Source organism: Lithobates pipiens, unplaced genomic scaffold (assembly GCF_037356315.1).
Source record: "Lithobates pipiens isolate NorthernLeopardFrog02 unplaced genomic scaffold, aLitPip1_a1.2 Scaffold_8, whole genome shotgun sequence".
Lineage (NCBI taxonomy): Eukaryota > Metazoa > Chordata > Amphibia > Anura > Ranidae > Lithobates > Lithobates pipiens.
The window spans coordinates 624860135-624932223 of NW_027507903.1; the positions used below are offsets into that span (position 1 = coordinate 624860135).

Below are 72089 nucleotides of genomic sequence, written 5' to 3' on the forward strand. Positions count from 1 at the left end.
GGGGTTGTAATTTTGATATGTTTTGTTACCTCTGTTTGGAAGGTTGAATAAAGACACCAGTACACACCACCCGTGATGTGTATGTGTGTGTTTTTGTGTGTATATTACTACCTTTTCCCATATTAGACCCCTTTCACACCACGGCATTTTACAGGTGCTATAGCATTAGAAATAGCGCCTGAAATCCGCCCTGAAAAAGCTGCGCCATTGTCTGTAGTGTGAAAGCCTGAGGGCTTTCACACTACAGCGGTGCGCTGGCTGGACGTCAGGGAAAAGTCCTGCCAGCAGCTTCTTTGGAGCGATGAAGGAGCGGTGTGTTTACCGCTCCTCCAATGCTGCTCCCCATTGAAATCAATGGGGCAGCGCTGTAATACCGCCGGCAAAACGCCGCCATTGCGGCATATTGCCGGCGGTTTTAACCCTTTCTCGGCCGCTAGCGGGGGGTAAAAGCGCCCCACTAGCGGCCGAAATGTGCCGCAAATCCGGCGGTAAAACACCACTAAAAATAGGGGCGGTGTGGTGTGAAAGGGGTCTTAATGTGCATTGTTTTCACTAGAATACTTATCCAAAAGTTTTTTGAAATTGACACCCCCCCGACACCACCAACTATTGAAGGGAGTTCCACATCCTTTTTGCTCTGATTACTCTTATTGCTCTGATAGTAAAGAACCCGATTTGCATCTTACGGTTAAACTGGTTCTCTTCCAACTTCATTGAGTGGCCACATATATTTTTTTTCTTAACTGATCTGTAGTCCCTAATCATCCTCTCCAATAGTTTACATACTATTGATGTTAGGCTGACTGGTCTTTAGTTTCCATGGGAAATATTGTGACCACAATAGCTTTTCACCAATCAGCTGTTGCGATTCCAGTCAGTAAGCTGTCCTTAAAAATTAGGAATATCAGTCTGGTTATAGCATGGCTAAGTTCTTTGAGGACTCATGGGTCTAATAAGTCTAGTCCTGGTGATTCATTGCCATTACGTTTTTCAAGTCTTTTTTGAAAACTGGTATCTGCTAGCCACAAGGGTGCATTCTGTTTTATGTTATTAACAATACAGTCTTATTTACTTTACCCTGCCTTTTACTTTGAATAGAATGTATCTATTACAGTTGTCTTCTCCTTGTCACTTGTAACCAGCTTCCCCTGATTATCATTTATAGAGCCAGTATGCTCGGACTTGCCTTTTTACTATTAATATATTAAAAAGATTTTGGGGATTTGTTTTACTCTCCTCTACCATGTGTCTCTTGTGGTCTATTTTAGCGGCCCTGATCATGCTCTTACCATAACATTGTGTTTATTGAGAAATAAAATGGTAAAGATAACAAAGCTAGAGCAGAAAGCGTACATTGTACACAGTAAGGCTAGAATAGGGTAAATAAAGCATATTCACATTGAGTCCAGCCAAAACAGATTTAACAGTCTGTAAATTTCTTTTTTTTTTTAATACAAACTTTTATTGAAAAAAGAACAAAAAGGCATATACAATAATCGATCCATACATTGGATTAGACAATATAGTAGTCAAAACCATAGCTGTAGAGAGACATAACAGAGGTCAACTGGCGTGGATAAATGTAACAAAGTGCATACCAAGTGATTGCCTGTTAAATTTATGCAGCTTGCTCTTTCTTAAGCTCATGTGGTGGTTTGTTTAACAATGAAAGAATATAGCATACGAAAAGCTACCCACTCTTCCACATGAAGGGGTTAAACTATAGCATCTAGGTTGTTAGCAAAAGTATTGACATGCCACCAAAAAAATAAATAAAAACACAACATATAAAAGTAAAAGATTAAACTCAAAAACTGGGAAAATCCACATCAAGAGGTACGGGAAATCAAACTACAGGCTGCTGTCAGTGCTACCGGTAGGTTGTTTAGATTCAATATTATTCCAGATCTATGTATACAAAACCATTCAGGGAATCCAGGACTTCCATTTCAGATAGTATATATGCATAGTGTCCATGATTATATGGAAAACCCTCTCCATGAGTTGTATAGCCGCCATTCTCTTGAGAACCTGGTCCCAGGAGACCCTAGGTGAGTGCCAAAATAAGGCTATGGACCAGTGCACTGCACTAAAGAGAGTGTGAGAAAGTTTTTGGTCAGGAGGAGTGGAACCCTGGATGTCAGCAAAGAATAGGCACATTTGGTGGGTTAATGTGATAGGTGTACCTGTGATCTTCGTTACCCTTTTAGTCACCCTGTGCCAGAGGTCTCTGAGAGCTGGACAGCTCCAAAATATGTGAAGATGGGTCCCCGAGTCAGGGCAACCCCTGAAGCAAGTTCCAGAAATGGTAGGGAAGAATTTATGTAATTTGGCAGGGGTGTAATACCACCTGGTGTGTAACTTCCCCACCGTTTCTTTCACCGCCTCGGACCTGGAACATTTGTGCATATTGGTGATTCTGTTAGACCATTCTTATGGGGAGGCTACTACTCTTGTCTCTTGTTCCCAGCTAAGTATGGCTGATAATTTTCCAGAAAGGCCTAAGCCAGCTAGTGAGGAGTACAGCATGGGGATCCTGCCCCTATCTCTGGATTCCGGTCCACAGATGCCCTCAAAGGAAGTGATTGCAACCGTGGTGGTTCTGGGAAAGTTGGAGTTGTAGAAGTGCCTAATTTGCAGGTATCTGAAGAATTCTGAATTAGGGAGGGTGTGGGAGGCTTGAAGAGACAGGAAGGAGTTAAATATCCAATTTTTATGTAGGGAAGCATAGGTGACCAAATCGTTCATGACCCATAGGGGGAAGTTGTTTTGGTTGTGGAGTGCTGCAGGGAATGCAGGATTTCCAATGAATGAGGCCAACCCAGGGTTAGGAGGGAGTAGGGAGAACTTCTTTCTATACAGGGTCCACAGACGAAGCGACTGGCTCACAACAGAGTTTAGTGCGGAGATCTCTTTAGTGTAAGTCGTTTTGGTCCATCGTAGGCCCGAGAGGTAATAGGGGGCTGCTGAGGTATGTTTGAAGCGCAGCCAGGGGATTGTCCATGGGGAAGTGTGCCATTTAGCTAGCTGAAGGAATCTTGCCGAGATAATATAACCAGATGCTAGGTAATCCCAGGCCGCCCATTTTCCTTGATCTGTAGATCATTTGTTTGCCTAGTCGGGACTGTTTGTTATGCCAAACAAATTTATAAATGTCCCTCTGCAAGGTCTCCAGTGTCTGGCGGGATATATAGTTGGGCAGGGATCTAAATAAAAATAGTAGTTTAGGGAGGACAGACATTTTCACTGCCTGTATTCTGCCCAGAAATGATATCTGATAAGGATCCCAGGTATGTAACAGTTGTCTAATGCGAGTAAACACATATGCATAGTTGACTAGGTAGATTCTATGGAGAGTTGGGGCTAGTTTAATCCCCAGATATGAAAGTGTCTGGCCATCCATAGGAAAGCCAAAATTGGATTGAATCGTTGCAGAGGTCTGTTGGGGTAAGTTAATTGGGAGGGCCGAGCACTTGGAGAGGTTAACTCCCAGACCAGACAAACCACGGAAAGTATGTAGGATGGATATGAGGTTAGGAATGGAGACTATAGGATCTGATAAGAACAAGAGTACATCGTCCGTGTACATGCTTAATTTAAACTCCTGGTCACCCTTGGAGTAGCCCTTTATGCTGGGGTCCAGAATGATCGCCCTAGCCAGGGGCTCAATGGCCAGGGCAAATAACAGGGGTGACAATGGGCACCCCTGTCTGGTTCCCCTTCCCAGGGTAAAATAACTTGAGTTGCAGCCCAGGAGTTTGATTTGCGTGCGTGGGTGGTGGTATAATGCCCTAAATCCATGGACAAAGGCTCCTGAAAAGCCACATTTTTCCAGGGCCAATTCGAGGTAAGACCAAAGCACACTGTCGAACGCCTTATGGATATCGAGGCTCAAAAGTGATACCCTATGGGAAAACAGATCAGCGTCTTGTATAATATTTGGAGGCGAGTCTGATGTTATCCGTGATCTGTCTGGTCGGGATAAACCCCGTCTGATCTGGGGAGATTAGGGAGGTGATTATTTTAGAGAGTCTGTCGGCTAATATACGGCCAAAGATCTTTAGGTCTGTATTAATGACCGAAATTGGTCTGTAATTCTGCGGGAGGGTGTGGTCCTTATTGGGCATAGGGATCAGGGACATGGTTGCTAAAAGCATATAATCGGGGAAGGCATTGCCCTCAAGGATGTGGTTAAACAGTGTCCTAAGGTATAGGGTTAAGGAGGCCTGGAATTTTTTATAATATTAAGCCGAATATCCGTCAGGGCCAGGGGTCTTGGAGGGTTTAAGGGATTTTATAACTTTAATTATTTTGTGATCCGAGCAAGGGGCGTTAAGTTCTTGGATTTGTTCGGGGGATAGGCTAGGGAGAGGTAAGTCCTCCAACCATGACCAAAGGGCTGGGTCTGGGGAAGAGGCTGGAGGGGAAAGAAGTTCCGTATAAAATTTGGAAAAAATTTGGAGTACATCAGAAGGGTGGGAGACTACCGTGCCATTGATATTTCTTAGCCTATATGTATGTGGGGATTGGATGGATTGGTTTAGCTTTTTAGCAAACATGGCCGAGGCCGAGTTGCTGTGTAACAGAAATCTGGCCTTAGACCAGCGCAGTGTTTTCTCTGTTCTCTCTGAGAGAATCCTGTCCAGTTTGTTTGTGTTGATTTTTTGTAGTAGTGCAGGATCTTGGTCCTGTGTGTGTAGATGATACAGTCTGTTTAGTTCTACGGTGAGTCTGGTAATATCAGACAGTCTTTGTCTATTTCTCTCAGCGGCTAATTGAATTATGTGCCCCCTAACAACCATAAAGTTGAGGGGGATACATCGTTCGTATCGTTGTTAGCGAAATATTCAGTAATGTGGGAGGAGATTTGGGATACAAAGATCGGGTCTGTGAGGAGTGCTTCGTTTAGCCTACAGCCTGCAACGGAGGGCTTAAGGCCCATATGGGTCAGGTCTAAAGATATCATATGGTGGTCAGATCATAGGCAGGGGTGAATGATCGCAGCAGTGGAGTTTGCCAAGAGAATTGGGGAGCAAAACAAATAATCCAGTCTGGAGTAGCTGTCATGAGGGTGGGAATAAAAGGTATATTCTCGGGCACCTACATTATGAGCTCTCCAAGAGTCTGTCAGGTTGTAGGAGAGGAGCAGTGCTTTTAGGGATTTGGAAAATGCGTTGGCAGAGAGGTGTTGGGGGTAGGGATGTACTGGGAGAGGCGTTAGAGGTAGGGATGTACTGGGAGAGGCGTTGGAGGTAGGGATGTACTGGGAGAGGCGTTGCAGGTAGGGATGTACTGGGAGAGACGTTGCAGGTAGGGATGCACTCAGAGAGGCACTGGAGGTAGGGATGTACTGGAGGAGGCGTTGGAGGTAGGGATGTACTGGAGGAGGCGTTGGAGGTAGGGATGTACTGGAGGAGGCGTTGGAGGTAGGGATGTACTGGGAGAGGCGTTGGAGCTGGGGATGTACTGGGAGAGGCGTGGACGTGTTTGGGGGCAGAATTAGGGGCGAGGCAGGGTTTGGATGGGGCAACTGGTGGTGAGTAACTCTTAAGGCCTGGCTAGTAGTTCGGAACTTGAAATTCTGAGCCCAATGTATATAAGTGGCAGTGGAACCCTGTGCTACCTGGAAGATTGTTGGTTTATGCCAGATTTTGGAGAGACAGGCACACTTATTGCATAGCTGTGTGCTGGGTTATTTAGTTGTGACCCGATTATGGCTCAGGGCCCCACCCAACAGACAGTAGGTCTGTGCATGTGAGTCATGTGGACTCCCATTCCTCTGCAGGAGTTAGAGGCTGCATGGGGGCAGCCAGAGCGTGCATGTCTGCAGGAGGCAGATTTAGTCTGTTACAGATCAGTAAGGAGCTGATCGTGAGTAAGCTATAAGGAAGCTTGACTCTAAGGAACTCTTTTGGTCTGAGGACCCGACCTATGGCTTAAGCTGGAGGCATGAAGTAGCCGTGTGGCAAGAGAGTAATGTTGGGGTTATTTAGCTTAGTGTGGAGCTTACCAGTGAGCTGAATCTATGCCAGATATGCAGTTTAATGGCTTTTTTGGCCCATGGAAAAATAAAAACAGTCCATCCAGGATTCTCATGCAGGGGTTTCAACTTCACAGCAATAAGCACAAACAGAAAAAAACAAGCCACCTGGCTCTCTTTAGCCACACCACTGATCAGGCTTTGGCCATGGTCGTTTTGACCCTTTAACAGTGTTCAGTTTGGTACCAAGTCTGTACCTCTGATTAACCTTGGCCACACAGGCCAACTCTTGCCACACAGGCTTGGGCCCACTGTCTGCTCCTTCAAACTGTCCCGTGCAGACATGCACACTTTTCCCTTGCACACCAGGACTCCTCGGGAGGGTGCAGCCCAGAACCTTGGTCCTGACTCTGCTATTAGCCCAGGACCCACCTGCACAAACAACAAGACAGACTCCAGAGGATAAAACAGTTTCCTCCAAATTAAATAATCTGCCTCTCAATCTCCCTATTTGAGAACCCTACACACATATACACATACACACACACACACACATCCAATGTTCGAGTCAAACATAAGTTTGGGTGTTTGCCTGTTCGCCGAACAGCGAACAATATGCGGTGTTCGTGGCAAATTCGAAAGCTGCCGGCAGTCTATGGGACACGAACATGAAAAAATCTAAAGTGCTAATTTTAAAGGCTTATATGCAAGTTATTTCCATGAAAAGTGTTTGGGGACCCTGGTCCGGCCCCAGGGGACATTTATCAATGCAATAATAACAAAAAAACTGTCGTTTTTAAAAAACAGTGATTTTCTAATGCTTAAAGTGAAACAATAAAAATTAAATGTAAGGCAAGAATTAAAAACAAGAGCTGGGCGGGACTTTATATGAAGTACAGGGTTAAAAAACGACAAAGTGGCTATTGAAAAAATGTATTCGTTTTTTTTATCTAGCAAAGCATGATTACATGTACATGGAGATGTGCGCAGATAAACACATCATTGACATCAACATTTTACTTTATACAGTCATAATGACCAATACAGAATAAGTTATAAAAGCGCACCTCAATTATATACATAAAATAACCAATGATAATGATAGAATGGACAATTGATAGAGTATGGCAACTACATGAATCTATGACTTCATGGTTGTTGCAATGAATTAGTAAAAAAACATGATTAATACAATATTACAAAAATCAATGCTGTTGAAATTGGGGTACCGGAATACACGGCAACTAATAGCTCTACGCGTTTTGCGGCTTACTGCCGCTCATCAGGAGCAAGCTTATGATTGGTCTGAAAATACAGAGTAGTAATAAATTAATATTTGCAATGATGGAACAAGGGGAGGTTAAAAAACCCACCCAATGGTCACTTACACATAGCCATGCAGTCGTAGGCACGGTATCGGAAGCCACCAAGCACCTAAAGCGACGGTACGGGAGCTGAGGAGGCCCATCCGGCGGCAATAGGTTTTTTAATCTCCCCTTGTTCCGTCATTTTCATACCAATCACGAGCTTTCTCCTGATGAGCGGCAGTAAGCAGGGAAACGCGTAGAGCTATTAGTTGCAGTGTATTCCGGTACCCCAATTTCAACAGCGTTGATTTTTGTAATATTGTATTAATCATGTTTTTTTATTAATTCATTGCAACAACCATGAAGTCATAGATTCATGTAGTTGCCATACTCTATAAATTGTTCATTCTATCATTATCATTGGTTATTTTATGTATATAATTGAGGTGCGCTTTTATAACTTATTCTGTATTGGTCATTATGATTGTATAAAGTAAAATGTTGATGTCAATGATGTGTTTGTCTGCGCACCTCTCCATATACATGTAATCATGCTTTGCTAGATTAAAAAAAAACTAATACATTTTTTCAATAGCCACTTTGTCGTTTTTTAACTCCGTACTTCATATAAAGTCCTGCCCAGCTCCTGTTTTTAATTCTTGCCTTACATTTGATAGGGATGGAGGCTATGACCTCATTTAAAGTCCCAAATTTCCCCTTTCCCCTTTCCCCATTACTTTATTAATGAAAATTAAATATTCCTTTAAATATTGTGCCTGGGTGGTGCCTATAGTATGCCTGTAAAGTGGTGCCGTTTCCCCATGTTTAGAACAGTCTCTGCACAAAATTAAATTTCTAAAGGAAAAATTGTCATTTAAAACTGATCGTGGCTGTAATGAATTGTCGGGTATGGGCAATATAGATAAAACTCATTGAAAAAAAGAACATGGGATCCCCCCCAATCCATTACCAAGCCGTTTGGGTCTGGTATGAATATTAAGGGGAACCCCAAAGCAAAATGTAAAAAAAAATAATAATTGCGTGGGGGTCCCCCAAAAATCCATACCAGGTTCTGATATGGAAATTAAGGGGAACCCTGCATCAATTTTTTTTAAAAATGGCGTAGGGGTCCCCCAAAAATCCATAACAGACCTGATTTTAAGGGGAACCTTGCACCAAAATGTAAGAAAGATGGCAAAGGGGTCCCCCCAAAATCCATACCAGACCCTTATTCGAGCACGCAACCTGATAGGTTGCAGGAAAAGAAGGGGGACAAGAGAGCGCCCCCTCCTGAACCGTACCAGGCCACATGCTCTCAACATCAAGAGGGTGCTTTGGGGTAGCCCGGTGACATAAACGGGTGGCCCCACCCCCTCGGACACCACGGGGAAACCCCGTGGCATCAGAGGGGATGGGGTCACCCAGGTTAAGTCACCAGGTGGCCCCGCCCTCAGTTTTATAAGAGCTGTCATATCGAAGACTCGTCACTCAGCGGGAGCCTCCCATGGAGACGGATCAGTTGCATTTTTTTCCCTTTCTTTTTCGGTTAGAAGAAGATGAATGAAAATTGTGGGACTTTTTTTTATTTTTGATAAAGGACTTGTCCCAAGCTGTCTCTTGTCTTTTTTACCATTTTGACACTTTTTTTGTGAAATGGTAGTGGTATATTTGTACCCCGTTACCAATTCACAAGGGGGGAGGCCAGGATCTTGGGGTCCCCTTGTTAAAGGGGGCTTCCAGATTTCGATAAGTCCCCCACCTGCAGACCCCTACAACTACCGGGCAAGGGTTGTGGGGATGAGGCCCTTTTCCCCATCAACATGGGGACAAGGTGCTTTGGGGAGATACCCCAAAGCACCCTCCCCATGTTGAAGGCATGTGGCCTGGTACGGTTTGGGGGGGTGCTCTCTCATCTCCCCCACTTTTGCTGTGGCCTGCTAGGTTGCGTGCTCGGATAAGGGTCTGGTATGGATTTTGGGAGGGACCTCACACCATTTTTTTTAAATTTGGCACAGGTTTCCCCTTAATTTCCATATAAGACCTGAAGGGCCTGGTATGGATTTTAGGGGGACCCCCACGCAATATTTTTTTTTTTTTTTGGTTCGGGGGTTCCCCTTATTATTCAAACCAGATCCAAAGGGCCTGGTAATGGACTGGGGTGATCCCATGCTCTTTTTTTCAATGCCTTCCATCTATATTGCCTAGACCCGACAATTTATTACAGCCACGATCAGTTTTGAATCACTTTTTTTCCTTTTAGAAATATAATTTTGCTGCGGTACTGTTCTAAACATGGGAAAACTGCACCACTTTACAGGCATACTATAGACACCCCCCAGACATGATATTTAAAGGAATATTTGATTTTTATTGTTTCACTTTAAGCATTGAAAAAACCCAGCCATTTAAAAAAAAAAAAAATTGCATTGATACTTGTCTCCTGGGACAGGACCCAGGTCCCCAAACATTTTTTTATGGCAATAACTTGCATATAAGCCTTTAAAATAGCACTTTTGATTATTCATGTTCGTGTCCCATAGACTGTAATGGTGTTCGCGTGTTCTGCCAACTTTTTGGCCTTTTTTTTGTTCGGCTCATCCCTAATGTACAGTAATATAGAATGTGCAGGAGTCAAGAGAGGGTTAATTACAGAGTGCAGAGACCGCGAGTATATACACCTTAATGCATAACCATGCCCCTATGAGGCATTTTACACCTACAGTACATATATACTGTAAAGTTTGGGGGATAATAGCTCCACGGGACCAAGTGCATAAACTGTTTAAACGTTAAAAAAAAGGCTTTTATTTGTAAGCAAATCAAAAATAAAGCTTCATTCAGCACACAACACAAAAATATAAAACAAAATCCGCTTATCTTCAGCATGAAGAAAATTTAAAGAAAAAGGCACATACAGTTTGTGGCTTGGTCTTCACCCCAGAGTTTTAAGAGTTCTTGTTGAACCTTTAGCAGCTTCCAAACAGGTACACAGCTCATCACAACAGGTGTAATCACTTACTCCTCCTCACCACGACCTCTTCACTACTTTCTATCTTATATGAGTTGTTTGCTGTAGGCCTTTAACTCCCTGTGTGCTGAATCCCTGTGGTCAGGGGGAGGCTCTTTCCCACCCGAATATCACTTCCGAGCCTCAGAAATTCCGGGTCCCAAATAACTCTCTATTAAGATAGAGGCGACTGCGAGTCAGTCCTCTCCTGATTGCCTCAATTCCCGGAATTCCTCACCCATTCTGGGTGACCCCCTGAACACTACCACAACTCCCTTATTTTGGTGCTATATAGCACCCATCCAGGACCCAACCTTGGTGTCCTGTGCTTTTTAGTTAGAGGATGGGGCCAGTCCTGTATGGCTTCTACCTTACTCCATTTGAGGCTTCACCAGCCCTCTACCCACAATATACCCTAGGTACTTTCTATACCCCAATTGCACACTTCTCCAGATTGATGGTGAACCCTGCTGTTCTCAAGGAGTCTATGACTGCCTGAACCAGTGGAAGATGGGACTCCCAATCAGTGCTAAAAATTACTATGTCTTCCAGGTAGACAGAAGCATACCGTTGATGTTGACGTAAAGTTTTATCCATGGCCCTTTGAAACGTGGAGGGGGCAGAGTGTAAACCAAATGGCATTCTTTGGTATTGGAAGTGGCCTTCCAGGGTGGAGAAGGCTGTTTTCTCCCTGGCTTCCTTGGTCAAGGGAATCTGCCAGTACTCTTTTGTGAGGTCCAGCATGGTGATATACCTGGCAGGACTCAACCTCTCACTTAGATCATCTACCTGGGGCATGGGACATGCATCAAACTTGGAGACTTCATTAAGTTTTCTAAAGTCATTGCAAAAGCGAAGAGTGCACTTGGGTTTGGGTACCAATACAATTGGACTCAACCACTCGCTCTGCGACTCTTCAATGACTTCAAGCTCAAGCATTCTTTTAACCTGTTCAGACACTGCCACCCTATGAGCTTCTGGGATACGGTAAGGCTTTAACCGGATTTTTACATTGGGCTTGGTTACAATGTCATGCTTGATGATGTTGTTGAGTCCAGGCAACCCTGAAAACATGTCCCTATTTCTTTGAAGAAACTCTTTTACTTGCTGGGTTCGGGGCCTAGTTAGGGTAGCAGCACCCTGCATGATCTCATGATCTGTACACCTGCCATTGCAGATACCTGTTCTCTGTCTCTCCAGGGTTTCAACAAATTTACGTGATAGATCTGGTATGGTTTTCTTTTCCCTGGCTGGTGTACCTTGTAGTTCACCTCACCCACTTTTTCTACTACCTCAAACAGACCTTGCCACTTGGCCAAGAACTTGCTATCCACCATGGGTATTAGAAAAGCCACCTGGTCTCCTACTTGAAACAGTATAATTTTAGCCAACCGATTATACACCCTTCTTTGGGCATCAGGGGCCTTCTGCATGTGCTCCCTCACCAGTGACATCACCTTAGCCACCCTCTCTCGCATTTGCAAGATATGCTCTACCACGGTTTTGTGCGGTGAGGACTCACTTTCCCACTTTTCCTTTACTAGATCGAGCAACCCCCAGGGCCTTCGCCCACATACTAGCTCAAACAGTGAGATGCCCGTGGATGCTTGTGGAACCTTCTGGATGGCAAACAGGGCAGGGAGTAACATATCCCAATCCTTCCCGTCTTTCTGGACCACTCTTTTTAACATGGACTTTAGAGTTTTATTAAACCTCTCAACTAGGCCATCAGTCTGTGGGTGATAGACAGACGTCCACAACTGCTTAATCTGAAACAGTTTGCACAAGTCTGCCATCACCTTTGACATAAAAGGGGCACCCTGGTCTGTCAGTATCTCTTTGAGAAACCCAATTTGCGAAAACATTTGAAATAATTCCCGGGAAATGGCCTTAGAGGAAGTTTTCCTCAAACGGACTTCTCCTAGATACCTAGCTGCGTAGTCTAGGATGATTAATATGTATTGGTGCCCCCTTGCTGACTTTACCAGGGGTCCTATGAGATCCATAGCGATCCGCTCAAATGGAACCTCAATAATTGGCCAGGGAGTTTCTATAGTGGGGCACTGGGGCAGTTAACTGGCAAATGGGACAAGATGCACAATATCTAACCTCAGCCTTCACCTCTGGCCAGTAAAACCGGCCGGTTATCCTGGCCTCTGTTTTTTCCACCCCAGGTGTCCTCCCAGTGCGTTGTTGTGGGCTAGATCAAGGATCATCCGCCTATAAGGTTGGGCGACCCCTCAGCTTTCAGCCACTCGATAAACCAAGGCCCCTTCAATGCAAAAAGAGGAAACCTCTGATCTGCCCCTGGTATTTGTGAGACACCATCAATAACAGAAACCTGCTCTCGAGCATTGACCAAGGTAGGATCCTATAATTGGGTGGTGCCAAATGCACCCCTGGATACATCCAGGTCTGGGTGCACTAGCCTAGAGGAAGTTTCCCCCTCATCCTCCTCAATCAAGGTCTGCGATGGGGAAGATTCCTCTTCGTCCTCCCCCAACATGACCTGTAGTGGAGAGATGTCCCCCCTTAGAGGTCAACTCGGCCTCGAGACCTGAAAGATGAGCATTATCAGCTACATTCGTATTTTCTGCAACGTCATTATCAGTGACAGGTATCTCAATATTATGGGTGTGTTTGCGGGGTGGTTTGGGACCAGACCCCTCGAGGTTTGGCCCCAAAAGGCCCAGTGTCCCCAGTTCTCTTGGCTGTCCTGGCAGCCCTGTCTGTACTTGGTTCCATAGTTCAATAAACAATGGGTGGTCATGCCCCACTATGATGTTATGTACCAGACTTCTTACCACCCCAACCTCTTGTGTCACTGAGGTATGGCCATAGGAAACAGTCTCTGGAACCAGGGGGTACTCCATGGTGTCCCCCATGGATACTCACTACGAGTACAGTTTTACTTACTGGGCTGAGTCTCCCAATCACCCTGGCATGTACAAGTTTCACCATGCTACTGGAGTCCAGTAGAGCCCTGACAGGAAGGTGGTTCACCCACACTTCACACTCAAACCGTCCTGCAGCCAGATCAAGATGCGTAGCACACACTCTTTTCACATAGAAGCAGTTTCCCCGACCAGTCTCGCAATCCATAGGCTCCTCCTGAAGTGGGCATTGTGCCCAGGTATGCCCCTAGGGCCGACATCACCAACACTGTATGTGGTTCTGTGGAAGATGATGCGGGTTTGCGGGTTCTAACATCTGACAGGGCTTCTCTCCTCTGTGCTGTGGCCGGTCTGGTTGCCCTTGGTCTGGGTTCCCCAACGCTTGGCAGGCCCAAGCAGGTCCTCCACCATGGTGTACCTTTCGACCAACTCAACCAGCTTGCCAGTGGTTGCAGGGTCTCCATGGCTTACCCAACGCTGTAGGTCATCTGGCAGGGACCGCAGGTACTAGTCCATCGCCACCCGTTCCACCATTTGTGAGCCTGACAACTTTTCTGGCTGAAGCCATTTTTTAACCAGCTGTACCAGTCCATGTATTTGGGACCTGGGTGGTCGGTCAGGTTTGTACCACCAGCGATGCACCCTCTGAGCCAGAGCAGCTGTGGTCACACCCTGGTGGGCCAGGATCTCTGCCTTCAGACTCTCATAGTCCCTGATGTGCTCAGTTGGGAGGTCAAAATAGGCCTTTTCAGGTCACCTGTGAGAAAAGGGGAGATAATGCCAGCCCATTGTTCAGGGGCCACCCCTCTGTCTCTGCTATCCTCTCAAAGGTAGCAATAAAGGCCTCTACGTCATCACTGGGTGTCAGTTTTTGTAGGAAATGGCTTGCCCTCATGGATACTTGACTGATTGCTTGCTTCCTGCTGTGCAGCTACAGCTTGTGCCAGGGCCCACTGCTGAGCCATCACTTCCTCATGGCGCCAGTTTGCCTCTGCTGAAGCCTGCTGCTGGGTCATGGTGGCTTGTGCCAAAGACTTGATGGCCTCCTCCTTGTCTCCACTTATCTTAAGCATAAAATAATGTCTGCTTATCTTCATCACAAAGAAAAATTTAAGAAAAAGGCACATTCAGTTTGTGTTGCCATTGTGCTGGGTGTTCAGTGTGCTCCTGTACCTTTAAGAAGGGGTGGCTCCCCTTCAGTCCACCTGCTCTCACCTATCCATCAGAATGCATGTGCCTCCACTGTGGGGACACTCATAAGTTAGTGTTAGGTACCACAGATATAGGGGTTCCTTGGCGGGGCTCTGTGGCTTACGCATGCATTTGCAAATGTGTGCAGACTAAACCCCTGTTTTTAACGCATATTGTTAGACAGGTTAATTGGTTGTCTGTGGGCTGGTGGTAAGTAAAGCTTGGTTTTTTCCTCGGTTTATCCTTGGGTTTGTTTGTATCTGTTGTTAGCCTTCCAAGTTTCTTACTGCAATAGCCAGCTATAGGTGTGAGCGGGTGGCGTCTTCTTGCGTCACAGGTTGTGTTTTTGGTCAGGCATCCCACTGATACCTGTGTTGCCATTGTGCTGGGTGTTCAGTGTGCTCCTGTACCTTTAAGAAGGGGTGGTTCCCCTTCAGTCCACCTGCTCTCACCTATCCATCAGAATGCATGTGCCTCCACTGTGGGGACACTCATAAGTTAGTGTTAGGTACCATAGATATAGGGGTGCCTTGGCGGGGCTCTGTGGCTTACGCATGCATTTGCAAATGTGTGCAGACTAAACCCCTGTTTTTAACGCATATTGTTAGACAGGTTAATTGGTTGTCTGTGGGCTAGTGGTAAGTAAAGCTTGGTTTTTTCCTCGGTTTATCCTTGGGTTTGTTTGTATACAGTTTGTGGCCGGATCTTCACCCCAGAGTTTTAAGAGTCCCTTTTGAACCTTTAGCAGCTTCCAAGCAGGTACACAACTCATCACAACAGGTGCAATCACCTACTCCTCCTCACCATCACCTCTTCACTACTTCCTGTCTTATATGAGCTGTTTCCTGGAGGCCTTTAACCCCCTGTGTGCTGAATCCCTGTGGTCAGGGGTGGAGGCTCTTTCTGATCCGAATATCACTTCAGGGCCTCCCAAATTCCGGGTCCCAAATAACTCGCTATTAAGATAGAGGGGACTGACAGTCAATCCTCTCCTGATTGACTCTATTCCCGGAATTCCAACTCCCATTCTCGGCGACCCCCTAAGCACTACCACAACTCCCTTAAAGGGACCACAACACAGATACTGGTGCTATATAGCACCCATCCAGGACCCAACCTTGGCGTCCTGTACAATACCCACACATACCTCAAACACTTACATATATACATAAAAAAATTGTCTTCTCTGACTTTCTCTTCCATAATAAAGATTTAAATCCGAACTTCAGGAAAATAAAAAAAAATCCACCCTTGCAGTGGGGTACCCCACTTATTTAGTCTAGGGGTAGAGGATTAAAGTGACTTTTTTTTAATAACAAGCATATTATATTTACCTGCTCTGTCTAATGGTTTTGCACAAAGCAGCCCCGATCCTCCTATTTTGGGGCCCCCCACTGCCCCAACCCTTTGCCGAGAACCTCATAGCAAGTAGCTTTCTATGGGGGCACTTTTAAGGGCTTGCTCCCGAGCTGGCTCTGTGTGTCTGTAGACACACAGAGTGCAGCTCGCCCCTGCCCCTTCCTCACTGGCTGTGATTGACAGCAGCGGTAGCCCATGGCCTTATCTGTATTAAATTAGCCTCAGAACATGTGTAACTCATATGAGGCGATCGGATCCTTCTCGGTCTGTGGTATGGAGCTGACTGAGGGGAAGATGCCCCCCCCCCCCCTGCTTGGCTCCATACCATTGCAGGGCAGAAGCTACGTTAAAATGTCACTTCCACCCAATGCTCTTAAAGGGACTTATTTATTTCTTTTTTTTATTGCATTTTAGTGTAAATATGAGATCTGAGGTCTTTTTAACCCCATATCTCATATTTAAGACATCCTGTCATGCTTTTTTGAAAGAACAGTGTAAAAATAAATGCTAAAAAGTAAAATAAATAAGAAAAAAATAAATTTTAACGCTCCCCATCCCACCGAGCTCATGTGTGAAAACATACATGAGCAGCTCCTGCATATGGAAACGGTGTTAAAACCACACATGTGTGGTATCGACATGATCGTTAGAGCGAGAGAAATAATTCTAGCCCTAGACCTCCTCTACAACTCAAAACCTGCAACCTGTATAATTTTTTAAACATCGCCTATGGAGATTTTTAAGGGTAAAAGTTTGTCGCCATTCCACGAGCGGGCCCAATTTGGAAGCGTGACATGTTGGGTATAAATTTACTCGGCGTAAGATTATCTTTCGCAATATAAAAAAATGGGGTATCTTTACTGCTGTCTTATTTTTTAATTTAAAAAAATGTATTTTTTCCCCCAAAAAGTGTGCTTGTAAAACTGCTGCGCAAATATGGTGTGACAGAAAGTATTGCAACAACCGCCATTTTATTTTCTAGGTTGTTAAAAAAATATATTTATAATTTGGGGATTCTAAGTAATTTTCTAGCAATAAAAAATATTTTAACTTGTAAACACCAAATCTCACAATGAGACTTGGTCCTTAAGGTGTAAATAGGTAGGAATTAGTGTGACATTTCACTTTATATAAACCTTTCCTGCAGAGTGCAGGGCAGGTTTACAGCACAGTATAGAATGCAGAGCAGTGGGGACTCACAGTAGAAGAGGATCCAGCCTGCCATCCATGCTTTACACATCTTCACTCCGCCCTGGAGGAGCGCTCTGCCGTGTGCTGGGCGAAAACCAAAGCTGGGACTGTACCAGCTCCAGTCTAGGGGGGGGGGGGGGGGCTTCCCCCCTAGAAAGCCACTCCGGAGTGTATATTCAGGAGGGTATATAGGAGTCCTAAGCAACTTTGCACAACATTTTCTTGGGAATCCCATAATTCCAAAATCCCCATCCAAGTTTAATCCCCCTCAAATAAACAATACAAAGCCATGGACTGGTTTCTGTCAGTGACCGGGATGGATGTCTGGGTGAATAGGTAACGGGTGAACCACTACACACAGCAATCCCAACGAGGGCATGGCTACACTAAGATGACTGACTAATGACCCAATCATAGAACATCCATGCTCTGATAAAACTGTTGATCAAATGAGTTTTAAAATGATTGATCACCATTGTGATTATCAACCCATTCTCTATTATAAAAAACAATGATCATTTTAAATGCATCAAACAAACAGTTAAGAAAATATTTTCTAAATGAAAACAAGTCTAAATATTTCCCCATATGCCTACCAATGATTAATCCCAGGACAATAGTTTTCAGTTCCCCAACGGTTCCACATAATCTGTTATACTTATAAAAGCCACAGTACTCAAGGCATAAAAATCAACAGATGATGGTTTATAGCTCTGCTTATAGAAATTTATATCCATTTTTTTGTTTGTAAGTACACTATATATCTATATCTATATATATATCTATATATATATATATATATCTATATATATATATATATATATATATATATATATATATATATATATATATATATATATATATATACAATTAGATAATTAGATATCATCTAAGAAATAGTATTTCATGTATATATGTGTGTGCTTTTATTTATTGAATGTATTTATCTATTGTTTATCAGTTACATGCATTTTATAGTCAGATCCCCATAATTTATCTTTTTTTTTTTCAAAATCATTTTTATTACATTTTTTCATTTACAAGGAAGGAACCATATTGTTGTAGAACACATAACATGTGTACATATATAAATCTATACGTAAACAGTGGGGTACAGTCTGTTAGTCCAAGCAAGGTAGAACTCGGAGGAGAAACCAAGGAAGGAAGTACATTACTTAGTCACACTTAAGCCCCGTACACACGAGAGGACTTATGTCCGACAGACTTCCGAAGGAGTTCTGCCGGAGTTCTGCCGGAGTTCCGACAGAGTTCTGATGGACTTTTCGGCTGAGCGGACTTGGCCACACACAATCACACTAAACTCCGACGGATTCGAACGTGATGACGTACGACTGGATTCGAATAAGGAAGTTCATAGCCAGTAGCCAATAGCTGCCCTAGCGTCGGTTTTAGTCATACACACGAGCGAATTTTTCGAAGGGACCGGGTCCGGCGGAGTTCCGTCGGAAAAATTTGAAGCATGTTCCATATTCTAAAGTCCGTCAGACTTTGGTGAATCAAAAGTCCGTTGCAGCCCACACACGATCGAATAGTCTGACGGAATCAGTCCGTCGGACTTTGGATGTTGAAAAGTCCGCTCGTGTGCATTAGGATTTAAACCAAAACTTCCAGGCACTGGTAAATTTAGCAAGAGTGTTGTGTTTTAAGGCAGAAGTTTATTAATAAACTTTGATCAAATTTATTTGGTATTTAACATCATAAACATTTGGAATTAAAGAGCTACTCCATTTGCACATAATGAGTAACCTAGCAGCAAATAGAATATGCATTGTTATGGTTCTTAATTCGTACGGGAAGGATTCTAGTCCTATACTGAGAATAGCTAGAGATGGAGTAGGTTTAGTGATAATGCCAGTGCTGTCTGAGATTAAGGAGAATACTTTTCCCCAAAATGTGTGAATGTGTAGACCAGTGATGGCGAACCTTGGCACCCCAGATGTTTTGGAACTACATTTCCCATGATGCTCCACTACACTGCAGAGTGCATGAGCATCATGGGAAATGTAGTCCCAAAACATCTGGGGTGCCAAGGTTCGCCATCATTGGTGTAGACAATCCCAGAGAATGTGTATTAGCGAACCCTTGGAGGAAGCATCCTCTCCAACAACTGCCGTTCTCAAGATTTGTGAATTTATACATTTGTACAGGAGTAAGATACCATCTATGGTGGATTTTTTTAGATAGTTCCCAATAATTAATACAGGTGGATGCTTTGTGGTTGTAATGTTTGGCTGAGCGCCATTGGGAATCTGAGAAAGAGGCCTGTAGATCCCTTTCCCATCTTTTGTAAGTTGATGTCTTAGTGAACTTGTCTTTGTTTTGTAAAATATTGTGCATTAGGGTTATTCCTTTTACTTTGGGGGAGTTTGAAGTCCAGAAGGACCATGCCTTGGTAGGAATTATGACTGATGGGGCAGGATTTTTTTTTCAGGTAGGATTATATGTGTATGCGCCTTGCAATGGTATTAGGTATCTAGTTTTAAGGGTTTGGAATGGAAGGAGTTGGTCATTATGTATTAGTCCTTTTAGTGTCTTTTTATGTTTGACCAGTGTTTAAGAGACAGATCAGGGAGTAAGAAGTTGAATACCTCCACAGGGGGGTATAATGATTGGGTGTGTTCTGTTAGGGATGTGTTTTGGAATAGGAAGTGCCATGCCTCAACTGCAGCCGCTATCATTGGGTGATCTGTTTTTTTGGGGGTTTATGTGAGTCTTCTGAGCTAGCAGAAGGGAGCTTAAATTGCCATCAAGTACAAATGACTGCTTGATAAATTGCCATTATTTGTGAAACAAAGGCGTAAACCAATGTCTGATTTGATCCAATATTACATCCATGTAGTAATCGTTTGTGTCTGGGAAGCTCATACCTCCTGCAATTTTGTGTTTTACAATAGTGGCATAAGAACAACAAGGTTTCTTACCTCACCATATAGACGCACTCAGTAATATTTTAATAGCTTGGAAAAAAGATTTGGGGACCTATATTGGTAGATACCCTGAGTGGGAAGGCATGTAAGACCCTCTGTAATGAAATGGTCCATGTAGTGAGGCGAGCTGTCATCTTTATCATTGGTGGAGGTCTGTGTTTCCCACAAAGTCACCTGCATGCAACATTGGGTTCATCACTGAAGATTTCACGGATTATAGCCATTTATATTTATTTATATTTCATATCTGGATTTAGAGAAAATATTTGGGGGACTTTATGAACTTTATAGGCACCAGGAGGAGAACGAGTATTTCATTAATAATTTTATTAATACAAACAAGCAATACAAAATTTCATTAAAAACACAGATAGAAAAAGATGCTTCAATAGGGCCATATTCAGCAAAACAGATGGATATACAGTGTCACATGATACAAATCCTTGACTTAATAGCCATAGTTGTGTCACAAGTTAGAACATAATGTACATCCAAGTCGGTAAAATGCTGATATTGGTACCATGCGTTAACTTGACGCGAAACATGTCGGGCATGGGACCAATATCAGCATTTTACCGACTTGGATGTACATTATGTTCTAACTTGTGACACAACTATGGCTATAAAGTCAAGGATTTGTATCATGTGACACTGTCTATCCATCTGTTTTGCTGAATATGGCCCTAGTGAAGCATCTTTTTCTATCTGTGTTTTTAATGAAATTTTGTATTGTTTGTTTGTATTAATGAACTTATTAATGAAATACTTGTTCTCTTCCTGGTGCCTATAAAGTCTATAAAGTCCCCGAAATATTTTCTCTGTATCTAATTACTCTGGACGTTGGCACCTTTTTCTATCATTATTCATGTTGGGGTATCCACTGCGACCACTAAGTTGTTTATTGATATCCCCTCTTAACTTCTGTTTCATATATGGACTTGTTTTTTGTTTTACTTAAATGCTGCACTGTCTTTTTTATGTTTTCTGCTCAGGGATTTGAATTTTGACCCTTTCTTAAATAGTGTCTTGATTGCACTGATTTGTTTTTTATCCATCCTTTGTAATACCCTACCCCAATTTGTCAGACTCCAAATCTATCTACTTTTAGGCAATCCCTGAAATATTTTCTCTTCAGAGAAGCCTACCTTGCCTCCACCTAACAACTGTTCTTTTATTTTCTTCATAAGCTCACCCCCCACAGTTATTACCCTTTTGCATCACTTGACCCTCCCTCCTAGATTGTAAGCTCTAATGAACAGGGCCCTCAGATTCCTCTTGTATTGTAATTGTACTATCTGCCCTACTGTTGTAAAGTGCTGCGCAAACTGTTTGCGCAATATAAGTCCTGTGTAATAATACCAATAATAATAATAATAATAATAAAAAAAAAAGACTCAAAAACACTTCAAAATTGCTTAGAAAAATGCCTCAAAAAAGACCCTGCTAAGCGTATTTGGTGCAGTTTTTGAGTCACAAGTCCTTTAAAAACCACACCACAAACGCTGCAAAGGTGCAGAAAAAACACTCCATTAAGGCAAAAGCATTTTACTGGCAGTTTTGAAGTGAACCAGTGTAAAAGCGCCCTTACTCAAATCTCCTACAGCAAATTTTTACTACACCATATATATTCAGGTGACATGCGTGAACAAATTAGTTCCACTGATTCCAGCAGGAAACTACCAATGCTCTTAAATCGCATGTCTAATACACACTGCAATCATAAGATCCCCAATTGTGGGGGTCTCACAACTCATCCATCCACATTTAGTTTCATAGTTTGTAAGGTTGAATAAAGACACCAGTCCAACAATTGTCCCTATCCCTGTACATTGCACACTTACATCAGTCCCTACCCTCAATGAGCCAACAATCCAAGATCCCCATTCATATACTAGGGCCAATTTTGGACAGAAGCCAATTAACCTACCTACATGTCTTTGGATTGCAGGAGGAAACTGGAGTACCTGGAGGAAACCCATGCAGGCACAGGGAGAACATGCAAACTCCAGGCAGGTAGTGTCTTGGTTGGGAGCTGAACCAGCGACCCTTCTTACTGCTAGGTGAGCGTGCTAACCACTACACCACTGTGCTGCCCGACACATATACAACACAATTGCCAACCAACAACACTAACACATAAAACATCATTAAACATTTGATGGGGAGCTGACCCACATGTCCAAGCAGATCATAATCTTAAAAAATTTTCAATTTGATAAGAAGCCTACCACACACACACTGTCAGAGATAAATTGGCAATCAGATGATCACAAAATGTTGCAAGATAAAAACAAAAATAAATGTTGCAAAATAAAACCCCCCACGAATGCTCCCAGAGCAAGAAGATTGTTATAGGGACACTCAGCGGGATGAGGGAGGCAGAAGTGAAGGTGGAGGACCCAAAAAGAGATTGGGGGCTCTCCATTGCACAGAGCAGGTAAGTATAACATGTTTGTTATTTAACCACTTCCCAATTGGGACAATTCTGGCATTTCGCTTCTACATGTAAAAATCATTTTTTTTTCTAGAAAATTACTCAGAACCCCAAACATTATATATGTTTTTTTAGCAGAGACCCTAGGGAATAAAATGGAAACTTTTTATGTCACACGGTATTGGTGGAGCGATAAAAAAAAAAAAAAACAGTAAAGTTAGCCCAATGTTCTTGTATAATGTGAAAGATGATGTTATGCTGAGTAAATAGATACCTAACATGTCACGCTTTAAAATTGCGTACACTTGTGGAATGGCGCCAAACTTTGGTACTTAAAAATCTCCAGAGGCGATACTTTAAAAACTCAAAAAATCTTTTAGAGTTGCCGAGGAGGTCTTGGGCTAGACTTGTTGCTCATTCTCTGATGCACGCGGTGATACCTCGCATGTGTGATTTGAATCCCATTTACATATGTGGGCGCGACTTATGTATGCATTTGCTTCTGTGCACAAGCAAATGGGGACAGGGGTGCTTTAATTTTTATCTTATTTTTTATTGTTTATTTAACTTTTCTTTTTTATTTTTACACTTTCTCTTAATTTTTTTTTATCACTCTTATTACTCTGCCATACTCTGCAATATCCTGCCATAGTCTGAAATACCCTGCAATACTCTGCAATACCTTGCAATACTCTGAAATACTCTGCCATATTCTGCAATACCCTGCCATACTCTGCCATACTCTGCAATACCCTACCATACTCTGCAATACCCTGCCATACTTTGCAATACCCTGCCATACTCTGTAATACCCAGCCATACTCTGCAATACTAGGTGATACCCAGCCATACTCTGCAATACCCAGCCATACTCTGCGATATCCAATCATACCCAGCCATACTTGGTGATACCGAGCCATACCCAGCCATGCTCAGCCATGCTCGGCCATGCTCAGCCATACTTTGCCATGCTCAGCCATACGCGGCTGTACTCTGTATGTGGCCAGGCTGTGGAAGTCTCACACATGTGGTATTGCTGTACTCAGGAGGAGTAGGAAAATCTATTCTGGTTCCTCCCTCCTGGTCAGAGGTCACGTCAGCTCGTCATGGCACTCCTCTGCTGCTGCCTAGTTCTCCTAGCGCCGGCCTTGATGGCTGAAAAAAAAGCGTTTTAACCACTTTCTGCCTGCCGGCCGTCATGTGACGTCCTTGGCTTTGTGCGTGGATACCTGAATGATGCCTGCAGCTACAGGCATCATTCAGCTATCAGCTTCCCTACACCATAAGAATGATCATAATGCTTGATCGTTCTTACGGTAGGCAAGAGGGGAAATCCCCCCTCCCTCCACCCTCCAGTGCTTCTACCGACTCACCGCTACGATCTAAGCCAGGATCGTTTATTTTTATTTTTTATTTCAGGTTTTCCAGCCTAGAGGTGAGATGTGGGGTCTTATTGACCCCATATCTCACTGTAAAGAGGACCTGTTATGCCATATTCCTATTACAAGGGATGTTTACATTCATTGTAATAGGAATAAAAGTGATCAAAAAAATTATTTTTGGGAAAAAAAGTGTCAAACTAAAATGAGTAAAGTAAAATAAACAATAAAAATATATATATATATATTTAAAGCGCCTCTGTGCCGTGTGCTCGCATGCAGAAGCGAATGCATATGTACATATGAAAATGCTGTTCAAACCACACATGTGTGCGAACATTAAAGCAAGAGCAATAATTCTGGTCCTAGACCTCCTCTCTAACTCAAAACATGTAACCAGTAAAAATTCTTAAATCGTTGCCTATGGGATTTTTTAAGTAGCAAAGTTTGGCGCCATTCCACGAGCGTGTGCAGGTTTGAAGGGTGATATGTTACGGTATCTATTTACTCGGCGTAACTTCATCTTTTACATTATGCAAAAACATTGGGGTAACTTTACTGTTTGTTTTTTGTAAAAAAAAAGCGTTAGAAAATTGCTGCGTAAGTACCGTGCGAGATAAAACGTTGCAACAACCGTCATTGTATTCTCTAGGGCATTGCTAAAAAAAATCTAATGTTTTGGGGTTCTTTGTCATTTTCTAGCAAATAAATGATGATTTTTACATGTAGGTGAAAAATATCAGAATTGGCCTGGTTGCTCGTAGAACGCCTGAAGGTGCTCCCTGCATGTTGGGCCTCTGTATGTGGCCACGCTGTGTAAAAGTCTCACTTATGTGGTATTGCCATACTCAGGAGTAATAGCAGAATGTGTATTGAGGTGTAATTTGTGGTATGCATATGCTGTGTGTGAGAAATAATCTGCTAATATGACAATTTTGTGAAAAAAAAAAAAGAAAAAAAAATCTTGATTTTTCAAAGAATTGTGGGAAAAAATGACAACTTCAAAAACCTCACCATGCCTCTTACTAAATACCTTGGAATGTCTTCTTTCCAAAAAGGGGTCATTTGGGGGTTATTTGTACTTTCCTGGCATGTTGGAGTCTCAAGAATTTAGATAGGCCGTCAGTACTTCAGGTGTGATTAATTTTTTGAGATATTGGCTCCATAGCTTGTGGACTCTGTAACTTTCACAAAGACCAAATGATATGCACCAATTTGTACTTATTTTTACCAAAAATATGTAGCAGTATAAATGTTGGCCAAAATGTATCAAGAAAAATTACTAATTTGCTAAATTTTATAATAGAAACAAAGTTCTTTTTTTTGCAGAATTTTCAGTTTTTTTTTCTTTTATAGCGCAAAAAATAAATAACCCAACAGTTATTAAATACCACCAAAAGAAAGCTCTATTTGTTTAAAAAAAAGCCGAAAAATGTAATATGGTTACAGTGTTATATGACTCAGTAATTTTCATTCAAATTGTGAGAGCACTGGAAGCTGAAAATTGGTCTGGTTATTAAGGGGGTTTAATTGCCCAGTGGTCAAGTGGTTAAACGGGACGACAATGGAACACATATTACACACCAGCCCTGAGTTTCAGAAACTTGTCGTAGCTCTAGGGCTGCTTTGGGTCGATCCTAGGCTGCATGGTGGAGTGGGGAGGGGTTTCAGGGTTGAGACCCCCACCCAGCACAGTCTGATCCACTTGGGGGTGCTGGGTGTATAAAAGGGACTCCCCTGGCCCTTCCTACCTCTACCAAAGCTCTGCCATCAGGGCATTCTCCTCAGTTACACAAACCACCTTCCAGTTAGCAAGTTACAACTGTTTAAGGGGTTTCTAACAATCCTATGCATAGACGGGATATGGCCCCAACTGACGCAGTTCTTCTTTTTGCTATTTTGCACTACAGCTACGTTCAGCTATATATGGATTTTTACTTATTGCATTGTTCATTGAATCTATTACACTGTCATCCTGCTGCAACGTATGTTTATATATGCTTGATTACAAAATAAAAACTTTTTGAAAGTAGAAGAATTTTTCATGTTTATTGTTTCACGTTAAGCATCAATAAAATCACTGCTTCTTTAAAAACTATCTTTTTTAAATAATTTGTCTATAAGCCTTCAAAATGGGCACTTTTGATTCTTGTTGGGGTCCCATAAACTTCAATGGGGTTCAGAGTTTGGATCCAAACTTTTGCGATGTTCAAGAGTTCTAGTGTGAACCGAACCGGATATGTTCGGCCCAACATCAATTCACACCCTGGGTCATGTAAATAAAAGGATTAACACCTGTATAAAATTTTCTGCCGGCAAAGGAATTGGATTATTTATTAGAACAGGGCATTTGCACACATTTTTAAATCTCCATTCTGTAATTGGGCACTTAACATCTACCTTGACATATACCATAGTGATTGGTATAATGGGCCTGAGTAAAACAGCCTACAGATGATTTGATGTCTTTCCTTCCACTAAGGAGCCATCCTGGCTGGCAAAACACAATTATTACTGCTAGCCGATGATACTCACATGTAAAGATCCAACAGGCTGGTTGTACCCAAGTTGATTGATGGGTCAACTTGAGTACAGTCAGTCTGTCCATGGGGGGATTTAACCTCAACCAGTACCTTATGAACTAAATTAATTTTGATCCGTATATGGACTGCTTTACTTTTGTGGATGTTCATGACAGTCATCCGAACTGAAGGAGTAGCTTGGAAAAGCTACCTTACAAAAGACGACTAGTTACATGTAATTAATTAAACTACTACTGTTTTTCTCTCATTTTTCTTTTTTTATTTCTTTATTTTCTTCACACAGTCTTCTATTTCAGGTAATGAATGAGCCAAATATTACCAGAATTACAACAATCCACTTCCTGGGATTTCAGACTCAATGGAGTATAAATTGTTTGATCTTCTCTCTCCTCCTTTTAATTTATTGTGTGTTAATATGTGGAAACCTCCTGATCATCACATTGGTGTCCTACAGTAAGACCCTCCAGTCTCCCATGTACTTCTTCCTCTCCCAGCTCGCTCTGTCGGATATCTTACTGGCAACTGATATTCTTCCTAATACCCTTCATGATCTGTTGGTGGAAAACCCCATAATATCATTTTTTGGTTGCATCACCCAGTTTTCTTTTTTTGTTGTTGCAGAATCCGGAGAGTATTTTCTTTTAACAGCGATGTCTTATGACAGATATTTGGCCATCTGTAAACCGTTGCATTACACTTCAATCATGAACCAACATTTTTGCTCGATAATAGTCTCCATCTGTTGGATTTTAAGTATTTTTATAGTATTAATTTATACTATAACTATAACAAACTTGCAATTCTGTGGGCACAATGTTATTGATCACTATTTTTGTGATATTGATCCAATCCTTCAACTCTCGTGCTCTGATACTACCATTGTTCACTTAGAAGTTACATTGATTGGTGTTTTTTTCCTTGGCATCCCATTCTTTATCATCATTATATCATATATTTATATTATAAATATAATTTTAAAAATCCCATCTCTTGTTGGAAAACAGAAAGTTTTCTCCACATGTAGTTCTCACCTAAGTGTTGTATGTACCTATTTTGTTACCCTTATATTTGTTTATTATGTACCCAATATAGGACAAACAAAAAACATGACCAAATTCATGTCATTACTGTACACAGCAGGAAATCCACTGATTAATCCAATTATATACAGTCTGAGGAATAAAGACCTGAAACAAATTGTTAAAAATAAATTTATGAGCTTACATTTCAAAAGTGATTAAAATGAATGTTCAATGTGGTCAAACAGATAAGACAAAAAGGAAAGATAATACTTTTTAATTAAAGCTGAAATCTAGGTGGATATAAAAGACACAAATTAACCACTTCAGCCCCAGAATATTTTCCTGCTTAATGACCAGCCCATTTTTTGCATTTCGGCACTGCGTCGCTTTAACTGACAAGTGCACGGTAACACGATTCTGAACCCGAACAAAATTTACGTCTTTTTTTTCCCACAAATAGAGCTTTCTTTTGGTGGTATTTGATCATCTCTGCGGTCTTTATTTTTTGCGCTATAGACAAAAAAAGAGCATAAATTTTGTAAAAAACACAATATTTTGTACTTTTTGCTATAATAAATATCCCCCCTTTTAAAAAAAAAAAAGAGCAAATTTTTTCCTCAAGTTAAGCCAATACGTATTCTTCTACATATTGTTGGTAATAAAAATCGCAATAAGTGTATATTGATTGGTTTGTGCAAAAGTTATACAAAATAGGGAATAGATTTATAGCATTTTTATTTTTTATTAGTAATGGCGACGATCTGCGATTTTTATTGGGACTGCGACATTATGGCGGATACATCGGACACTTTTGACACATTGGGACCATTGGCATTTATACAGCGATCAGTGCTATAAAAATGCACTGATTACTGTAAAAATGTCACTGGCTGGGAAAGGGTTAACACTAGGGGCCGATCAAGGGGTTAACTGTGTTCCCTCTCTGTGTTCTAACTGAAGGGGGCAAGGGACTGTCTACGGGAGATGACAGATTGCTGTTCATACTTTGTATGTAGTGTCTCTTCTCCCCTGAGAGAATCGGGATCTGTGTGTTAACACACAGATCCCAGTTCTCAGTGTGACACAAACGATTGCGGGAGCCCGTCAGTCATCACGCCCGCCGGCCACAAGGCAAAGTGACATAACATAACATCGTTTATCCCAGCCGTGCCATTTTTCCTCAGTAAAACTGTGGCAGCTGGTCGGCAAGTGGTTAATGCCTCTTTGCAAATGTAAGTACATAATTTTTTGGGCTCAAAATGACATCCAGAGGGAGGCTGTTTTTTCCCTGTTAGTATGGCACCCTCAAGATTACTCTTTGGTCCCCACCAGAATGGTGTCACTATGCCCTTTTTACATTTTATTTTCACCAATATGGCAGCATAAATTTGATCTCTTCCAAAATCGCAGCAGAAACCTATTTATTCTGAACTCTGTAAGTATTTGGCAGGCTTAAAAATGGGGCAGGAATGCCTTGAAACATGTTACCACAGCTTCTCTGATGCCATCGCACCATTCTGATGCCCTGCTTCTGTCCTTACAATTTCAATGCGGTTCACAATGGCCCCCCTGGTCCCTAACAAGAGGCAGTGCCCAAGCTTGTGAAATTGCATTACATGCTGCTTTTTGGATCCCATAATGTGAGTGTATACTAATTTTGCTTTTATGTGAGCAATTAAACTACTACACTTTGTCAATGGTGCTGCTTCTCTTTCCTTGTTCTTACATACATGTTATACTGCAAGTGGGAGTCACCCCAATCCTACCATCTGGAAAGAATTTGGTTGGGCTGACAGTGTTTTTCATGGAGGGATATAGACTTTTGGATTATGGACTTGCATACCTTCCAACATCTTGAGATGGGAATGAGGGACACCTACTAACAAACGTATGTAGGCATAAGACATACCCCCTGCCACACCCCCTTAAAGGAGAATAACCAAAAAAAAGGTTAATTAAATCCACAAGGACTTTTTTTGTACCACTACTATTCCTTTATATTGGCTTGTAAAATGTACAAATTCAGCAATTTAGAAATGGGATGAAAGGTTTAGCCCTGGGAACACTTTTTGAAAGATAAAAAGTGCATTTTATATAAAACTATATAGATCAGACCAAAATGAGGGACAAGTGAGGAGGAAATAGGGGCAGAGAGACATTGCTCCAAATTTGGGATAGTCCCTCGAAATTAGGGACAGTTGGGAGCTACGGACTTGAACAGGATCATAACACTATGTCACGCTACACCTGAAAGAGGCCACTAATTAACCACTTAACCTATAAGGTTTTACCCCCTTCATGACCAGATCATTTTTACTATTCAGTGTGGTGTTACTTTAACTGCAACCCAAATTACATTTGTATATTTTTTTCAAACAAATAAAGTTTTTTGGGGGTATTTTATCACCACTGGGTTTACAATTTTTTGTGATATAAATGGAAAAAGACCAAATAATGTAAAAAGAAATATATCTTTTCTACTTTCTGTTAAAAAAAATACCTAATGAAATCAAATTTCATCATCATATTAGGCCAAATGTATTTTGCTACCTTTTGTTTGGTAAACACAAATCCCAATAAATGTGTATATTTATTGGTTTGCATGAAAGTTATAGCATCTACAAACTATGGGATATATACTGGAATCTATGCAGCTGACTACCTATCACATTTCTTGAGGTGCCTAGCAATACAACCCTAATCTCCCCCTGCTTCCCTTTTTGGAAATTAAACACACCAATGTATTTTCTGAGAGGCAGGCTGAGTGCATGGAAGATTTTATTTTTTCCCACAGATTTTTTGAAAATTACAAAAAAGTTTTTTTTTTTTTTTTTTTACACTAAGCTTCTCCTGAGTATGGGGGTAACATACACGTGAGACTTTATGGGAGCCTATCGCATACAAGGGCCAAAAACCAATGACCACCTTCAAAAGGCGTAATTCCTTCACTTCATTTCCTCACTACCTATCACAGTTGCTGAGCCCCTGGAATGCTACGATAGTACAAACACCCCGCACAAATGACCCCTTTTTGGAAAGTAGAAAGAGGTGTTGAGTGCATGGAAGATTTTATTTTTGCCACAAAGTTTTTGAAAATGATAAAAATATTATCACTTTAATTAGATATTTCTCACACATGACATAAGTATATGTGGAATTACACCACAAAACGAATTTTGCTACTTTTCTTGAGCATGGGGATACCATACAAGAGAGACTTTTTGGCAGTCTAGTCATGTATAGGGGCCGAAAACCAATGACCACCGGCAGGCTTTCAAAGGATGTAATTTCCTCACTTCATTTGTTGACGACCTATCACAATTTTGGGGGCCCTAAAATGCCAGGATAGTACAAACACCCCCCCCCCAATTGATACCTTTTTGAAAAGTAGACACTCCAAAAAATTTGATGGCATGGTGAGTATTTTTCAGATCTAATTTTTTGTCACAAGGCTTTAAAAAATGAAAAAAAAAATATAAATTTTTAGGGTTCCATTCCAAGATGGATTAATCCCTAAACTCCTGTTCCTCGAGGTCCTGCTAATAGACTACAGCAGTCATCCAGCGATTCTACCATGGGGAGCACACCCCGGAGTGCTTCAGCCACCCGATCCTGCTCTCCTGTAGTCCAAGATACACAGCTAAGCCGCCATTTACTGGAGATAGTTTGGACGTGGCCTCAGGGAGCTACACCAGCATCACAGGCCTCATCCCCACACATCTCGCTCAGGCAGCAGAAACTCACACAGAGACCGTAGCCACAGTCCTTCTTTGCCTGACATGCAAGCAGCCTCAGCACTGAGTCTAGCCAACCTCCAAACGGTAGCGGCTTGCATTAAAAATACGTTGTCTACTGCTGTCTCTGACCTACAATCGGACAGTCAGGCTATAGTCCTGAGGGTGGAGGAAGTTGAGGAGACATAAGCCCACCATGACTAGGGATGGCCGAACTGTTCGCCCGGCAGTCGATTCGCGGCTAATTTTGCGTGTTCGCGATTTGCCCGATCGGCGGACTATTGCCGTTGTTCGCCCAGCGGACATACAGTGGTGTGAAAATCTTCATTTCCTGTTCCTTTGCATGTTTGTCACACTTAAGTGTTTTGGAACATCAAACCAATTTAAACAATAGTCAAGGACAACACAAGTAAACACAAAATGCAATTTGTAAATGAAGGTGTTTATTATTAAAAGTGAAAAAAAATCCAAACCATCATGGCCCTGTGTGAAAAAGTGATTGCCCCCTAAACCTAATAACTGGTTGGGCCACCCTTAGCAGCAACAACTGCAACCAAGCGTTTGTGATAACGTGCAATGAGGCTTTTACAGCGTCCTGGAGGAATTTTGGCCCACTCATCTTTGCAGAATTGTCTTAATTCAGTTACATTAGAGGGTTTTCGAGCATGAACGGCCTTTTTAAGGTCATACCACAACATCTCAATAGGATTCAGGTCAGGACTTTGGCTAGGCCACTCCAAAGTCTTCATTTTGTTTTTCTTCAGCCATTCGGTGGTGGACTTGCTGGTGTGTTTAGGATCATTGTCCTGCTGCAGAACCCAAGTTCGTTTCAGCTTGAGTACACGAACAGATGGTCGGACATTCTCCTTCAGGATCTCTTGGTAGACAGCAGAATTCATAGTTCCTTTTATCACGGCAAGTCTTCCAGGTCCTGAAGCAGCAAAACAGCCCCAGACCATCACACTACCACCACCACATTTTACTGTTGGTATAATGTTCTTTTTATGAAATGCAGTGTTCCTTCTACGCCAGATATACTTGGACACACACTTTCCAAAGAGTTCCACTTTTGTCTCATCGGTCCACAGAATGTTGTCCCAAAAGTCTTGGGGATCATCATGTGGAGAAATTGAGACGAGCTTTGATGTTCTTTTTGCTCAGCAGTGGTTTTCTCCTTGGAACTCTGCCATGCAGGCCATTTTTGCCCAGTCTTTTCCTGATGGTGGAGGCATGAACGCTGACCTTAACTGAGGCAAGTGAGGCCTGCAGTTCCTTGGACGTTGTTGTGGGGTCTTTTGTGACCTCTTGGATGAGTCGTCGCTGCGCTCTTGGGGTAATTTTGGGCGGCCGGCCACTCCTGGGAAGGTTCACCACTGTTCCATGTCTTCGCCATTTGTGGATAATGGCTCTCACTGTGGTTCGCTGGATTCCCAAAGCTTTGGAAATGGCTTTATAACCCTTTCCAGACTGATAGATCTCAATTACTTTCTTTCTCAATTGTTCCTCAATTTCTTTGGGTCTCGGCATGATGTGTAGCTTTTAAGGATCTTCTGGTGGACCTTACTGTGTCAAGCAGCTCCTATTTAAGTGATGCCTTGATTGTGAACAGGTGTGGCAATAATCAGGCCTGGGTGTGGCTATAGAAATTGAACTCAGGTGTGGACAACCACAGTTATAGTATGTTTTAACAAGGGGGGCAATCACTTTTTCACACAGGGCCATGATGGTTTGGATTTTTTTTCACCTTTAATAATAAACACCTTCATTTACAAATTGCATTTTGTGTTTACTTGTGTTGTCCTTGACTATTGTTTAAATTGGTTTGATGTTCCGAAACACTTAAGTGTGACAAACATGCAAAGGAACAGGAAATGAGGAAGGGGGCAAACACTTTTTCACACCACTGTATGTGTTTACAGTGTGAAAGAACTTTGACCCATGATGACACATCCATCATGGGGTACAGGACAGCCAATTGAGACATTTCAGCACATGGACAATTGGACATTCCCCCTACCTTATAAATAGACCTGATCTGGCTGCCATTTTACGTTCTGTCTTTTGTCAGTGTAGGGAAAGGTTGCTGTGTGGAGCAGGGACAGACTGTAGTGACACAAATCGCTAGTTATTAGTTCCACAATAGTCCTTTTAAGGACTGGTATAGGTGTAGTACAGTATATAGGGTTCAGTGCACTGCTGTGCTGGTGATTGCATCTGTCTTTTGTCAGTGTAGGGACAGGACGCTGTGTGCAGCAGGGAGAGACTATAGTGACACAAATCACTAGCTATTAGGTCCACACAAGTGCTTTTAAGGACTGGTATAGATGTAGTACAGTATATAGGGTTCAGAGCACTGCTGTGCTGGTGATTGCAGCTGTCTTTTGTCAGTGTAGGGACAGGATGCTGTGTGCAGCAGGGACAGTCAGTTTAATCACTAGCTAGCTATTACTATTAGGTCCACAAAGGTCCTTTTAAGGACTGGTATAGGTGTACAATATATAGGGTTGTGATGCACTGCTGCTGACTGCTGCCCTATTCTGCAGCAGTCTTTTATCAGTGTAGGGACTGAGGGACAAATCACTGCAAAATCACTAGCTACTAGGTCCACAAAGGTCCTTTTAAGGACTGGTATAGGTGTACAATATATAGGGTGCTGGTGCATTGCTGTGCTGGGGATTGCAGATGTCTTTTATCAGTGTAGGGACAGGACGCTGTGTGGAGCAAAGACAGTCAGTTTACACACTAGCTAGCTATTACTACTAGGTCCACAAAGGTCCTTTTAAGGACTGGTATAGGTGTACAATATATAGGTGCTGGTGCAGGGCTGTGCTGCAGATTACTGCCGGTTTCTGCAGCAGTCTTTTATAAGTGTAGGGACTGAGGGACAGTCTGCAAATCACTAGCTACTAGGTCCACAAAGGTCCTTGTAAGGACTGGTATAGGTGTAGAATATATAGGGTTGTGGTGCACTGCTGCTGACTGCTGCCCTATTCTGCAGCAGTCTTTTATCAGTGTAGGGACTGAGGGCCAGTCTGCAAATCACTAGCTACTAGGTCCACAAAGGTCCTTTTAAGAACTGGTATAGGTGTAAAATATATAGGGTGCTGGTGCACTGCTATGCTGGTGATTTCAGCTGTCTTTTGTCAGTGTAGGGACAGGACGCTGTGTGGAGCAGGGGCAGTCAGTTTAATCACTAGCTAGCTATTACTACTAGGTCCACAAAGGTCCTTTTAAGGACTGGTATAGGTGTACAATATATAGGGTGCTGGTGCATTGCTGTGCTGCAGATTACTGCTTGTTTCTGCAGCTGTCTTTTGTCAGTGTAGGGACTGAGGGACAGTCTGCAAATCACTAGCTACTAGGTCCACAAAGGTCCTTGTAAGGACTGGTATAGGTGTACAATTTGGTGTGCAGTATATAGGGGTGTAATACACGTATAAAATACTTACACATATAGAAAGCATAGTATAGTGCATTTCCACTGTGCAGCATTGTGACTGCTTAGCGGGTCTGCAACGATACTACAAAGAGTGACAAACGCAATAAAAAAAAAGTATTAAAACTGGTGTGATAGACCAGTGGACCCAAAAAATGACAGATTGAAGCGGGGTGTTATATACCTTTTTCCACATACATACTGCACTTCTCTAGAGACTTTTGTCACAGGGTCATTTAAAAAATGACAGGCAGAGGAAGAGGCAGGCCCTTCCGCAGGGGTGGTAAGGGTAGGGCAGGAGCAACAGGCTTGAGCCAAAGTGGCAAATTGCAGAAGGTGCGTGCAATTACGTCAAAGGATGCACCAGACTTGGTTGAGTGGCTCACTCAGCCTTACTCTTCTGCACCCTCCTCATCCTCTCGATCTGCATCCTCTTCTTCACTCTCTGCTGTGTGCACCCCCAAAGACACTACCACCAACACCACCACCATATACCTTCCGCTTGAGTCACAGGAATTATTTTCCGATCCATATCAAGACATTTCCGATGCACAGCCACTCTTGGCATTGGATCAGGAAGAGGAGGTAGCAACAACCGCCAGTCTGACGACAGTACCCAGATCAGCCCAAGGAGGAGGTTGGTCCCCTCTGTTGCTGCCTACTCCGAGATCTCTAATTATAGCGGTGGGGAAGGTGACGTCGATGATGACGTGTCTAGTGATGTCACATGGGTGCCCACAAGAGAGGAAGAGAAGGTGAGTTCAGAGGGAGATATGGACCAGCAGATAGGGAGGAGAAGCAGGAAGAACTTACATTGCACAGGAGGGACAAAGGAGACTGCTAATTTATCAGGAGTGAGGCATCAACCATGTACTGTCACATCTGGCGCTCCCAGGACACCGGCACATGGCTCCACAGTGTGGGCTTTTTTTAACGTGTCCGCTGCTGACAATAGTGTTGCCATCTGCAATCTTTGCAGTCAGCGCATAAGTCGCGGTAAGCCCAACACTCACCTAAGGACGACCGCCTTAAGAAGGCACATGAGCTGCCATCACCGAGCCCAGTGGGAGCAAAGGAACACAAAAAGCAACACTACATGGTTTTAACCATCCAGCCACGTCTTCTACTTCTCCTTCTCCTCTCTCCTCACAATTGTCCTCCACTCCACCTTCCATCACGTCATCCTCACGTTTTTCTGCAAAAAGGCAGGCTTCCATGGGCCAAATGTAAACGTAAAAAAATTATGACACCAGATATCCCTCTTGCCCAGTGGTTGATGGCTGGCTTGTCAGAACTGATAGCCCGCCAACTACTGCCATATAAACTGGTGGACTCAGAGGCCTTTTGAAAATTTGTGGCCATTGGAACACCACAATGGAAGGTCCCAGGAAGGAAGTATTTCTCACAGAAGGGCATCCCAGAGATATATGGCCATGTTCAGCGGCAAGTGAATGTATTTCTGGCACACAGTGTCAATGACACTATACATCTGACCACAGACACGTGGTCAAGCAAACACAGGCAGGGAAAGTATATCACTTTTACTGCCCACTGGGTGAATCTTCTGACGGCCGTCAAGCATGTAACCCGTGGCACCAGTGTAGATTTGGTTTTACCGCCACGGATTGCATGCAGGCCTGGCTATTCTTCTCCTCCTCCTACTCCATCCTCCTCCCTCTCCTCCTCGGCTGACTCCTCCTTTTCTGCTGCTAGCGTCTATTCCGTTCCGCCCCCAAGCTCCCCAGAACCTATTCGACATGCCAGGTGAGACGTTGCCATGCTGTGCTGCGTCTGTTGTGCCTGGAATCCAAGAGCCACACTGGCCCTGCACTCCTTTCAGCTTTGCTTTCACAGGCAGATCAGTGGCTAACACCGCTCAATTTGACAGTTGGTAAAGTGGTGTGTGACAACGGTGCCAATCTGCATAGCGCATTGAAACAGGGCAAAATTATGCACGTGTCCTGCATGGCACACGTCTTAAACTTGGTCGTACAGCGATTCATTGTCAAATACCCTGGGTTCCAGGACATCTTGCGGCAGGCAAGGAAAATCTCGGGCCATTTCAGAAGATCTTACACGGCCATGGCTTGCCTTGCTGACATTCAGCGGCAACAGTATCTGCCGGTCAGACGTCTTATTTGCGATTGCCCGACGCGATGGAACTCAACCTTCTATATGCTTGGTAGGCTGCTCCAGCAGAAACGTGCAGTTAACGTCTACCTGTACGAACTCTGCGGCAGAACAGGTTCTGGGAGCTTGGTTTTTTTCACCGCGCCAGTGGCTGCTCATGCGTGATGCATGCAGACTTCTGCGGCCATTTGATGAGATCACCAAACTGGTCAGTCGCAGCCATAGTGCCATCAGTGACATGGTACCTTATGCCTTCTTTATGGAGCTTGCATTGCATTGTGTCATTGATAAAGCCGTGGAGGAGCAGGAGCAGGAAGATGCGGAAGTCACAATGCTGGATGAATTCCCAGGGGGGGCTTCTCTATCTGAGACAAGTCAACAAAAGGAGTCTGAAAAGGAGTCAGAGGAGGATGGTGTCGGAGCGGATGAGGAAGAGCAAGAACAGTATGCTTTAAACCTTTCTGGGATCCCTGTTGTTGTGCGTGGATGGGGAGAGGAGAACGAGGAGGATGACATTATCCTGGATGATGAGCAGGAGCCAGGCCACCACACCACTTCCAGTTTAGTGCAAATGGGGGCCTTCATGCTTCAGTGTTTTAACAGGGACCCCCGTATAAAAAGCATAAGGGTCAAGGACCAGTACTGGGTGGCAACATACTTAGATCCCCGGTACAAACACAAAATGGCGGAATTCCCACTCCCAGAGAAAGAGTTGCGGGTACCAATCCAACAGCGCCTGCAAGAAGAGGGTTACTTCTGATATGAGGTCATTCTTTCAGCCGACCCATCGACAGGTCTCATCCGGATCCAGCATCGGGGAGTGCCTAGACCGACAGGTGACTGACTACATTGGGTTAACGGCTGATGTGGACGCTCTGAGGAGTGTTGAACCCCTGGACTACTGGGTGGGCAGGCTTGACCTCTGGCCAGAGCTTGCCCAATTTGCAATGGAAATGTTGGCTTGCCCCTCGTCCAGTGTCCTGTCCGAAAGGACGTTCAGCGCAGCAAGGGGGATCGTGACCGATAAGCGCAGTCGCCTAGCTCACGACAGTGTTGACTACCTCACATTTATAAAAATGAATGAGGCATGGATCTTGGAGGAATTCAACACATGTGACCAGTAGACCATGTATATCTTTATAAACGATTTATTTAATCAAGCACACAGACCTTTTTTCTACATTTGGCTCACTTCCTTGTACAAAAAAAGCACACCGTACTATATGCCCGTACCCTCCTGTTTGAAGAGGTTGAGCGGTGTCATATTTTTGGGGCCCAGCAACGAGTTGCTGGTATCAGTGCTGGTGTCAGTGCTCTCTATCTCGGTGCTGGTGTGGTGTCAGTGCTCTCTCTATCACGGTGCTAGTGTCAGTGCTCTCTATCACAGTGCTGGTGTCAGTGCACTGTATCACGGTGCTGGTGTCAGTGCTCTATATCACGGTGCTGGTGTCAGTGCTCTGTATCACGGTGCTGGTGTCAGTGCTCTGTATCACGGTGCTGGTGTCAGTGCTCTGTATCACGGTGCTGGTGTCAGTGCTCTGTATCACTGTGCTGGTGTCAGTGCTCTATATCACGGTGCTGGTGTCAGTGCTCTATATCACAGTGATGGTGTCAGTGCTCTCTATCACAGTGCTGGTGTCAGTGCTCTATATCACGTTGCTGGTGTCAGTGCACTCTATCACGGTGCTGGTGTCAGTGCACTCTATCACGGTGCTGGTGTCAGTGCTCATAGCACAATGCTCTGCGCCACAAGTCCACCCTATTTTGAGGCCTATTAGAGCCACTGGCTCTAATCACGTGTTTAAAAAAAACACGTGGGAGATTAGTGTGGCGCTAATAATAATTAATCTCAGAAGATACTGAGAAAAAATGTAGAGTACAGTATACATAAACACATATACATATAAAATACAGTGCACATATATAATAAATCATGAAATGAAAAATGATAAACCAAAAAGAATAATCAAAATGTGCAAATATTAAAAAATAAGTAAAAAATATAAGTAATGTCCAAGGATAATGTCCAAAACAAATCACTAATACTTAAAGCAAACTGGGAATGTGAGCCAAACAATATAGGCATAAAAATATCCAAAACGTGATTCAAAGTGGTTGAAAGGTGATCTGAGCATCAATGTAGTATAGAAGAAGAAAACGTGCCCAAACTTGTAGGTATGTGGTCCACCACCTGAGAGTCAGAAGGCTTACCGGAAAGATTGAACCCAAATAGGTATACACCCAATGGGTCAATCAAGCTTATAGGGCAATATACCCAGAAGAAACTGCCTCAGCAGACACGACCTCCAGCCAAAAGACCAACTCGAGCAGTGAACCCCAATGGAGTAGATATTAGACAGGAAGCCGAATGGATGGTTTCTCCAAATGTGATCCTAGGACATTACTTATATTTCTTATTATTTGCACATTTTGATTATTCTTTTTTTGCTTTATAATTTTTCATTTTATGATTTATTATATATGTGCACTGTGTTTTACATTTATATGTGTTTATGTACACTGCACTCTATATTTTTTCTCAGTATCTTCTGAGATTAATTATTATTAACGCCACACTAATCTCCCACATGTTCTTTATTTTGTGCAATTGATCTATTGCTGTGCTGGCTGCTTTTAGACCATCTTTTTTGTAGACAGCGCAGTATATTCATTTTATTTTTTTGCTTAAACAAAAAAAACCCTGTTCAAAAAAAACCCTGTTCAAATTTTATCAGACATGCATTTAATTTATCATTCTGTAAGCATTCACTGTCATTGTAAACAACTTACCTCTCTTTGATTGAGGAAAAAAAACACCCCCGCCACTGTAATTCAGGCGCCCTGCATCCTGAAAGTGTCCGGGACATGAACAGGGGGTGGTGATGGATAGAGCATTGCATTGCCGCATCTCTAGAAGGTGGATAGAGGCTCAAATGCTCAAATGCAATATAACACCCTTCTCAGGAATGCACTTTGCCTGTAGTTGTGCTGTGTCACTGCTGCTGGTACCAGGAGGAACCTGATCTTGAGAGCTTGAATACATTAACACACATACACAACACACATACACATTACACATACACACACAAAATCTCTTCTTCTGCTTCTCAAAATTCGTCTCCTCTGCCCAAATAGAAAACCCTTCTCACTCAGTTCTCAGGAATGCACTTTGCCAGCAATCCCATCTCCAGCACAAAATGAATCAGCTGATTGGACCGTAAGATCGAGTTGACCTGTTGTTTCATTAGACCTTCAATTAATTAACGAATCATTACAAATTAATTTGTTGTTTTTGCTATGATTTCTTTTGTATTAGTTGAAATCCGTTATTCGTTAATGTTTCTTTGAACATTCTGATGCATCCGAATGTCCAAGAAATGTAAAATTTTGCCGAATTTTGATTTGTTATGAAACAAATTGCACATGTCTAATATGTACAGTGGCTGGAATTTAAAGTTCACCTTCCTTTCTACTGCATATATTTTGTACAGAGTTGGGAAGCAGTTAAGGGGGTAAAAAATAAATAAAAATAAAACCTTCTTGGTGTAGAGCTCCTCACAGCCCCCCTTATACTTAGCTGGGCCCCAACTCGATCCAGCGATGTGCATGAGAGCAGCAGCTCTCCGGGTTCCCCCACTCCTCATTGGCTTACACAACAATGGTTCCTGCTGCTGTCAATCACAGCCAGTTAGTCAATGAGGAGAGAGTGGAGGGTGGGACTGAGCAACACTCTGTGTGTGCTTGAACAATAGCCATTCACAGTAAGCAAGCCTTCTTGCGTGTCTCCATAGAAGGAGGCTGCAAACCTTTTGAATCGCTTTAATATTAATATTACTTATGTGCTAATGTAATGGTTTTATAATAGATTTGCTTGCTACAATGGCTTTGCATAAGGTGCTTTTAGAACAGTCCTTACGATGTGTTAGGCCGCGTACACACGCGCGGACTGTTCGCCCAACTTTGTCCGTCAAACAGTTTCGGCAAACAGTCCGCTCAAACTTAGCATGGACGGACATGGCCACACACGACGGATGAACAGTTTGCTGAAACCGTGCGCGATGACGTGAACGGCACGTACGACGGGACGAAAAATACGACGTCCTATACACTGCATTATAGCTTTCGGCGTAAAAATCCTTTCTGAGCATGCGCGCAACTTTGTTTGACGAACAAGCCTACACACGAGCGGACTGTTCGCTGAAACAAGGTTTCAGCGGACAGTTTTTCGGAAATTCCGAAAAACCTTGTCCGTCAAACTGTCCGCTGAAACTGTCCGCTGAAAGCCCACACACGAGCGGACTGTCCGCCCAAACACTGTTCAGCGGACAAAGTTGGGCGAACAGTCCGCCCGTGTGTACGCGGCCTTACTGGAATGTCCTTTGAAAGTCATGTTGTACAGTCTTGGGCAGACAATTGGTCTCCTAATGTTGTACAGTGAGGCATTTCAGGCTATGGGTCACGGTTAACCTGATGAGGTGTTCCATAATAACAAAAATCAATGTTTCATGTCATTGTTGATGTTTGTGCAAATTCATAATGAGTTAAAGCGGAGCTCCACCCTAAAGTGGAACTTCCACTCATTGGAACCCTCCCCCCCTCCGGCGCCACAATTGGCACCTTTCAGGGGGGAGGGGGGGTGCAGATAGCTGTACAGTACAGGTATTTGCACCCACTTCTGGCATAGATATCCGCAGAATCTGCGGATATTTACGCCACTTCCTGCGGGTCCCCCGCTGTCTGCTGGGAAACATGCGGATCCCAGAGACAGCGGGACCATCCTTATTGCGCAGCGCGACTCGCGCATGTGCAGTATGGAACCGGGAAGTGAAGCCACAAGGCTCCACTTCCTGATTCCCATACCCAAGATGGCAGCGGGAACACCCGACAGCTGATCGAGAGATCAGCTTCGGGTGCCGACATCGCGGGCGCGCTGGGCGTGCTGGGCGGGTAAGTGTCCTTATTTTAAAAGTCAGCAGCTGCAGTATTTGTAGCTGCTGACTTTAAAAAAAACAAAAAACGGTGGAACTCCCGCTTTAACATGTATGAAGTTTTAAGAGATCCTACTAGGCAAATGTCCAAGACATGTTTTGATCTCATGACATGAACACTTGGATCTCTGTGTATTGAAGTGCTTGTAAAGGCTAAAGCATTTTTTTTTAACCACTTAAGCCCCGGAAGAATTTACTCCCTTTCTGATCACAGCGTTTTTTGCGACACGGCAGCTCATCTCTTTAACTGACAATTGCGAGGTTGTGCGACGTTGTACCCAAACAAAATTGATATCCTTTTCCCCCACAAATAGAGCTTTCTTTTGGTGGTATTTGAGCGACTCTGTGTTATTTTTTTGTGCTATAAACAAAAAAAGAGTGACAATTTTGAAAAAAACACAATATTTTGTACTTTTTGCTATAATAAATATCCCCATTTTGTTAAAAAACATTTTTTTCTTATTTTATGTATTCTTCTACATATTTTTGGTAAAAAACCCCGCAATAAGCGTATATTGATTGGTTTGTGCAAAAGTTAAAGTGTCTACAAAATAGTGGATAGATTTATAGCATTTATATTATCATTTTATCTTTTACTAGTAATGGCAGCAATCTGCAATTTTTATCATGACTGCAACATTATGGCACACAGATTGAACAATTTTGACACATTTTTGAACCATTGGCATTAATACAGTGATCAGTGCGATTAAAAATGCATTGATTACTGTAAAAATGTCACTGGCTGTGAAGGAGTTAACACTAGGGGGTGGTAAAGGGGGTAAATGTGTGCCCTGGAGGTGATTCTAACTGAAGGGGGAGGGAACTAACTAGAGCAAGTGACAGATCATGGTTCCTAGCTAATAGGAACACACGATCTGTCACCAGTGTCAGAACAGAACAGGGAAGTGTGTGTTTACACACACTCGTCCCTGTTCTGTGTCTCCTGCACATGATCGCTCATGGCCGGCGGTCATCGCGACCATCGTCTATGAGCATCAGCACCCCGCGTGCCTGCTCTCCGGACCCCGCGAGCCCATGTACAGCTATGTGATTTCACGCAGCGCAGGCTGGTCCAGAAGCTGTTAACTTAACTGCTTGTCGACCAGCACACAATGATGTACGTTGGCACAATGGCATGGCTGTGCAAATGGGCATACCTGTACGCCCCCTTTAAGATGTGGCTTAGTGAGCGAATGCCCGGCGCATATTCTATGAGTGTGCCCGTGGGTTCCGCAGACTCGATGTCTGCTGGGGCCTGCGATCGTGACATGGAGCGACAGAATGGGGAGATGACTATATAAACAAGGCATTTTCCTGTTCTGTCTGGCAACATGACAGAGATCTACTGCTCTCTGTCATCGGGAGCAGTGATCTCTGTCATGTTGTAGTAAGCCCACCCCCCATACTTAGAATCACTCCCTAGGACATACTTAACCCCTTGATTGCCCCCTAATGTTTAACCACTCCCCTGCCAGTGTCATTTACACAGTAATCAGTGCATTTTTATAGCACTGATCACTGTATAAATGTTACTGATCCCTAAATAATGTCAAAAGAATCCGATGTGCCCGCCGCAATGTTTCAGTCAAGATAAAAATCACAGATCACCGCTATTACTAATAAAAAAAATAATAATAAAGATGCCATAAATCTATCCGCTATTTTGTAGACACTATAACTTTTGTGCAAACCAATCAATGTACACTTATTGCGATTTTTTTTTTAACCAAAAATATGTAGAAGAATACATATTGCCCTAAACTGAGAAAGAAATTAGTTTTTTTATATTTTTTGGGGGGATATTTATTATAACAAAAAGTAAAAAAATATTGCTTTTTTTTTCAAAATTGTCGTTCTTTTTTTGTTTATAGCGCAAAAAATAAAAACTGCAGAGGTGATCAAATACTACCAAAAGAAAGCTCTATTTGTGGGAAAAAAAGGACGTAAATTTTGCACAATTGTCAGTCAAAGGGGCGCAGTGCCGTAACGCAAAAGTGGTCAGGTCAGAAAGGGGCTAAATTCTTCCAGGGCTGAAGTGGTTAATGCATTCTCTGGTTAAAAATATTTTTGGTGCTGGTCCTTCCCCCCCCCCAAAAAAAAATACTTACCTGAGTCTAATCTTGGTCCAGCGTTGTGCCCCACTGCTGCACTCGCTCTCCCTTCTCACTGGACTCAGTAAGAGCAGAAGGAGCCATTGGCATCTGCTGCTGTCAATCAAATCCAGTGACGAGGGAACAGGAGGTGGGGCCGAGCCACATTGTGTGTGCCAAAAAGACACATAAGTTCATTTATTAAAGTCAAATAGACTGTGAACTTTTCAAACTGCAGTTGCACTCTGCAAGAGCAGTTGGCCCAGAGCTTAGTAAATGAGGGGGACCTCTGCTGACTTCCATCATCCAATCGTGTACAAGAAGAAATGCAGTTTTTTTCTTCCTTGCATGTGACTGGATATTCTTTGCAAAGCAACGCTTTACCTTATTTACTAAGCTCTGGAGCATCTTCACTTACAGAGTGTAACTGCACTTTTAAAAGTACATATTCTGTTTATTTAGAGACTTTATTATCACTTTCATTTTTCCAATTTGTACTCTGTACTTTTATAAATTTTGCTCTTCTAAACAAAATGTTCAAAACCTTTTCACAGTGTGCAGAGGTTGATTTACCAGTATTTCAGACATAAATCTATTTATATATATTTATTTTCACAATAAGGTGCAATAAGGTGGTCAATAACAAGGAATAGTTTGAATAGCCAATATACAGTAAGCTTATTTTACCACTCTAAAAGATTAAACCTATTGATATTAAATAGTAGACATGTGAAATTTGGTTTGTAACAAATAGATTTTCTTACAAATTTGTTAGTATTTGTACATTCGGATCAATTTGAACCTCTGAATAGCTGAAAGAACCAAAATACGAACATTATGAATAAGCAAAATAGCGAACACGCGAAAATACGAACTTACGAACAGACAAACTTATGAAAATACGAAACTCCAAAACAGAAAAAGAAAGAAAATTACATCTATAATGAATTATTTACATTTTGTATTTTCAATCCTTTGTCTGTTCATAATTTGATATGTTCGTATTTTCATTAGTGTACTCGGAAAAATAATTTCTTCATCTGTTCGTAATTTCGCTAGTTCGCGTTCTCAAATCGTTCTTTTGAATGGACAGTCTCATGCCCTGTACACACAGTCCGATTGTCCGATGGAAAATGTTTGATTTGAGCTTTTTGTTGGCAATTCCGACCGTGTGTAAGCTCCATCGGACATTTTCCATCGGAATTTCCGTTGCACAAAATTTAAAATCCGTCGGAAAATCTGATTGTGTGTACACAATTCTGACGCACAAAGTTCCACGCATGCTTGGAATCAAGCAGAAGAGCCGCATTGGCTACCGAACTTCGATTTTCTCTGCTCATTGTACGTCACTGCATTCTTGACATTCGGAATTTCCAACAACATTGTGTGACCATGTGTATGCAAGACAAGTTTGAGCTTGAGCTTGTCGGAAAAAAATCCCATGGAATTTGTTGTCGGAATGTCCGATTGTGTGTAGGCGGCATTAGTGTATCTTAATATGTATGTTCATAATTTTAGGTTCTCAAATCATTCTTTTGAATGGACAGTGTAAGAGTATCTAAATATGTATGTTCGTAATTATGTATGTTCGTAATTTTTGTGTTCTCGGATCGATCTTTCGAGTGTATTAGTGAGTGATGTATCTTACTTAATATCTTTAGCCAATCAGCTTATCCCTTTTATGTCTGAGTCACTTTGCATTCCTGAATCTTTTTAGATTCAGTTGAGGAGGAGACTGAGTCAGGTCTGGTGACTGAGGGAGTGGACTGGAGTAAGTACAGTACTTATTAGAAAAGCAAGCATAGGATTATTATACTTTATTTCCTACGAAAGTATGAATCAACGAAAAAGACAATCTCACAAAAGTAACGAATCATTACGAATCAATGGAAACGTAAAGAAACGAAAGAAAAAAAAACCAAATTTTTTGTTGTGCACGTCTATTAAATAGCTTCTTTTCTTTTCTAAAAATATAAATAAATCTATGAATAATACATGTATATTTTAAATTAATGACTCCCATGAAATTAATAATAAGTACCTACTATTCCCAGTAGTGCCATACAAAGTGTTATTCTTATCCTTAAAAGCAAGGATGTTCTGCATAAATCGAAGAAATAACATCTAGTGGACATGTATCACATAGCTGTTCTGATTGTTTCCATGCCTTATGCATTATTATTTCTGCATTTTTTTCATTATTTTAAAAGGCTGTAAGTATATTTTTAAAGGGTTTATACGATTTGCATTTAATATTTTAGGAAAGAATATTAGCATTGTCAAAATACTTTTCATAATAAATCAATGAATTTTAAAACACTAAAAGGCTTTAAACAAGTAGAGCTGCATGGTCATTTTCCCTTTTTTTTTTTTCACAATAATTTTTATTGAAAAAAATTTTTGGTTAAACAGAACAGAAATGATACATACATCAGAAAATGGTATGGCAAAGAAAAAGCATACAACGTGTAACAATCGAATGAGGAGTTGGACAATTAACTCAGTATCAGCATTGGTATCATTAGTATTAGGGTAGAATATAGCATTATCTATTGCAAGTTACACTATAACAAATTACACTTAGGAGCGTAGAAGTTCCAACGTATGCAGTAGGGGGAGAGAAGCAAAACAAGAAAGAAGGAAGACAGAAGGAAGAGAGAGAAGGGTAAAGCAAGGAAGGATGGAAAAGATTGGTAGATAGTTGTTTGGGTAAGTATCGGATGGACCTCTATTCTGATCAGGTATACCCCAAAAGAATCAATCAGTAACATATAGTACATCAAAAGGGAAGATCATTAAAATATAATAAATAGTCATCAGAATAGTTATTCGGGGAGGCTCATGTAGGGAGCTGTTCCAACCAAATTTTCCAAAACCGTGAAACCTTTCCCTCCGACCCCCGCTTCCGGGAAAGGAGTATTTCATACGTAGAGGTAGTCTGAAGAACATGGTATAAATCGGATATATTTGGCGCTATATCACTCCTCCAATGTTTTGTTATAAGCGATTTAGCAGCCAAAAGTATATGGATAACCACGGTGCGGAGATCTGGGGGGGAAAAGCTCTATACCCAGGTTTAGAAGAGCTAGACTTATATTAGGGAGGGTGAGCATTCCTGTGGTTGACGAGATCAAACGAAACACTGAATTCCAGAAACTGTTTAGGTTCCTATAAGACCATAAGATATGTTTAAGGTTACCTATTTCACCACAACCTCTCCAACATTGCTGTGAGTGATCATGAGAGAATTTACTCAGGCGGTAGAGTGTCAGGTACCATCTCAGGACGATTTTTTGGTGGAGCTCCCAGTGAGTGATACACCTAGTAGCTTTATACAGAGTCCTAAATGCGGACTGCCACTGCTGAGTGGTATAAGTGGTCGCCAGGTCTCTTTCCCATTTAATGTGAGATGATGTTTTAGAGAACACTGTCTTTTGTTGAAAAAGTAAGTAGAATATAGATATTCCCTTCTTTTGGGTCTGTGTTGAGGTAAGATATTTCCACGCTAGTTCGTGGACATACAATTTGTGGGATGGAAGCGACCCAAAAAAGTGGGAGATTTGACCATAGGGGTATCTGTCTTGAGTTTGGAACCCATATTGTTTGTCGAGAACATCGAAAGATTTCATAGAATTATCGTGGAATAAATCAGCAACAGTCTCAATCCCTTTATCCCTCCATCTTCTAGTGGGCACATTAGGAATAATATCTGCCAATATATCTAGAGGAATGGGGATATCAATTAAGTTATCCCCTGGCGAAGGGGTATTACAGAGAGCTCTCCAAGCCTGCAAGGAGGCCTGTATAGTCAAAGGTAGCATCTTAAGTGGAAATGGTTTCCACATGTCTATCAAAAGCATAGACATCAATGTTCTAGTAGGGCTTAATGTTTGTTCAATAGATCCCCATGGAGAGGTCTCTGTATCCCGAAACCACGTTTTGAGTTGGACAAGTATCGATGCCCTGTAGTAATCTAGAAGTACTGGATATCCTACACCTCCTGCATTTCTGTGTTTCAGTAGTTGAGCTTTCGAGCACCTAGGTCTTTTGGATTGCCAGACATATTTGGTAAGTATGGCGTCTAGTTTTCTTAAGTGTGTGGGTGAAAGAGGTACAGGTAGTGTATGAAAAACATATAGGATTTGTGGCAAGAGGAGCATCTTAAAGGATGCCAGTCTCCCCGACCAAGTGAGTTCTACTTTGGATATTCGGGTGGTTTCTTTAAGCAAATGGTCGGAGAGCAGGCGGTAATTTATATCAGCCAACTCAGTTGGGTAAGCAACTAGCCTGAGACCCAAGTAAGTTATGCCGACCTCGCTCCAGGTATAGGGGAATAAGCTTTGTAAAGTGTCTTTAAGGTTCGTAGGGACATTGATCGGTAGGATTAAAGATTTGGAAAAATTTATTTTATAATATGAAATTTGGCTAAAGTTTTGTAGAATAGAGTGAGCGGAGGGTAAAGAGTGTGTGGGGGCGTCCAAAAATAAGATGACATCGTCCGCAAATAAATTGATCTTGTGGGAGGTGTTTTGAAAGGTGAAGCCAATTATATCTGGGTGTGATCTAATTTTTTCCGCAAGGGGTTCAATAAGTAAGTTAAAGATGGAAGGAGAGAGGGGGCACCCTTGTCTCGTGCCATTTGTGATTTTAAAAATCTGGGATAATGTGTTTGAAGTATATACTTGGGCAGAAGGTGACGAGTAGAGAGCTAGAATAGCCGATAATATGGGTCCAGCAAAACCAAATTTTTTAAGGACATGAACCATGTACCCCCAGTGTATCCTGTCGAATGCCTTCTCCGCATCCAAAGAGAGGAGCAGAGAAGGCGTCCGACAGGATTTGGCGTGTTGGAGCAAGTCGACAACTCTCCGAGTTGCGTCCGAGGGCTGTCTGCCAGTTGTAAATCCCGACTGGTCAGGGTTGATCAAGGAAGGGAGAATGTCTAAGAGTCGTAGGGCTAATATTTTTGCATAGAGTTTGACGTCAGTGTTTAGGAGAGATATAGGGCGGAAATTTGGAGGGGTGTCTGGAGTTTTACCAGGCTTGGGGATAGTAACCACGTATGCTCTAAGCATCTCTGGAGGAAAGGAGGCGTTCAAAATTGCTCTGGAGAAAACGACTTGTAATGCCGGAGATAGTACTGTCTTAAATAATTTATAGTAGTCATTTGGAAGGCCGTCAGGGCCAGGAGATTTGCCTAGGGGTAGTGTATGAATAGCTGTTTGAATTTCCTTCACTGATATAGGGGCGTTGAGAGATGTCAGCTGTGAGTGGGATAGGGTTGGGAGATTAAGGTTTTGTAAAAAGGCCCGAATATCATCTTCCAAGGGTTGAACTGTACTGGGGTCCTTATCTATATTGTAGAGAGAGGAGTAATATGTGGCAAAAGCATCCGCTATACCTTTAGGGTCTGAAATTTTGGCACCTTCAGGAGTATTTCTAATAAAGGGGATTCTACTGCGGGTTTTGTGTTCTTTCAATTTGCTAGCGAGTAATTTCCCAGCTCTATTGCCATAAGCATAGTGGTTAAGTTGTAAAGCTTTGATATATTTGTCATGAGAATTTATAAGTAGTCCCCTCAGTTCATAACGGAGAGCCGTCAACTTGTCTGCCAGAGGAGCCCCAGGAGTGACCTTATTTTGAGCTTCAACGTTTTTAATTTCTTGAAGCAGAGAGTCTAGCTTGACTGATCTCTGTTTTTTTAGTTTGGAGCTGAGTTGTAACAATATGCCTCTCATATATGCCTTGTGGGCGCACCACAAGGTCATAGGGTCAGAGACAGAATTTGTGTTGATATCAAAAAATTCCTGCAACGTATTTGTTAAAGAGGTCACATAGCTGGGTATCCGAAGCAGACTCGAGTCGGCCCTCCACACAAAATCTCCCAATGGGGCATCCTTCTCCGCCACCACTATCGAAACCGGTGCGTGGTCCGACCAGGAGATATCATGGATAGCGGAGGAGGATGTTGCCCTTAACAGGTTTCTATCTCCAATAATCATGTCAATACGGGAATAAGTGTTATGCCTGGCCGAATGGAATGAGAAGTCCTTTTCTCCAGGGTGTTGACATCTCCAGATGTCATATAGTTCTTCTGAATGCAGAGTGGACTGCAGTGTAGGTAGAGGCCTTTTGGATTTGGATGTAGTGTCAATAGTGTAATCCGAGGTGATGTTGAAGTCGCCCCCAATTAATAGAACACCTTGTTTCACTGCAGCAACTTTTTTTAATAGCCTTTTTAAAAATCTCAGCTGATGAGAGTTGGGAGCGTAAAGGCTGACTATTGTATAGAGCTTACTATTAATTTCTCCAATGACATAACGTCCCTCTGGATCGGTGACAAGAGACTTAAGGGTGAAGGTTACCGAGGCACTAATAACAATAGCAACGCCCTTATGTTTATGTGACACTGAAGCCTGAAAAACATGGGGGTATTTCCTATGTTTGAGTCTATGTTGATCCGCTGGATGCAGGCGACGAAGCGTCTCCGGCGCCATCTTGGAGTAGGCCTCGGTCTTTTTGTGGGAAGAAATGTTGGAGTTTCTGCAGCTGCGAGACTCCCTTCCTCTTCTTGGCCATGGCGAAGGAGTGAGGGATGTTTCCCAAGCAGGTGGTACAAAAGTGGAGCTGAAATGCTCTCCGTGAAACGTCGTTTTCCTGGACTCTAGCACGGAGCTAACTGCCTACACGTCCATGCAGTAGCTCGGTAGCCACGCCCCCCCCGTCATTTTCCCTTTTTAATAGACATAGTAATTCAGGAAAAAAAAAAGTTTTTTTTTTTTTGCTTTTATTACTTAATAAATGCAGTGCTATAGCCATTTGGCAGCTGATTGAATGACATTTTTCCAACATTCCTGTTCTTTGATCTTTAGTCTCTGTCAAGCAGGAACAGCCATATATGGCTCAAAATTTAGCTGGTCGAGACCTGCAACTTGCCCTAACTCCCGAACAATGGGACCGTCTTTATGGCAATGCTCACAAGGGCTCAGTTAATGTTACAACACAGGAAAACAATTACACAGTTCTATTGTGGTGGTATCAGCCCTAATTCACAAAATCATTTCATCTCTTTCTAACCTCTGCTGGCCCTGCCAGAAAGACGTGGGCTCACTCCTCCACATCCGGTGGGACTGCCCGCTAATCCAAACTTTCTGGAAATAAGTTCACACCACAATATCTCAGGTTACAACTTATACCTTGGATTTCACTGCAGCACAATTTCTCCTCCATCACACCTCTACTCCCCACAAATCATATTTCAAATCTCTATCAATGCATACCAGTTCATTAGGGTTCAACCCTTCCCAATCTTCTCTCAAAATGGTTCACCCATATAACCAAAATCAGAGAAATGGAAGAACTCATCTTCTTAGCGAACGACTGCCCATCCAAATTTACATTCGCTTGGGCATGCTGGATACACTTTCGAACCACGGAGACATTCCGTAGCCTAGTGGACCCCTCTACGACATAGGAAACCCCGATACTTCTGATTCCTTTCTTATACACAGTTTGACAAGATCACAACGCTCAAACACCTGGCCAAAACAACCTGCTGGAGGGATCTCCTGGTGAGTCGCCTCCCTCCCTGTTCCTACCATGCCCCCATCCAAATCCCTTCCTTCCCCCCCATACATAGCTGAAACAATACTCCCTCCTGGAATATTCGATTGGCCATTGTGTTAATTTTCTACCCCTCAAATTTTTGACGTGCTCTTCCTGATCCATCATTACACCATTTCTCGCCTTCTCTCCCCTTGATTCCTGACTCCTTTTCTCCACTTCCGCCAAACCCCATTCCTTCTCTAATGTTGTTACCTCACAATGCATTACACGTTAGATGCTGGATTTCTCACTAAATGTCACTTGTTCTACCATGTGTGTAATAATGGTAATTACCTCTAACCATAAGCTGTGGATTTTTACTGTTAATTGTATACTGAATACTATATAGAACTGTTGTACTTACAGATAGAACCTTGTACTCTCGATTCTGTAATAAACATACAATTAACTTCTGTATGGAAATAACTATAATTGAAATAAAATGTTTTTGGAAAAAAAAATTAGCTGGTCACTGCTGAATGGTCCAAATTTATCTTCTTTCCTGCTTACTTTCCGATCCAAGTTCAGTTTAAAATATTTTCAATAGCTGGGCAAAAATAATTCATTTTAATGTGGTTTTATAGGAATTTCTGAATCATTGTGTGCAAGTTGTGAATTTTCTTTTAATATTAAAAGGGTGAATTTTTTTATAAGATGTTGGCGTATTACTATATAACCATTGGCTCTGACGTAACACAAATATGTGGCCCCACTGCGCTGGACTTTGTGCCCTGTGGCCACATATTTGTGTACCCCCCAGCACAGTGACCGGGTTCCCTCCGAGAGCCCCGGGCCTCTTTCTAACAAATGGGACCTGGAACGTCCGATTCTGGGTCACCTGATCTCTGTGATAGCCTCTGATTGTCTATTACAGTGACCAGTCACTGTGAAGCCTGACCCCCTATGTTTTTTGTCTCTGTGAATCTACGAGAAATATACATTGTATCTTTCCATGTCCTTGCAGAGATAGAAAAAAATAAGTGTGTGTAGATAATTAAAAAAATTACTTAAATAAAAAAAAAAAAAAAAAAAAAAACGAGATCAAGGTTTACTCTAGGTCAATACAAGGGTTAGTATTTGGGTCAAGGTGAGGGTCAAATGTCAAGGTCAATGACAGGGTCAATATTTTTTGGACAGGATTTCTTTTTAATTAGTATCAGTGTCAGTTACTGTCAGTGTGTTTTAGGTAGGATAAAAAAGCAAAAGAAAAATGCTCACAATTGTTTCTCGGATGTACTCCAGGTACAAACAACAACTAACATACCCATATGTGATATTGTTGCAATCGTCAGGAGTGGTGGTATTTGTTTCAGGTTGTTCTTTGGTGGTAGATTATGGTAGTAAAAAGAAATATGCAGCTACATTTAAAAAATATATATTTTATTTACTATTTTGGGCCAGATTTCCTTTGGTCATAAAACAAATAATCAAAAGATATCCATGACCATTTACCAACAAATGAAAGCCCAATTTGTCCTGAAGAAAACAAGATATAACCCATCTGGATGCACAAATTAGCTGTGATGATATTGTTGCAAAATTGGCCTTAGGCATTAAGATTTGTTTCACCTTTAGGCACAAAGGGGTTAAATAGTGCACATATTTTTTGTATTTTTGCTTACATATTTTTTTTATTCAGATATTAGAGTGCTGCTGTTTTGATCTCTTATATGAAGCGCACAATTTTTTATTTTAAAGATAATTTATTCATTTTGATATTTTCTTTACAGGTTATGAATGAAATAAATGTTACCAGAATTACCATGCTCCAATTCTTAGGATTTCAGATGCCACCAAGTATAACGTGTACAACATTCCATTTCCTTTTTCTTTCCTTTCTCTTTTCCTTTTCCTTCTCCTTACCTTTCTTTTCCCTTTTATTTTCCTTTTCCCTTTTTCATTTTCACTTCTCTTTTTTTCCCTTCCTTCCTAACATTCTTTCTTAACTTTTCTTCCTAAGAAGTAGCAGGGAAAATATGACTAACACATTTTAATAACGTCTTTAAGGCTATGGATGAATTAAATGTTACCAGGATTACCACAATCCACCTGTTAGGATTTCAGACCCCTCAAAATATAAAGTATTTTGTTTTCTTTATTCTCCTTATGATTTATTGTGTGTCAGTATGTGGAAACCTCCTGATCATCACACTGGTGTCCTACAGCAAATCGCTCCATTCTCCCATGTACTTCTTCCTCTCCCAGCTCTCTGTATCGGATATCTTACTGATAACTGACATTCTTCCTAACATGCTCCATCTTGTTTTGGTAGAAGAAACTATCATATCATTTTCTGGTTGTATTGTCCAGTTTTATTTATTTGCTGTTGCAGAAACTTTGCAGTGTGTTCTTCTGACAGTGATGTCTTATGACAGATATTTGGCCATCTGTAAACCGTTACATTATACTTTGATAATGAACCCTCAACTTTGCTGGATCATGATGATCACAAGTTGGACTTTAATAATTGTTGTTGTATTAATCAACACTTTTACAATAGCAATGCTAAAATTTTGTGGTCCCAATATTATTAATCACTTTTTTTGTGATCTCAATCCAATCTTGAAAATTTCTTGCTCTGATACCACCATTATTAAACCAGTTTTTACAACGTTGAGTGCCATATTTGTTGTCATCCCATTCTTTGTTATCATTATATCATATGTTTATATTATAATCACCATATTTGAAATCCCATCTATTACTGGCCGACAGAAAGTTTTCTCGACATGCAGCTCCCACCTGACTGTTGTTTTCATTTACTTTGGTACCATGTTTTGTGTGTACCTGGTACCTAGAAGAGGACAGTTGTGGAATAATTCCAAATCCCTATCATTATTTTATACTGTAGTCACCCCACTAATGAATCCAATTATTTACAGCCTGAGGAATAAGGACTTCAAAGAAGTTGTGGGGAAATATATCAACCTTTCTACAAATTCTGTTCAACATTAATACAAACTCTCCATTGGCAATTTTAAGTGAACTCTTGCATAAGGTATAGGGGGATACTTGGACTTTTTTACATTTTCTAAGTTTTTAACATTGTCTGTTAATGACTGTTAATTTCTGCCACTTTATGACAAGGTCCCTATGCTAGAAAAACAAAAAAGTCCCACATTTGCATCTGAAGCATCCTTTGGAGATTATTTGGTAGGAGTCTGCAGACTACTGTGTGGGGTGAAATGGCTTCTGGCCATTTTGAACGATGAGTGTCCTATTTACAGGCTCAAATGCCCATTTTCTAGTACCTCACACTGCCAGGTGCTGCATAGAAGATTGGTGCGAGGATTGTGGCTGCCATTTTGACTATGCCTGTGTACATTAAGTGTGGTACTGTTTCCAGATGTTTTTATTTATGGGCATGTATTGCTGTCTATGTATAGTAATTAAAAGAAAGAAGTAACCTCTTTTCGCAATATCAATTTGATCCAGTTAATGGTAGCTATACCGGAACCACTTGTCCTTCATTACTAATGATGGTATTGACACCTGTCCCAGTTGACCAAATGACACTTGACCAGGTTGATGATTGTGACACCTGACCCAGCTGGTTGCAGCAATACCTGAGCACATTGACCCACATCACAGCCGATGGAAATGCCAGTTGTTCAACTTTACCGACTGACAGTTGACAGTAGCAACACCACATCCAGTTGAGAGTAGAGACATCTCACCCAGCCAGGTGTGATCAGACCTGATCCACATGACATGTCTACCCAGGTGAACGTATACCCGACCCAGTTGACCTAAGTGCCATCTGACCCATTTGATATCGGGATTCCTGATCTAGATTACATCATTGATTAATATGAGAAGGAAAAGTGAGAAGAGCACAAATTATACTGACTAATGTGAGGATATGCTAAAAGGAGGACCAAGGAGATATATTTTAAAATGCCCACTTGACACACTTGATGATTTTTGACACCAGAGCCACATGACTCATTTGACCCAATAGAGACACCTAAATCAGTTACCAGCAGTGGCACCAGATCTATTTTGCACATTTGATGGTGAACATACCTAACCCAAATGACCATTGTGATAGTGTGAGGTCCTGCCACTATGTAAATGGACATAAAAGTGACACTGGATTCTGAAAGCTGCAGTTTAAGAAGCTTTGCCAGGTTGATGGAGAAAGCAGTGTTCTTTGCTTTCTCTGGATTTGGTAGTTCTGGATTAGGGCAGGAGCTTAAAGGTTCCAAAGAGTATTAGACAAGATAGAACCTTCTATTCGTTGTCCAAGCTTTGCTAATTTCCTGCAGGCTATGTGAGTGCACAGGTGTGCAGGGGTGATATAAACTTAATGACAGTTATTGAAATTGGAAGTACAGTCGGCGTTGTTGCAGTTGCAGGGAGATGTGCTTCTGTCTGGAAACCTAGGCAATATCCTCAATGAATGAATGATTTGTATAGCGCTGTAACTGCGACCTGAATCGCCTCAAGGCGCCTGATCCATCCTGTGCTTTCCTGCTTCTTATAAGAGGTGGGTCTTGAGTTTTTTTCTGATGGCCCGATGGTTTTCTTCCATGCGGATGTTAGTGATTAGAGTGTTCCATAGCCGTGGTCCTTGGACTGCAAATCTTTGTTCTCCCTTTGATTTGTAGCGGGATTTGGGGATGATCAAGACAGCACTCCATGTGGGAGAGGTTCCAGGCCATCAAACTAAGAGAGTTAGGTCAGCTAAGGGAGTCTGGAAGACTGTGAGAGTTTGGTAGACTAGAGCTAAGGCAACTGGGAGATAGTCCGGGAGAACCAGAGGAATCTGTGAGACTTGGAGGAGTGAAAGTACTTAGGTTGTCAGGAGACCCTCTACCTATAGATAGGAGTGAGCCCAAGCAGCGTGGTACTGCAGTTAAGGCTAAAGGATCCTGAGGAACCTGTAGTCAGGGAGCTCATTTCTAACAGTGGCAAAGCTGCTCAACATAGCCAAATGGGCTAGCATTTTTATGTTACCTGTTGTTGCTTTGTGAAGCTGAAGCCCCTGCGTATCATAAATACTAAACATTTTTTCTTAATAAAATTTGACTACCAGGCCCTTAACTATAGTTCCTGTTTGCCATGGACACACTGTACAAAACACATCTACCAAGAGAGTCAACACCCCCCCATATCACATCTAATTATGTGGGGTAGAGGTGAGTAGATGACAAGGAACACTTGGCCAATGTAGCAAGAAGATACAAGGAATACAAATGTCATAAAAAGCACATTGCATTGAAATATGGGGAAGAGTTTTAAAGATTATATCAATTTAGATAAAATAATACAAGTCAAAAATCTAGTACATGATGTTTGTAACCTTTAATATATCTTTTGCACTCATGAAATAATTGTCTGTATACATAGAATCATTGGTACTGCAAGAGTATGCATAGACAAAACTTTTTCTATTAGGTTTGGATAGAGTAGAGAAAGCTTTTTTGTTGTTTGTGTTTTTTTTGGATGGATGTCCCTTTGCTTCCAGTCCTAGAGCTGCAACAGGAACTGAGAAATAATCACCACAAAGGGAGAAAGATTCCCCTCTTAGATAGATTATAAGCTTTTGTTGTATCTCTCTTTCTTGTGATAGCTCCAAAATGTTGATTTCCCATCACTTTATGTCTCTGACAATGGCTTTCAGTTGACAAAGACAACAATAAAAACGTCAAATGGGTTCTAACCCTTACCCTACAATATTTGTGAGTTTATGCCTTAATGGAATATTTAACCACTTCAATACCAGGCACTTAAACACCTTCCTGCCCAGACCAATTTTGAGCTTTCAGCGCTGTCGCACTTTGAATGACAATTGCGCGGTCATGCTACACTGTACCTAAATGAAATTTTTATCATTTTTTTTCCCACAAATAGAGCTTTCTTTTGGTGGTATTTGATCACCTCTACGGTTTTTATTTTTTACGCTACAAATAAAAAAATACCGAAAATTTTGAAAAAAAACATGTTTTTTTTTGTTTCAGTTTCAAAACTTTGTAAATAAGTATGTTTTCTCCTTCACTGATGGGCACTGATGGGGCTACACTGATGGGCACTGATAAGGCGGCACTGATGGGCACCAATGTGGCACCAATGAAGTGGCACTGATAGGCGGCACTGATGGGCGACACGGATGGGCAACACGGATGGGCGACACGGACGGACACTGATAGGTGGCACAAATTGGCACTGATAGCTGGCATGGATGGGCGGCACGGATGGGCGGCACGGATGGGTGGCACGGATGGGCATGGATAGGCGGCACAGGTGGGCATGGATAGGCGGCACAGGTGGGCACTCATAGGCGGCACAGGTGGGCACTCATAGGCGGCACAGGTGGGCACTCAGGCGGCACAGGTGGGCACTCATAGGCGGCACAGGTGGGCACTCATAGGCGGCATCGGTGTTATACTATAGTAATGGATGCCAATCAGTGCCAAACAATAATGCATGCCAATCAGTGATGCCCATTGTGGGCACTGATTGGCATCCATTATGGGCACTGATTGGCACCCATTGTGCTGATTGACATCCCTGGTGGTCTAGGGAGGATTATGACCTTTATTACCTTTTCCCTGGTGGTCTGGTGGCGTCCCTGGTGGTCCAGTGTGGGCATCCTTGGGGGGGCTGTGCTGATAATCGATCAGCACAGACCCCCCCTGTCAGAGGAGCAGCCGATCGGCTCTCCTCTACTCGCGTCTGACAGACGCGAGTGAGGGAAAGCCGATCACTGGCTCTTCCCATTTACACTGTGATCAGCCGTGATTGGACACGGCTGATCACATGGTAAAGAGTCTCCGTCGGAGACTCTTCACCGAGATTGTAGTTGCCGGGTGTCAGACTGACACCCCGCAACAACGATCGTCGCGATGCGCGCCCCCGGGGGCGCGCAGTGGCTCATAATCCTGATCACGTCATATGACATCCGGTTAGGATTATGAAACCACTTTGCCGCCGTCAATTGCCTATAGGGCGGGCGGCAAGTGGTTAATGACTCGTCCTATGATTGGATTTGATATGAATAAAACCATCATTGTACTGGCTAGTCTGGAACATGACAGGATCACTCGACAAGCAAGTTATATACGTTAAATACCCATCCCGACCTGATATACTGTTGTACCCACCCCGACCATTCTGCCTCAGCCGTACGTGTTTCCATCTCTGGCCATACCAATTATGGCAGTTTTCTCCCCTTTTCTGTATTCTCTTCATTGACTGATACATTTGTTTTCACTTGGTTTCAACAATGCTCATCCCTTTAACCAGTGTATATGAATCTGATGTGTAAATTGATCTCATTTTAGAATATCAATTATAGCAGCACTACCTCATATGAAATGCCCCTGAAGAAAGGACTCTACACAGGTCTAGAAACGTGTTGGGCTTAGTACTGAAGGACCTGCATTTTTACATTTGTTATATGATTCTGTCTATGTTGTATATGCAAATCTTCATCGGTGTTGTATGCACCATATATTTTTATATTAATTAATTTCTATGTCTTTTTTCATCATTTTTGATCAGTTGCCTTGAAAGACCCTTAGTATTTCCTGGGGGGGGGGGGGGAGGGGGTACTTTCTTTATAATATTATACTGTAAATACATTTTCTCAGCAATGTATAAAGCATTAAGAAGGGATCTGCGTTATCCCAAAAGCTTGCATATTCAATAATAAATAAATATATGAAAGGATATTTACTATATAGCTACTATTTTATTATCTTTTAAACAAGTATTGCATGAGTTTGAAGGCAATGCATGTATTATCTGTTATTTGATACTGAAGTTTATCGTTATATATGTTATATACATTGTAATAATAGCTTCTTATCTATTATTATATTTTCTTTTTTGTTATTTGTCTGGATAAACTTTCAATAAAAAACGATTGAATTAAATAATAAATAAATATTGATGTTTTGCAATCATATGTGCATTTGCTGAGTCTGAAAAAGGCACCTAACTATCAAACCGTTGAATATATAGCTACATTAAGAGTTTAATTATGAACAGTTTATTTTTATTTGGTGTGAAACAAAATGATAGCAGTATTAAACCCAAAAGCAAATATTCTTTATATTGCAGCCTACCAATTCTAAGATTTTGAACTTTCCTCCTGCTAGTCCCTGTGTTCTTAATCTTGGTTTCATAATAAAAATATTGCCCTCCTGAACCTCATTAACCCCCTAATGTATTTAAATGTTCCAGTCATGTGTCCCCTTTCCCTTCTTTCCACCAGACTGTACATATGAAGTTCCTCAAGTCTTTCCTGATATGTTGAATCCTTCATACCTTTCACCATTTTTGTTGCCTATCTCCTGGACTTGTTATGTGTTATTGATATCTTTTTGTAAGAGAGGTCTTGCTAAAGATCTATATAGAGGAATCAGGACCTCCTTCCACTTGCTGGTGGGTGATCCTTCTAGTAATATAAAGATCTATAGAAAGAAATCAGGACCTCCTTCCTCCTGCTGGAGACCCCTCTAGTGATATAAAGATCTATATAGATGAATCAGGACCACCTTCCTCCTGCTGGTGATCCATTTAGTGATGCATTCTAGAATTCTATTCGCTTCCCTGGTGACACTGTTTGCTCATTTTGCAATCATCTGAGATGATCATCTGAGATGAAGTACACCCAGATCTTTTCCATAAAATAAGCATGATCGCAGCGCAATTTGAACAGACGTGCTACCATTGCTACCCCAAAATCTAGCACAGTAAGTTAATTACAAAATGGAAATGGAAGGGCAGCCCACACGTGTCTAAGAGCAGTGCTGTGACCTGTGCATTAACAAAAGCTATGAGAAAAGATAACATCCTAATCCATACCCAGGAAGTCAACCTGTAAAGCTGAGGTGTTCGACAGAGGAGAGTACCATCTCAGTGTGTGTGTGGTAGCATCGTTACCCTCAAACTATATGTTGAGACAACATTTCAACAGCAACATTAAAAGTTAGAGAAGGAAAACAAGAAAGGGTAAAAGACAAGTGAGAAAGAAAGATAAAAAAAAGGGGAGGAGAAAGAGGAGTGGAGAAAAGAGCCCATACCACCTAAAGGTACAGGGACACATCTGCTTTCAGTTGCCATTGTGCTCTTCTGGGCTTCTGAAAGGTCACTTATATATATATATATATATATATATATATATATATATATATATATATATATATATATATATATATATATATATCGTGTGTATAAGTTATTCAGGCATATCTGCCCTTTATTTATAAATTGCTGCTTTTAATTATATATTACATGGAGACTCTCATAGATTGGCGTTAGGTGCACACTGTATAGAGAGGCATTGATGAGGCAGTGTAGCTTCTACTTATACTGCATTTGTAAATCTTGTTCAACTAAAACTTCTGTTTTTAAGACAAAGTGTTAGTTGTTTTGTCATTTTTTATGATTAGCTAGGTGAAATAACACTGTACTCCCTCCCAACCATGACCGGTGGTTGTGGGGGTCTGATCGGAATCTGGTAGCCCCCTTTGAGATGGGGGCTCCCAGATCTCAGACCCCCATGTGAATGAGTATCGGCTACCCATTCACCAAGAAAGTGTCACAAGGTAATAAAAACACACACAGTTTTTGACAATTCTTTTATTGAAATATAAAAAATGTTGTCCCCCTGATGTAAGTCCATCATCAATAATGCCGCCAACCGCTTGCTGGACTTGAAAAAACAAAAACAAAGACACTCCCACCATTGATAAAGGCTGGCTGTCTACAGCAGGCTCTGTCATCTGAAATTTCTTACATAGGTAAGGGGCAGGGCCGCCTGGCTACGTCACCTGGTGACCCCACTCCTTGTGACATCACTAACCCAGCATGCACCGGTCTGTGACGTCATAAAGTGATGGAAACCACCATTTGAAATAGCCAGGCCCCTTACCTATATTAGAAATGTCAGACTCCTATTTACACTCTGGTTGCTTCTTTGGAGTGGGGAACTTCTCTTCTATCCTTTTTACATGTTTAGTATGAGGGTGTCCATGGTACATGGTCTCAATGTATATAGGATGTAACCACCCTCCACAGTGCAGGTTAGATGAGAGACAGCAGGAAAAGGGTAAGCACATTGCTGCAAGGCCCCATACCTTTCTCTATGCATCCCTGCCGCATGCAGGTGCTTTGGAATATGCAGATGAACTGAATCATGGGATTTGTAGTGTAAAGAAAGCAATACATCGCAGAAGCAGGGGAGGGGTGAAGGAGCCTGAAGATGGTACCAACAAGTGTCTCAGGCTAGGAACACCGGTAGACCTCATCCTACCCATGTGAGAAAGCGAAAGAGAGAATCCCTGACATCCTCACAGTTTGCATACTGCTGGAGACTTATGTGAATTATACTTTTTTATGCGTGGCTGGAGACTCGGAGGTGGCAGTGGTGTTGACAGCGGAGGAGAGCAAGGCAGATCCAACTGAGTGTTGCTGCATAAGCCTAGAGCCCAAGACGCCGACATGGTGGAGAAGCGGAGAAGGCGGGCAGGACTTAGCAGGAGAATTGGGGGTGTTCACTTGGGTCCGGCCGCGCTGGTCTATGGTGGAATAGCCATGGAAGAGAGCAAGGAAGGACTAGAAAAAGCATTGGAGCCTTGTAGACCCCCAGCAGGGGGAGAATCCAGCCACACACCGAAGCTTCTGACTACCCCTTTACAAAAGACTACAAAATATTAAAAACCCCATCGCACGGAAAAACTGGGACAAAGAAACTAAATGGCCGGAAAGTAAAAAAGCCCCCACCTGAAATGTATTCAGCTGAAGAACTAACCCATCATGAGTGGTGGGTCACCTTCTTCTTTTGATCTGTTTGTCTTATATTAAAGGTGAACTTGTCAGTAGCTTGCTAGTAGCTGTACATGCTGTTTGAAGAGGGACTTTTACCTTTATACAGATCAGGGGGAGCTATGTGGAAAATGAGAACCAGTTAAAGCAAATAAAGAAGGGATGGAAACAGGGCTATACAGGCACTAAAGGGGTTCAGTGATCTCCAATGAAGGGATACAAGGAGACAAGTAAAAACATAAACAAAACTGCTTTATACGGGGCCCTGTGTTATCTAATTGCATATTGCAGCTGCACTTACCAATGTCTGTGCTGGAAATTTTAACTTTGTTTTTCCTACCTATTATAGGAATGTATTTTACTGCGCCCTCCTGGCCGGCGGAGGGGACCAACCAATCAGCAAGCTCACCTTGCTTTGTGAGCACAGTCCTATAGTGTCACATAATACAGCGAAGTTTTGCCCCCAACGTTTTACTATGCACCTCTCGGGCTGGAACAACTGGCATAACACCTTGCTTTTTCCTCCTGCTGCCTTTATGGGTGTTTCCCAGTTGCAGTGTTATTCCTTTCCGAGTTGGACACTGTTCATGCCCTGTTGGCAGTTAGGGGTTAATGCCCACACTAATTGGGGCCAGTGCAGGGCGGGGAGGGGGGATGTACGGTTTTTATGGGGTAAACACGTTTTTTCTGAGTTTTTCTATGCTTGTCTTCTATGGTACAATGAATTCCTGGCAAGGGGGGTGGGGCCCTCTTTAATTTGGGAGGGGCGGGTTTTAGCTGCTCTGACCTTGCGGATCGATCGGTTTCCTGGAGTCTCACCACTGACTACTATGCACCAATGGCCACACTGAAATTTCTCACATGGAATGTGAGGGGATTGGGGGACCCTATTAAGCGGTCAGCCGTTTTCGGACAGCTCAAGAAAATTAAGGCAGATATAGTGGCTTTGGTGGAGACACATGTCGAGGGCCCTATGCTCAGAGCGCTCTGACGTCCTTGGATAGGCTGGGGATATCACTCTGTACATACTACCCATTCCAGGGGTGTCTCCCTCCTGATTGCCAAACACACGCACTTTGAGCTCCAGGATTCGGTCATTGATCCATTGGGTAGGTTTGTATTCCTAAAGGCAAAGCTGCATGGGGATATGTTTCTTATAGTGGCTTTCTATGTACCCCCACCATTTCAGTTCAGTGTGCTGTCAAAGGGATTTAATTATATGGCTCTTCATCCCGCTGCTTCGGTGGTGTGGATGGGGGACTTTAATAATGTGTTAGACAGGTCCCTAGATAGGATGGCGGACCCCTCTCGGGGCTCCCGAGCCCCTCTCTGACCAGGTTTGCCAGACTTCTCTGCGATTTCCACCTGGTGGACTCATGGAGAACTAGGCATCCAACTCAGCGTGTTTTCACATGTTTCTCTGCTACCCACCACTCTATGTCCCGCATAGTCCTCATACTCTTCTCCACGTCCCTCCTACCTAGACTCGCAGATGTGGGCATATATCCCAGATCGCTCTCTGACCACTGTCCCTACTGGGCAACGCTCTCCCTACGACATACTCACCCTCTGACGACTTGGCGCCTTAACCCCTTTTGGTTAACTCTCCTCCCTGAAGACGGTGACCTTGAATCTGGATGGCGGGCTTTTTTTGAGACTAACGAGGGATCGGCCCGACCACACGTAGTCTGGGAGGCTTTTAAACTACATGCCAGAATGACCTTACAGACCCAAATTAATCAGGTAAAGCGGTCTTCTGCTGCAAATATAGCTGAGGCAACACATACTCTCCAGACAATGGAACAGGATTTTATGCGTGACCCCTCGGCAGAAAAGGCAGATAGCCTTAGACTCTGCTCCAGAACACTGGACCAATTGCTTTATGAAAAATCCAAACAAAAGCTGTTCTTTCTCAGGCAGAGGTCATTTGAGCATGGTGAGCGAGCGGGGAAGCTATTGGCTTATTTAGTTCATGGTGAGGAGAGACCCCCTGTGGTGATCTCCCTCCGCTCGTCGCAGGGTGTACTTGAGACTGATCCTGTATGGGTCACGCAGATGTTTCGTGACTTCTTCACTTCTCTCTACACCTCTACTGCCTCGGCCGACCCCTCCCTGATGGAATCTTTCTTGAATGGATTGCAGTTCCCCCAACTGACTGAGGAACAGATCTCTGGACTGGAGGCACCTCTGACTCAGGACGAAATAGCTTCAGCTATTGCTACGTTCCCGTCATCCAAGGCCCCGGGCTCAGATGGCTTACCGATAGAATTCTACTCTACCTACATAGAATTACTGGCCCCTAAGCTACTTGCAATCTATGACTCTATATTCAAGCACTCCGAACTCCCAATGTCTATGACGGAGGCAACTATTGTGTTAATCCCTAAACCTGGGAAGGACCCACACCTCCCGGAATCTTATCGCCCTATTTCTTTGCTGCAGGTAGATGTTAAGATACTTGCTAAGATTCTTGCCACCCGACTTAATAAAGTAATCCTCTCGCTGATCCATGCGGATCAAGCAGGATTTATGCCCGGTAGAAATACATCGTTTAACCTCCGGAGGCTATTTATTAACCTCCAGACTTCCCATGACGATCCCGGCTCTAGGATAATAGTTGCCTTGGACACCGCCAAGGCATTTGATTCTGTTGAATGGAGATACCTATGGACCTGCCTGGCTCAGTATGGTATAGGGCCTAAATTTATTAGGTGGATCCAATTGCTTTACCAGACTCCGGTGGCTAAGGTCTTGGTGAATGGCTGGCCCTCGGAGCAGTTTCCCCTGTCTAGAGGTACTAGGCAGGGGTGCCCCTTGTCGCCTTTGCTGTATTCTCTGGCGGCGGAGCCGTTGGCTATGGCAATACGTGAGCACGTGGGCATAGTGGGTTTGTGTAGGGGTGGGATAATGGAGAAAATCAGCACCTATGCCGATGATACTCTTCTGTACCTAAATGATTCGGATCAATCACTCCCCCTTGCTTTGGCACTGATAGAAGACTTTGGCAAGTTCTCTGGTCTTAAAATTAACTGGGACAAGTCACAGATTCTACCCCTGGACAGTTTTCCGCCCCCTAGAGACAGAGCTCTGCTTCTTTTGCAGAGGGTGGACACGCTTAGATATCTTGGAATCATGGCATCCAGATCCCTGTCAGATTATATTAAACTTAACATAAATCTGCTTGACATGATTAAACAGAAGACGCAGCTTTGGGCATGTGTCCCCTTGGGGGTTATGGGGCGTACTAATCTGATTAAGATGGTCCTTCTTCCTAAAATGTTTTACATGCTCTGGCATTCCCCCGTATACCTGGTCCTCAAACATTTCAAGGTGATGGAAGCTCTTTTGAAACCCTTTGTGTGGGGTAATAGTCGGCACAAACTTGCATGGCAAAAGTTATAACAACCCACTGACCTAGCGGGACTGGCAATGCCGGACTTTAATGTCTATTATTTAGCATCTCAGTTATTGCAAATGTTCCATATGGATAAAACAGACAAAGACAGGTTCTTATATTTTTTGTGCCCGTCATGGATCAGGCCTACTTTAGACCCGATGGTAGCGATCGTTGGGGGGGCGGAGGGGGAAGGGAGGAAGGAGTCTGCCACATCTCTTCTTTATCAATATAGGAATGTGTGGCGAATTGCCTCTTTGAAGTTGTGCCTTCCATCCCTGAATGAATACACCCCCATATGGCATAATTGGAGTATCCCAGAATTTAGACGGATAGTGGATAGCGGACCATGGTGCGGGAAGGGCATATTTTATATGTTTTACATGCTTACTGGTGGCAAACTGAAATCCTTTCCTGCCCTACAGGTGGAATATGGGCTCCTGAATCACTTTTATTACAGATACCTGCAGCTTCGTCATGCATACCGTGCCCAATTCCCCCTAGATGACCTATCTGTACCCCCCAATCCGCTGATGGCAGCAATTAAAAACCCAGACCCCAAAAAATTAATCTCGCAGTTTTATGCTATGCTATCACTTCCTTCCATGACTGTAGCTGCCTTTACACTTAAAAATAGGTGGGTGGGGGAGCTGTGGCCTATTACAGATAACGAATGGAGTGATGCATTGGACACCTGTAAACTAGTTTTGCCCAAACTTTCTGACCGGCTGACTCAAATTTTCATAACACACAAAGCGTATCTCACACCGCTTATGGTCTCCAGGTACAGGCGCACATGTTCCAGCACTTGCCCCATGTGTGCGCGTGCAACTAGCACCTTTTTTCATCTTCTTTGGGAATGCCCTAAAATTCAAGCGTATTGGTCCCAGGTAGTGAGGTTTCTCCACGATACGATGGGTTCCCCCATCACACTTCAGCCGAAGCTGTGTCTTCTGGGTATTTTCCCAGACACAGCTTTGAATAAATACACTAAAATAAGCACTAGCTCTGGAACAATAAAATAATATATGTCCCAAGAAGAAAACAATAACAAGTCAGCTACAGAAAAACAGCTGGGAGCCTGCGGGAAACAAGTAACAGGAAACAATAAAAGTGGACAAAATAGGACCTCTGGGGGAACAAACTAGTTTATTCAGTCCAGAATAGACCTAGAGACAGAAAGCAATACTGAAATGGGATGCACGGAAGAACAAAGCCCAACTGCCTCCAAATTTAGAAATGGCATATATGTTCGCAAAATTTGAACATTCTCTTAAAACTGAAATGGCTACGCTTCATGGAGATCTAGGTCAGATACTGACACGAGCAGAAGACACAGAATGGAGACTTGATATACATACTAAAGTAATAAATTAATTAAAGGGTGGACTAAAAAATATGCAAATTGAGTAAAGGAATATGGCTTACAAATTAGAGAATCAAAAAAATCATAACGTAAGACAAAATCTGAGAATCCATGGTATACCAGAACCAACGCAAGGAGAAGACTTAACTGATATAATGCAGACAATCTTGAATCCTCTGTTGGGCAGATCAGTGACGGAATCATTCAAGTTATAAAGAATGCACAGGATCGAAAGACCACAAAGCATAGTAAAGGAAACCCCAATAGATATTATAGTGAGGTTTCACTATTATGAACAAAAAGCACAAATATGGGCAAACCTGAGGGATGAGACTCCATTAAAATTTGAGGGAGTAAAATGGCAAATTTTTTGCTGACTTATCATCTGAAACACTAACAAGAAGGATACATCTTAAGCCACTCCTAAAACAAATTTTAGGCAAAATATACATTACAAGGGGTGCATGCGTGACTTCTAACATGGTAGACATGGTGTGAGTGAGCTCCGGGCTCCATCAGCTCTCCGAGACCTCTAGGAAGCCACAATAGCCAGCTGAAGCATCAGGGGTAAGCCTGACCGAATGCTATAACCTTTGGGCACTCCATGGGAAAGATTGGCCAACAGCGGGACTACTACGAACCACTGTTTGGGTTACGTGCGGGATCAAGCATGGATCGTTACATTACTCGGTCGCACTCCTTGCCCTCGAGTTCTCCCGCTGACCCCTTCGTTGCAATGGACCCACTATTGGGGACAGAGGAAGCTGGAAACCCCCTTCAGCTGCGATCCAGATCCTGGGTTCTACTCCCTCCCCTCCACATGCGGTTCTCACCCCAGACATCATGGATGCCAAACCAGATGCCAAATTGCAGCTTCTTCTTCAGCAGATGTCCCGTACCATCTCAGCAGATGTGAGCAAGATATCAGCAGAACTGATGGGGGAAATTACTCAAATTGGGGAACGCACTGATGCACTTGATTATAAGCTTGATGAGGTGGTGACCTATGTGCAGGCCATTGAGGAGGAAAACCACAACCTTAGACACTCATTGTCCTCACTACAACAGCAGCAGGAGGACCTACAGAACAGGGAGAGAAGATAGAACCTGCACTTTCGTGGTATCCCTGAAATGGTGAGGGATCCAGCCTTGTGCCCATATCTTATGAGGCTTTCTCAATACTCTGGCCCCCATGGTGGTGGATGTGGACTGGTGTCTGGACAGGGCTCATTGCTCTCTGGGTCCGAAACCTCCGGCTGGAGCTTGGCCCAGAGATGTTATAGTGCGGTTCCACTTTTATGACAGCAAGGATTCTTAACTCTGGCCACACATAATAAATCCCAGCTTATGTACAAGGGGGCCAAGCTACAGATTTTTAGTGACCTCTCTCCCATCACCCTGTCCAGGTTGAGAAACCTGCACCCAATTACATCCCATCTGCAGCATTACCGGGTCCTGTATTATTGGGGGTTTCTCTTTCGCCTCGTCATGGAGGAACACAGTTCAGTGCTCTGGACTTCAGGTTTATAACCCATGGGCTATTAATGTTCAGGTCACTGTCAATGTTGAGATACGGATATGTCTCAGGCTTTTAAAACTCCTTTTCTTTTTTTTGTAGGTTTATGACTTTGTTTTTTTTTTTTTTCTTTGTGTCCATGCTCATATGCCAGCTCTATAGGATGAGGTCACACATTTTTCTTTTCCTTTTATTTTGTTGTTTTTTTTTTTTTCCTATGTGGTATATTTGTTTTTGCTAAGGTACCGATTGGCTTATCCTCTCATTTATGCTTCTCATAGCCATCTGCATGCCTTTTATGTTTGTTTTTTTCCTATGTTTTATGTACTTACGCAAGCCATTTTGAAAGTTTTGTACCCATTGGGAGGTGAGGATCATATAATAGAATGTCATATAATATAAAGGGCCTGTGCTCCATTCAGAAGCGTTGGATGGCTCTGAAGGAGTTCAGATCCTCAGGTGCAGATGTGGTCATGCTCCAAGAGACACACTTTCATGCAGGTGGCTCACTGAAATTTTCCTCAGAGTTTTTTCCCACCTAATACCTCATCTCTGACTTCACAGGCAGGGCTGGAGTGGCAGTCCTGATCAGAAAATCCAGTCCCATTAGGGTAAAAAGCACATACGCTGACCCTCATGGGAAGTTTCTTATCTTGGAATGTGACTATATGGCCTCCTCTTTCACCCTAGTTAACATATATGCTCCCTATACTGGCCAAATTGACTTCCTCAACAAGGTTTTTGACTCTTCTCAATATCGCTCCCATTCCTTCATGATTGTTGGAGGGGGCTTCAATCTGGTCATGTCCTCCACTAGAGATAGACAAACTATATCGAGTGGCACTCCCTCGTGGAAGACCGCCTCCCAAGCCAATTCATTCTGCAAATGTGTCAGACCCCATCAACTTCCGGGAGGATCAAACACCCTTTCACTAAGCTATTCACTTTTTATTCCATGGTCCATAAAATGTATTCCCACCTAGACCATCTTTTATTTCAGCCCCACTTATCCCTTATGTTGCTGAGTCTGACATATCCCCCATCACATGGTCCGAACATGCCCCTATCACACTAGACACACTGCTTTCCCAGACCCACACCAGGACATGTGATTGGCGTCTCAATGACTACCTCCTACAATCCGAGGTCACTTGTACTAAATTGGCTGCAGACTTAAAATAATTCTTTCAAATCAATGTGGGGTCTGTTCCAGAATTTTCTACACTGTGGGAGGCACACAAGGTGGTATTTTGCGATGCATGCATAGTGGAGGGCTCGCGCTTGAAAAAGGACAGAGATAGACTTCTACAGTCCCTGTCAGCTGCTCTGATGACTGCAGAATGACAGCTATTGTGCCACAGTGTTGATACTGTGCAAAGTCACCTCTCTTAGAGAACAAATAAAATCAGTACAAGGCCGATAAATCCATACTTTGGACGAAACAAAATTTTTATGAATTTTCTAATAAGCCCCATAGGATGTTAGTCAACAAATTGCACTCATGCCCATTCAACTCTTTTCCTGACTTCCTTCTCCAGGCCAACAGGACCAGAACCCATTGCCCCCAAGAGATGTCCAAAACTTTTGGTAACTTTTACTGCATGCTGTACAACTGCTTGACCCCTGATAACCATTTTAATTTTACCCAAGCAAAATTTGACAAATTCTTCTCCAGTCTTAAGCTTCCAAAATTTGTCATCCTCGGACCTAGTTAGCCTAAACGTAGCCATAACTGAAGAATAACTCCTAAATACAATCAAGAACCTTCCACTACATAAGTCACCAGGCCCAGATGGGTTGCCCTACTTCTATTATAAAACCTTCATTGACATGTTGGCCCCCTCATTTTTTTTTCCTTCTCATGGTGAAGAAAGAACTGTATTAATATCAATAGGTAGACATGTGGAGTAAATGACTATATATATATATACACTCCCAGGTACATGGGACCTTATTCTAGGTTAGACTATATAATGCTTGAGCACACATTGCTGGACGTAGTGGTGGATTTATCCATAGGAAAAAAAAACACCCTATTGGATCACACCCCAGTATTGGTGGGGATGATAACTGCAGGAACCCAAAGTAAAATAAGTGCCTGGAAATTAAATGAGGAACTGACACAAGATAAGGAGGTAGAAAACAAATAAAAAAAGAACTAGAACAATATTTACTGTTAAATTAAACACCAGATTGTTTCAGAAGCCACAGTATGGAAGGCCCATATGGCCTATATTAGAGGTATCCTGATTTCTATAGGGAAAAAAGAAAAAAGAGAGAAAGAAGGAGTAATATGGAAAGGTTAATAACAGAAATACACAAGCTGGAACAATTACATAAAAAGAAAACAGATTTAGAAGTCCAGCACGTCCTAGTGTTAAAAAGAGACAAATTACCTGAGCTAATGGAACAGGAGACAAGACAGGTCTTTGGTGAGGGAAAGATACCAATGGGGGAACAAACCAGGAAAATATTTAGCAAGGGTACTAAAAAATTAAAAATGTGCAAATTTTATAGAGAAAATGAAAAATAATAAAGAAGAGGTTATATAGTCTACATCAGAAATAGGAAGGGTATTCCACAGTTTTTATAATTCACTGTATTTGGTGAGGCAAAAAGGCCCACAGGAACTAAAAAGAACAAAAAAATAAAAGAATACCTTAAAGAGACACCCCTACTCAAAGTACCTGTGGAAAGATTACAAGCTTTAGAAGATCCAATAACACAGGATAAGATTAAACTACCCTTAAAAAAATACAGTGACAGGAAAGAGTCCAGAGCCTGATGGGTTTACAACCCGTTATTACAAAAAGTTTATAGAGCAATTAATACCAAGGTTATGTTTATATATAAACGGTGAAGTGAAGGGAAAGAGATGGGGAAGGAATCGCTACAGGCCTATATTATCGTAATACCCAAGGAAGGCAAAGATGCAAACCTGTGCTCAAGCTATAGACCAATAGCATTGTTAAACGTAGATACAAATTATATGCAAAGGTCTTGGCTACTAGATTGAAAGAAAATTGAGAGGTGAAAATTCCCCAGCTCTACTCCTGTCAATAGATGCCGAAAAAGGCATTTGATAGGGTGGACTGGGGATTTATTATGAACACAATAGAAGCCGTGGGATTAGGCCCAAAGATGGTCTATTGGATTAAAACATTATATAATCATCCCATGGCATCAGTAAAGTTTAACTGGAGTCTGTCTCCAACCTTTAAAATGTATAACAGAGCCAGACGAAGGTGTCCACTTTCACCCTTCCTATTTGTGCTGGCATTTGAACAATTACTGGCAACTATATGAAACAGAATTGATATAGGAGGGGTGAAGATCGGAGGAGAAGAACATAAGGTCATGGCTTATGATGACGATATGCTGATTTACATATCAAGAACAACATTGTCAAACTTGATGAAGGAGATGAAAAAATACGGAGAACTCTCACATCTAAAGATAAACCCTGTAATATCTAAAATTTATAAACTTAGATGAGAAGGAAGAGCTAGCTTCACAAAGGGAATTCCCCTTCACATGGGGGAAAACAGAATTAAAATATCTTGGGGGGTAAAACTAATGCCTTCTTTAAATAATCTATATCAAGCAAACTATATCCCATTACTAAATTAGATAAAGAAAGAAATAAAGACCATTTTCTTGGGTAGGATGGATAAACATGGTAAAAATTACAATACTATTGAAAATCTTGTACAAATTTCAAATGTTGCCAATTTCCTTAAGACAGACATACTTTAACCATTTCATCCCCAGAAGAATTTACCCCCTTCCTGACCAG

At 42.4% G+C, this 72089-nt stretch overlaps 1 protein-coding gene across 1 annotated transcript; it reads left to right on the forward strand.

Annotated features, from left to right (window-relative positions):
* The first annotated feature begins 45757 nt into the window (after positions 1-45757).
* LOC143963943 (olfactory receptor 11L1-like) lies at positions 45758-54576 on the forward strand. Its single transcript, XM_077473672.1, has 2 exons — positions 45758-45849; positions 52972-54576. Exon 2 carries the CDS (start codon positions 53252-53254, stop codon positions 54194-54196), a length of 945 nt encoding a protein of 314 aa, XP_077329798.1. The 5' UTR covers positions 45758-45849; positions 52972-53251; the 3' UTR covers positions 54197-54576.
* Positions 54577-72089: the final 17513 nt, after the last annotated feature.

Excerpts from the sequence above, each read along its gene's own strand:
- LOC143963943 (XM_077473672.1), top strand. The coding sequence starts at position 53,252 with ATGGATGAATTAAATGTTACCAGGATTACCACAATCCACCTGTTAGGA.